The sequence below is a fragment of the Musca autumnalis genome, unplaced genomic scaffold (genome assembly GCF_047663935.1).
Source record: "Musca autumnalis isolate F117 unplaced genomic scaffold, ASM4766393v1 scaffold_1, whole genome shotgun sequence".
In the NCBI taxonomy this organism is placed as follows: domain Eukaryota; kingdom Metazoa; phylum Arthropoda; class Insecta; order Diptera; family Muscidae; genus Musca; species Musca autumnalis.
Window position 1 is genome coordinate 79,098,056 of NW_027411644.1, and position 72,089 is coordinate 79,170,144.

Genomic DNA, 72,089 nt, shown 5'->3' on the forward strand with positions numbered 1-72,089 from the left:
TCATCTTCCCTTTTGTCGCCATTTGGTAAATTATATGAACGATTTCTTAGAGGAAGGATATGTAGGGACTGTTAGTTCGGATTCAGATCAAGACACTCCACTTTGGCTGCCTACTCTGCATATTTGTAAAATGGCTTCAAAAATAAAATGGGAACGATTTCTATTGTCTTTGACTTTGCCAAAGCATTTGACACTGTTTCACAACATGGTATCCAAATTATTCAATCAATAAATTGCAATTCTGGTGGTACATTTTCCAAATGGTTTCCCTGACGGTAAAAATTGTATTCCATATAAGATCTATCACTTCTTTTTTGAAGGTGTATTTCGATAGCAACGACTTTTTAGATATTTACATCCATGCCTGTAAATTAAAGCTTATATGCTGTAGTATTGTCGTATATCTCCCCTTAAACTTCAATGACTCCTTTCGATTTCGTTTGATCTGGGGCCGCTGGAATGCTGGTTACAAGTTCTTGGGAATGCTATGGATGCAAAAATTGAAAGTTACAACTTATCTTTGATCCTTTCCGCTACAAAGTTATTATTTTATTTAAGACATTATTTGACCATAAAAAAACATTCGACAAAGTCTTGTAACAATTTCCAAATAACTACTCAACAATTCACATGTTAACGACTTGTGGTTAGTGTCAGCGATCACATGTGTAGTATATCTGTTTTCCCCACTAGGAATGTCAGCAACCGATCGTACTACGTACCGTATGACTCATATTTCCTTTAAGCTAAATTTCCAACTAAATGCTAACCTTGTGAAATTGTATTCGTCGCCGCGAACGTTTAACACAAAATTAATAAAATTCATTTCACAAATTATCGAAAATTACGCAGACCGAAAGAAGATGAGAAGGCAGACAGTAAAACCATATGTAGCAGAATGCAAAAAAAAAAACAAAAAACCAAAAATAAAACAAAACTTTGACTTACCAAAAACGCGCTCAAAACGCCAACCAAAATTGAAGATGAAACAAAAAACCCTTAAGAATTTTCCCACACATCGCAAAGCGCGCACGCACTTAAAACAAAACACCGAAATATGACCCAAATTTGAGTACAAATGTGTATTGGCAAAAAAGAAACACACACACATATAGGCTGACTGAGGAGCTCAACCGTCAGTCCCACAGATGGACAGTTAAACAGCCATGAAATAAAAACATAAAAAACAATGGCTTAAATGACAGTAAAGCTTAAACAAAAACAAAACATTATGCCCACAGAAACATCAGCCAACAAATGATCGAAAATGGCCAATATCAGCAATGTTAAGCCTAAAGTTAAGCTGAGTAGCCAAAATAAGTGGCGTTAAATGTTCGAACAAATTTGTAACAACATAAAAGATATTGCCTCTGTGAAATATTATTTGGTATTGAACATAACACAAGCATTTAGAAAGGGATATAGAGAACAGCTTCCACACCTTCCAAGCTCTCAAAATAAATAATAAATACGCTGACTAGTATCCTATCCCATTGAACATGTTTAATGTCATGGACAGAATAGCGGTAAGATCGTTCCGATTTTATACCAGGGCAATGACAACGTATTGACCCAAATTTGCATAATGTAGATAAATTAGAAGCGGCGAAGTAATTCAAGGAATCTGGGGGTAAGTTTTGAAGAAACGGTGTACCTATAACCCTCAATAAACTAGCCCTAGGCACTCCAATACCAACTTTTCCAATGAGAACGATAAAATTCATGTAAATTGTAATCTTGGAGGTGACCCTAGCAAAACAGATTCATACACACTATCATTATACCCTTAGCATTTATGCTAACGAGGGAATATACGCGCACGATGACTCTCGTACGGATTAACCGATTCGGTCCAAAATTTGGCTTTCTTAATATTTTGTCCAAACTTAGTTTAAGTTAGAAGATAAGCCATATCGGTCCACTCCTTCAGGTACCTCCCCCACAAAAGTTGAAAATTGTTCGGAAATTTTGTGCGCCGATAACTGTTGAAGGGTGTAACCGATTTGGTCCATACTTTGCACGTCGTGAAATTTCTACCAGACTTAGATGAGGTTCCAATATGGCCTCAATCGATTCAATGCTTCGGCTACCTACCACACAAAATTTCGGAAAAGTTCAGTTTAGGACCTGCTCTCGAATCGCTTTAATTGTTGTTGTAACAACTTGTATCCACTGCCCCCATACGACAGTACAAATTTCATCAGGGACAAATCCATACTTCCTGAGAAAATAGCCTTAAAGTTGCAGGAAACCCCTATGACACCGTGTGTTGTGCGTGGAGCTCAATGTAACTGTCGAACGGATCTGCCGATTCGGTCAAAAAATTGGACTTCCTAATATTTTGTCCAAACTTAGTTTAAGTTCGAAGATAAGCCATATCGGTCTACTCCTTCAGGTACCTCCCCCACAAAAGTTCAAAAATATTCGAAAAATTATGCGCACGATAACTCTTGAAGGGAGTGACCGATTTGGTCCATACTTTACACATCCTAATATATCTACCAGATATAGATCAGGTTAAAATATGGACTATATTTGTCCACTCCTTCGGGTACTTCCCACAAAATTTCGGATATGTTCACTTTAAGTTGTTGCAGCAACTTACATTCGCTGCCTAAATTACGATGGTAAAAGTTTTTTCAGGGGCAAGTCCATACTTCTTGAGAAAACAGTACGAAAGTGTAAAAACTCCCTAAAGCTCATATGAGGTGGATGGAGAGCACAAAAACTCTCGAACTGATAAACCGATTTGGTCCAAAATTTGGCCATCGTCATATTATGTCCAAACTTAGTTCCAGTTCGAAGATGGACAATACCGGTCCACAACTTCCGGTATTTCCTCCCAACATTTAAAAAATGTCACTAAAGTGGTATGCACAATATCTCTTGAACGGGGCAACAAATTTGGCCCAAACTTTGGATCTCTTAATATGTTATCCAAATTTAGTTTAACTTCTAAAATGGCCCATATCGGTCCTCTCCTTAGGGTACCTCCCCCACAAAAGTTCAACATTTGTGTCCAAGTGCAGTTTAGGGCTAGTTCGAAGATCCTTTGGAAATATTATGTTTCCCGTGGACAAGTGCATGCTTCCTGACAAACTGTTCCAAAAGTTATACGATGACCCACTGAAATGACTAGTGGATGCGATATTTATCGAAAAGATATGACTCTCAAAATAAGACCCACTTCCATAATGGACTATGTCGGTCCATTCCTTTAAGTACCTCCTCCGCAACACTTTTGAACTTTAATCCTAATCGACATATTTGTCGGCAAGTTCAAATGTCCAGAAAGGGCAACAAAATTCTGAAAAAAAACCCTAAATACATTCGATCTGTCCGTAGATGAAAGTCTCAATGCACATAAGCTGAGGGTAATTACCCTCACTGTGCAACATTTTTAAGGTGATCTTGTGCAAACAATTCGAACTGAGGATTTTTTGAAAGTACATACCCAAACGACAAGAAACCCTAGTTGGGTTTTGTTGTGTCAGATCCAGCTCGGACTTTATAGCCCCATCTAAACATGGTTAAATAGTGACCTTTTAAGGAAATTCGGGGCTATATCTCTGAAACCAATCCGAATCTTCTTCTGACCTCTGAAGCAAATTTGTAGGTTAGGACAAGAATATAATATTTGGAGAAATAATGAACTCGAAAAACTACATTTATTGCCTCAAATTTCAAAATATATGCAAAAATTCCACAATTTTTATACATTTCGCACCGTATCGCCAAAACTGTTAATTTTTTCTGAATATTTTCTTTCGGAAAAATATTCCCTGGAATGTAATACACAACTCTTCACACACATGCCTCTATCCCGTTGTTTTTAGTACATTTATCAACGATGATTTAATAAAAATTTCAATAAAGTAGTAAAATCCGAAATGCGAGAATAAACTGTTGGTGTGAACTGTGTTTGAAATACGTGTTGAAAAAGATATGATGCAAAATACCGCTGAAACAACATGAAGTAAGCATTTTAGAGTTTCAGAATGTTGTAAAGAATTGTTGAGAACATTATTTGGAAGACTTTTGCAAAAGGTTACTTGGTTCAACTCCCAAAAGTTTAGCCGATACGGACCAGAATTTCGGCAATTATGTAAAATTTTCTATATTTTATAGATTTTGATGCCCTAGATGGAGTTTTTCTTATGTGGGTTTTTCAAAAGATAAGTTCTACTAGTTTAGGGCTACAATATTGCTAAAGACAGCAAGGCCAAATTCCTATTCGTTTCTGAGATAAAGGCCTGATAAATGCAAAAAAGTGTAGATTTAGCCCGGTTTAGATGAGGCCATAAAATCCGAACTGGATCTGACAGGACAAAACCCTACTAGGGTTTTTATAGTCTAAATATGTACTTTCAAAAAATGCATACTAGAAGTTGTTTGCATTTTCAGTGTTGCATAGTGTAATCTCTGTCGGTAAAGCCGACTGATACTTTTTTACTTGTTTTGTCTACTTTTTTCCAATTCGGACCTGTGTCGCATGCACGGCATGTGTTTTGCAAGGTGTCATCAATCCTTGACGTGTAGAAAATTTAAACGGCAGCAAAATTTCCAGCGTAGTTGAGACAGCTGCGGCGATGCTTTTCAAGGACTGCATTCACACGATAGTTGTTTATGGCATCTGCGACTGCATCTGTGTGAATGCTTTTTAAACCTGATTGATAGGCTTGCTGATCTAGGGGTTCTCTCTTGTAATGTTGGCCTATCTTTCTAGGTTATGAAGATCCCTCCTGGTATGCCTGGGTGGGGGTCCTATCCACCATATGGTCATTAGAATGGCTCTCACGGTAACAACCGAGTACTGCAACGAGAGCATGCCATTATGTAGCTGTTTTATTATTGCGATTTCTGATCCTGGGGCGTCTAAAGCCTCAAGAGTTTTTGCTATAGGGAAATCGGTATCTACCTTTTACCTTTTTTGGTGCCATTCTTTCCCAGTTTGCACACTTCGATTACGATGTTGGTGGCTAGTGACAGGTTTCGAACTTTGGTGAGATTCTCGACTCCTGGTTCATCCAGCTGTTTCGGCATTCCATCAGGGCTCAACGCTTTCATCATCCAGTGTAAATTGTGGTGGTTCCTTCTCAGCACGAGGAGATCTAATGGACGTAGTATTCTTCTCTTCGTCCTATCACTGCAGGGGTGCTCGATAAACTGGGCATTAAAATAATTTGCGCACCTCACTTGATCAGTTAGCGTAACGTAGCCATACATAACTGAAGTCCTATCTTCCTTCATTCCAGGATCTGAGAGTGACTTAATGGTTTCCCACAATTCACTAATTCCGGTTCCAATGTTGCAACTCTTCCGATTATTTAGCCACCTGATTCGCTTATGCTCACCGACCATCCCCTAAGCTTCCAGTGTCAGCTCCGTTACTCTAGGGTAATTGAGCTTGGCTCGACGAAGCTCATCACCGTCGCCTTTGTTGGGAAGTTTGTGTCACTTTGGTTATTCGACCAGCAGGTATATGGCGAGTTGTCACAGCAGTAATTTTGTTTCGGAATGTCCTTTCTGTTACCCGAACATCAGAAGGATTGTGCAGATCTCTTAAGCAGTGATTAGTGAACTCTCTGAAACTAGGCCAATTAGGTTTCCGCAAGTGCGGCGTTCAGAGGTGATAAATTCGGGAGGTCGGTCTGCTGATGGGAAAAATTATGGGGACATTTCCTGACGCAATAGAAACCACGGGTTACCGGGGAAGTTCAAAACCCGTAGAATGAAACATCGAGTTGCCCCAAGACGGGGTGATATCTACGGACGTTTTTAACAGCTACCTTTCAGAAATCTCACACCCCCCAAACGGCATAGAGATCGTAATGTATGCGGATGATTTGAATTATGAAAATATCCGCCATTAAATCCACTGTCACACTGTTCACCACTTGGGCGGTTGGAATGAGGCTCCCACTGAAAATATTGGTCGATGGCGTACTGATTCCGACCACTAACTTCCCCAAAATATTGGGTATTACGTTCGATTGCATGTTTAAGTCGTAAGCGCAAGCCACAGCTATTTGCGATAAGATCAGAAGTGGGAACAAGGTTCTCAAGTCGCTGGCCGGCAGCACTTGGGGTGCTGACAAAGAAACCTTATTGTCTTCTTACAAAATAATAGGCCGGTCTGTGGTAAGCAGAGCGGCGCCAGCGTGGTATGCAAATGTTAGCGCTACGCAGTTGAAGAATATTCAATCCTGCACGAATGCCGCCCTTAGGACTACGACAAGAGGAGACGAAGATTTTACCGGTGTATCAACAGAAAAGGGTGTTGTTGATGCATCCGTACATACGTTCCTATGTTCGTGAGCATATGGAAGACAAACAGACACACAGGTACACTGTAAGCAACATTGTGTGTCTTCGTTCGATTGATGCATACAAGCACACTATTTAGTCTTTACATGTGAGGGTGCCCATAACTGCTCTAGACCAAGAAGCCCATCAGGCAGGCTTGGATAGCATTCACACTGATTCAGTTGCGCAGGCAGTAAAGAGATACATTGTGAATGCCGTACTTTGGGATCACCCAATCCATCGCAGCAGAAGAACGCCAGCAGCCAAACGCGAGTGGTTTTAGCACAGTTAAAATCCGGACGATGCAGCCGCCTCAATTAGCGTTGGTCCCGAATTGATGCCACGATATCCCGGCATGTAGATTGGGACCACATGACACGCTGCATCTGTTATGCTACCCAGCTGACCCCACCCACCTGTCTCCTGATTCTTTTATGGACACAGCCAGTCCAGGTGGAAGAATGCGTTGCTACAACAACAATTGGTTGCCAGGTGATATCATTTGTCAAACCAGGTGACCAGCTGGTTATGCCTGGCGAACTCTGATACTCTCCGCTATTTTTGATAGGAGCGTCGTCATTGGCCCTGCAAAACGTAGATCTTTCAATCTCCTCAGCTAGCACTATACCCCTCTTTTTGTTTCCAAGGCCGGAATGCCACAACTGATGATGATTCCGGCCCCAAGGCCGGAATGTTGGGCCTAAAACCTGGAGTACACGTATTTATCGGCGGGATGTATACGTTCAGCAACTCTATCTTCAGCAACTCCACACCTGACTGCTACACCCATATATTCCATGTACGGGTCATTAGAACCAGGCTCAAGCGAGATATGTCGGTATTCAACAGACTGGTGCAAAAGGAAAGCTAATTACCCTTTCCACTTCTTTTGCGATCCTTCCTCAGTATGTTGTAACCGTCACAACGATGTTAGCTGCAGTTATTGAGATTTGTTTCCTGCACCGCCGCGATTTTGATATTCTTTCGACTCATAAAATCCTATCTTACCTCGGAGTCCATTGCAATTAAATTGCAAAAAGGATGCATATTCAGGGATTGCAACAGTAACGGCTGGTGTTAAGTGTGCGACTGCTGTTGAGGAGACTGCGGGGAGTCTCATAATCTGATGACGACTCACTGTGTTCACACAGCCTGCACCAATATAGTCCTTGACGTACTCAATCACATGGACGAGTCCCAAGCAATTCCTGCTATGCAACCACTGCCGGCATCTCACCGAAGTTTGAGAGTGGTGGATGTGGATGTGACAAACTAAGCACATCCGTAATGATCCTGGGTTTTCCTCCGTTTCGACGCGGAAAAAGAATCCGGAGTAGGCATTATGGGATATGCTGATTCCTACACAGGAAAACAGTACAAATTCAAACATGTGTATACTAAGGTGGCGGCCACTGGCCGGAACGCCTGGTCAATCCGGTACGGAAGAACACGACGCAGTGGGAGTGAAAGGAGTCGGTTGAGTTACAATTCCGCTACTTTTTTTCTGAAAGAGAAGTTAATGAAGTTTGTTTCATCATCTCGTACGCACACTGGATTGCCTATATGTAGGAGCCTTATCCTTAAAACTGCCTAAATTATTGTTACGTCAATCGTGGAACATAACACCTTGCCTTTATTACTTCTCCTAATTAAAGTTTTAACTCATAACCGAGTTCTATAATAAATCAAATCTCTTATTTATGTTGTCATCACCACAAGCTACAACCAGATGTTGTTTACAACCGTGGTGGCAGTAGTTCTTCTCCGTATCACCACGGCAAAACTAGATCAAATCATGGGAAACAAAACCTAATTAAACTTGACTTGATCATTTGACAACTATATTGTTATTTTGAGTTGTCAACAGCTGCGAATGCTTTAATTCGCCATAAATCTTAGAGCTGTGAGGATTAATTGATGAATGATTTTTGGTATTTTTCTTAATGTCTCAATTAACTCCCATTACATGTTGGCTGTTGGCTGTGGTTCTTCTCTGTTTGTTTGGGCAATGATAACAAGAGACAGACGGACAGACCGACCGACGACATTTAGTTAGATATGGCTTATGGCTAGCTGCTAGTTAACTGGCTAGATGACTATGATGATGGATATTCCTTCTTTATTAGTTAGTTGGCTGTAAAATGTAACGTCAAGAAACACAACGCATAAAGCTTGGTGGTGGACTAATGCCAGATTACTATTTTTGGAAAGTTGTTGGAGAGCAAATGAGGAAAACAAAACCACAAAAAAAACAACGTTAGTGAAAAATTTACACATAAGCCATGAGTAAGACACGCATTGCCTGTTTCTGGTGGGCCATCAACAATCATCCACATATCCAACAAGAGCCTAGCTAGCGTAAGCAACAGTTATGCATGTCTATGCTTGTCGAATGTTGTTGTTCGTTTTTTTCTATATTGGCTGTTGTCATTGCAACAAAGCAAAGTTGCTTTGATTGACACTGTGTGGCAGGGATGATGTTTTGTTGCTGGATTAAGATGTTTTACGCCAGTTAGTATGTGGCTCCTTTCGATTGGAGCACTATTTTTTGTTATAATGAGTATTTTGAAATGGAAGGTATACTATATTGACCAAGGCATTTGTAACACAAGCTGTTCGATATAATCCGTCTTGGAACTTGATCCAATTTTGGGAGTCCCCCTGTCATTTTATTATCTAGGGCTTTTGGGTCATTTTGTCAGGAAACATGAACTTGCCCACAAAAATATGTATATCGTTGTAATGAGAATCACAAAGACTACCTTGAACATTTGAAAACAATTCTAGAAGACACTTTCAACGGTAAATGCGCTAAATTTGTAAAATTTTGTGGGAGATACCAGAGTCATTTTATTATCTAGGGCTTTTGGGTCATTTTGTCAGGAAACATGAACTTGCCCACAAAAATATGTATATCGTTGTAATGAGAATCACAAAGACTACCTTGAACATTTGAAAACAATTCTAGAAGACACTTTCAACGGTAAATGCGCTAAATTTGTAAAATTTTGTGGGAGATACCAGAGTCATTTTATTATCTAGGGCTTTTGGGTCATTTTGTCAGGAAACATGAACTTGCCCACAAAAATATGTATATCGTTGTAATGAGAATCACAAAGACTACCTTGAACATTTGAAAACAATTCTAGACGACACTTTCAACGGTAAATGCGCTAAATTTGTAAAATTTTGTGGGAGATACCAGAGTATGACGTAGAGAATGAATGATACCAAACAATGATCATGAACGGCTTTAACATAGCAAAGCTGAGGATTTATCCTGGCCCCTCTTATATCTCAAGTGGACACTGACCGCCCCGAGGTGTCACCTGGGGAGCTGCCCTAAGCACCCGTTAAATAAAGCTAACATGTGGTTTGGGCGTTGAGCTGGTAACCCACCCCGTTCAAATACAGCTTACTATAAAAAAAGAAAACAAAGAAAAAGAAGAACAACAAACCGTTCTAAAGAACCCCGCAAACATTTTAAGGACCATGATCAGCGAAACCTGATCATGACGAAACATGAGCTAGGTGTTGGATTTATGGTAAATCTGTGTCTTAACAAGTAGAAACGTATCAGTCGGCTTTGCCGACAGAGATATACCTTCAGCCTATGTGAGTTCAAACTTTCATGCTCGGACAGATCGAATGTATTTATGGTCTTTTTAGAATTTTGCGGCCCTTTTTGGACATTTGAGCTTGCCGACAAAAATGTGGATTAGGATTAAAGTTCAAAAGTGTTGTGGAGAAGGTACTTAAATTAAGGGACCGACTAGGTCCATTATGGAAGTGGATCTTATTTTGGGAGTCATATCTTTTCGATAGATATCGCGCCCACTAGTCATTTCAGTGGGTCATTGTATAACTTTTGGACTAGTACGCCAGGAAATCCAAAGCTTTGACCAAATTGGTTGGCCCGTTTAAGAGATATCGTGCATAACATTTTGGTGAAATTTTTTAAATATTATCTATGTCTGCTAGATATATTGGGATGTGTAAAGTATGGACCAAATCGGTCACTCCCTTCAAGTTATCGTGCGTACAATTTTTCCGAACATTTTTGAACTTTTTTGGTGGAGGTGCCGGAAGTAGCAGACCGATATAACCCATCTTCGAACGTAAACTATGTTTGGACAAAATATTACGAACGCCAAATTTTGGACCGAATCGATTGATCCGTTCGAGAGTTATCGTGCGCTCCAGCCAGACAGACGGACGGACATGGCTAAATCAACTCCAAATTGTCTGAAACGGATTTCCTCCAAACATACTTGGGGTCTAAAACCATTATTTCGATGAGGTACATTTTGCCCGTATGGCAGTGTATACACCCTCGTTAGCATAAATGCTGAGGGTATAAAAACTCGTCTCCTGATTCAATCCGGTTGATGAGAGAATTGCCACAATCCGTATAAAAGAAAAGTTTTTCAGTCTCATCTGCTCCCATGCCCAAACCGAAGAGAATGACGAACAGAGCAAGGATATATACTACAAGCTCCTAGAGCGAGAGCATATAACCGCCGCCCTGGTCATGCCATTAGGAATGTTCTAGGAGACTTTAATGCTAAAATTGGGAGGGAAAATATCTTTGGTCGGCAAATTCAGCCTTCATGAGGTAACATCCGACAACGGAATGAGGCTGATCGATTTTGCAGCGGCAAAAACATGGTAGTGAGCAGCGCCAGGTTCAACATATAGTTGGTGACCCAACGTTTTAAACAAGGCCAGAGGTTAGTATTTTCGACCTCCTCCAACAGCTAAAATTACTAGTCGTATCATATACTTTTGTCAGGCCCAATGCCGCGGCCGAAACTATGATCCGCAACTTCATGACTATTTCTGACGCTGGAGAAGAGTAAAGCCTCAAGTATCTGGGTGGCTGCTGCCATCCTTATCTGGCTTCAGTAGTGGGACCACATCGCCCATTTTCCACACTTCGGGCACGATGTGGGTGGCTAGCTACATGTTGAGAACTTTGGTAAAACATCCAGCTGTTTCAGCATTACCATGGAAATTCCATCAGGGACCAACATCATCAAGCAGGAAAAGATCTAATGCATCGTACTACTCTTCTCTTCGCCCTGTCAATACCGTGGTTCTCGACAAACCGTCGATTAAAATTAACGTCGTCAAACGTGACAGAGGTCATATCTTCAATCATTCCTTCTTTTACTTATTCCGCCTTCAATGTTGCAACTCTTCAGACGATTTAGTCACTAGTTTCGCGTATGCTCATCGACCAATCTGTTAACCCCCACTGCCAGTTCCCTCCATAACTCCGGGATCACTGCGGTTGGTAACGATGAAGCTCATCACACTAATTTGCTAATCCCGTGGCCTCTGCTTGAAAATTTGGTCTCATTTCGGATATTCGACCAGCTGGTACATGGCAAGGCGCTCTGGCAGAAGGTTTGGACAGATCTCTGAAGCGGTGATTAGTGAACTCACTTAAATTAAGCCAATTAGCTTTTCCATGATTGATGAAACTGCGGCGTTCAAATGTGATAAAATTGGGCGGTGGTCTGCCATGTGACGTCATTTCTCAGACCAGGTGACACGATGCTAATTCTGGTAGGGCCGTCCTTATTGATTGTGAAAAACGTAGAACTATTGCAGAGGACCAATTGCCACAACTCATGATGATTAAAGTCTCCCAATACGAGGCGGTTATGACCTTCCAAATGCGGGCTAATGTTGGGCCTATAACCTGGAGTGCAGCTATTTATCGGCTGGATGTAGACGTTTAGCATTGTATTGAAGAGACTGGTTCAATCTGAAAGCCAGTCCATTTCTTGTGCGATCCTTCCCCAGTACGTTGTAACCATCATAACGCGTGGTTTACTGCACCGCAGCGCGACCATGATATGCTTCCGACTCATGAAATCCTCTATTTCCCCGATCTTCCTTCAGAGTCCATTGCGTTTTCAGTGTAGCTTGTGCGGTTCCCGCGGGGCGTCGCGCATTTGGATGACGACAACCTGTTCACGCAGCATGTAGCAACATAGATCTGTCGTAGTCCCTTATACGGCCGAGTCCAGAGCAACTCCTGAGATGCACCCACTCCCGCCGTCTATTGCTTCTCACCGAAGTTTGAGTGTGGTGGATGCGGATGTGACAAACCGAGCTCATCCATATTGGTACTGGATTTTCCTCCGACCCGGCAGGGATCCACAGAATATGTAGCAGGCATTCCGGGATATGCTGCTTCCAGCACAAAAAAACAATACAAATACAAACATCTAAACACTGAGGTTGCTGCTGGCCAGAACACAGTTGTTGTGTGGTTCCGGTCAATTCGGTTTTGAAGAACCCGCCACCGTGAAATCAGGATGTGATATGAGCCGACAACAATCTACAAGAAATTTCAAACTCGAAAAAGTGGACCAATATATTAATCAGTTGATCCGTTCGACCAACCAGCAATATATTGCCTAAAACGGATTTCGCCAAAAATACTGGGGACCCAAAACTATTTTTAGGAAGAACATTTCTGATCGAATCAAAACGCATCGGAAGTTTAAAAATAATACTTTCAACTTTTTTTCGAAAAGAGTGCTTTAAATTCGTTTCGACCTATTCAATGCTCGGCTAGTATCTGGTATTTGATTTACTTAATCCGCACTAGTGCAGATTTGTTTTTGTTTACATTTCTAGATGTGGCTAAGCTAGCTAACGGAACAGGTGCGGATAGGAGGGTGTTAAATGTTAGTACCAAATCGAACTGCGACAATTGACAACATTCACAGGTAATCATGAGACTTTTTTGGTTAGTGTAAATTGATTATGTGACTCCGAAGTCTACGCGACCATCGTGTCACGACGATAAAGGCTGATGCATGCATTTCCACTACTCTCAGCATAACAACAACAAAGTGTTACCTAGAAATGGACAAATATGGTTGTTAACTAAGCGCCAATTGTTGCGCGCCGCAGCGATATCTGTGCAACAAGGTGGTGGAAATGTAATGCCCGCAAAAACTTCTCCCTGGGCAAGTTGGCATCATCAACGCCATCACCAAGCAACCGTCTCTGACGTTAACAACAACTAAATGTGAATATTAGCCAAAAACATAAAGCAACAGCTTTGGTCTGATGTTTAACTGCAAAAGGAATTCATTCAATTCAGTTTGTGGCCAAGTTAAGGTATGATGAGCCTGCCAAATGCGGGTTGTTTTGTGGGATGTGAGGATGAGTGAGCTAAAAAAACCAACGGCTGCTTTGCTGAAATGCCAACATGTGGAGTGTTTATTGAGTTTATTGAATTTACGCGACATTACAACATGTAGCAATGGAGACTTTGAGGCACGTATGTTTCACATTTGTTAGTCTGTAATGGAGAGAAAAAGGACATCAAGTTACGTGAACTTCATAGTTATGTGTCCTTGCCACAAATGATGGTCACGATGATGTTCGCCTGTCTGTTGTGAAAAGGGGAAGTCAAATTGCTGTTAAAAACCACACTTGTGGGAATTATAGTTTCTTCTGTTATTTTTGCTCCCATCATTGTTTTATCTCCGCCGATGATGATAATCCTCTCAGTGGACGGACGATACATTCTTTGGCGATTTACAAATCAACTTAAATTAGCGCAATTTTCATAAAGTATGATATGAATGTAATGGCCAATAGAGTTCAGGCTTCACACACACTGCCAATATCTCCCCCTTGTTTGCAGCCCTTCCATTCATCCTCCAGCTTCTTATAGAGCCACCATCATCTTTCTAAAGGCTTGCCAGTTCAACGACAGCAGCAATAATAAAAGAAGGAAACGATCAGCCAACATTGCCAACAAAAAAGGAGGCACGGCATACCCTTCCCTACTGCATATTTCTTTAACATTTGGTTACTGTGAAAAATATTGTGTGTACTTGTTGGCCACATTCCACGAGATGCACAAGCAACAACAATAACAAGTAACAATAATCCAATGAAGCCTCTTAAAACAACAACAGCAACATCATTCTGATGTTAACACAGTGATAAGCAGCAGCAGCAACTAGTGTTGTTGCCCCAAACCATGTTGTTGGTGTCGATGTTGGTTGTTGGCTGTTGGTGCTGCGTGCTTTTGGGGATTATCCTTTTGGATGATTGTTTCATCGTCGTTTTTTCTTCTTCTTCTTCTGACCACAGAACTCTAAGCTTTGTTTGTCATTATTATTTACGTACAATGTGAATTCTTAAGGTCTCTTCAACGTTGGCATGCCACAGTGGGGGATAATTTAAGGGGCTTGGAGTTTGGAAGACACATCTTTTTCAATGGCTATCAGAAACGAAACCTGTTTTTTTAAATTTGTTTTTATTACAATTTCCCGCAGGTCTCCCATTCAGACCCCTTTAGCTGAAGGGAGTCTTCAGATTCCCTTTACGAATTGTATAATAGGTAGAAAGCTTAAATCTAATCTTTCTGTCTAATTACAGCAACGGTGACATGAGCACGATCAGGCTGGAGCATGGTAAAGGCATAACATAATGACGTCACTTGGTGACAAGCGTTTCTCTTGCTTCACACCATATCCATACTATTGTCTTACTCACCAAACCGCCCGACTTATTCACCTCTGAACGATCAGTCCCGCGGCGGCAGGCTCCTCAATACCGGATTAGCGTCTGCCAACTCAGTGCAAACATGTTTGTTTTTGTATCGTTTTGCTGTGTTTGGATCAGCATATCCAGGAATGCCTGAAGCGACGGGATTAGCAAATGAGAATGATGAACTTCGTCGTGCTAAACCCAGGGTCAGGGAGCAGAAACTGGAAGTTGAAAGGTTGATCGGTGAGCAAGCGGTTAAGTCATCTGAAAGGATGCAACATTGTAGCCGGAATATGTGAATTGTGCACAACGGTTAATCCACTCTCGAACCAAGCGGTTAAGTCAGCTGAAAGGATGCAACATTGTAGCCGGAATATGTGAATTGTGCACAACGGTTAATCCACTCTCGAACCATGGAATGAAAGAAGATAGTCAGTCACGTTTGACGACGTTACGCTGGCTGATCCGAAAAGTTGCACAAGATAAATTAATCGACAGTTAGTCGAGCACCACGGGAGTGACAAGTCGAAGAGAAGAGTACTTCGTCGCATTAGATCTCTTCCTACCGAGAAGGAACCCCAACTATTTGCAATTGATGATGTTGCGAATGTCGTCAAGAAAGCTAAATCATCCAAAGCCTTGGGAATGACGGATGGAATCTCCATGGTAATGATGAAACAGCTGGATGAGCCGGCATTCGGGTATCTAACTAAAGTTCTCATTCCCGAAGTCTGAAATATGGTCAGGTTGGTCCCGCTACTGAAGGCAGGAAATGATGTCAACAAAAGTAAATCGTACAGACCGATTTCGCTTTTGTCGCCCGTGGCAAAGACTTTTGAGGCTTTCCGAACATCAGCATGGGTTCGGTAAACAGCACAGCTCGTGTAAACAGACGTGCTACAGCTCGTCTAAACAGACGTGCTGCAGCTCGTCTAAACAGACGTGCTGCAGCTCGTCTATACAGACGTGCTACAGCTCGTCTATAAAGACGTGCTACAGCTTGTCTATAAAGACGTGCTACAGCTTGTCTATAAAGACGTGCTACAGCTCTTCTATAAAGACGTGCTCCAGCTCGTCTATACAGACGTGCTACAGGTCGTGTATAAAGACGTGCTACAGGTCGTGTATAAAGACGTGCTACAGCTCGTGTATAAAGACGTGCTACAGCTCGTGTATAAAGACGTGCTACAGCTCGTGTATAAAGACGTGCTACAGCTCGTGTATAAAGACGTGCTACAGCTCGTCTATAAAGAAGTGCTACAGCTCGTCTATAAAGACGTGGTCCAGTTCGTCTATAAAGACGTGCTCCAGTTCGTCTATAAAGACGTGCTCCAGCTCGTCTATAAAGTCGTTCTCCAGCTCGTCTATAAAGACGTGGTCCAGTTCGTCTATAAAGACGTGCTACAGCTCGTCTATAAAGACGTGGTCCAGTTCGTCTATGAAGACGTGCTCTAGCTCGTCTATAAAGAGGAGCTCCAGCTCGTCTATAAAGTCGTTCTCCAGCTCGTCTATAAGACTTGCTACAGCTCGTGTATAAAGACGTGCTACAGCTCGTCTATAAAGACGTGCTACAGCTCGTCTATAAAGACGTGCTACAGCTCGTCTATAAAGACGTGCTACAGCTCGTCTATAAAGACGTGCTACAGCTCGTGTATAAAGACGTGCTACAGCTCGTGTATAAAGACGTGCTACAGCTCGTGTATAAAGACGTCCTACAGCTCGTCTATAAAGACGTGCTACAGGTCGTGTATAAAGACGTGCTACAGCTCGTGTATAAAGACGTGCTACAGCTCGTGTATAAAGACGTCCTACAGCTCGTGTATAAAGACGTGCTACAGCTCGTGTATAAAGACGTGCTACAGTTCGTCTATAAAGAAGTGCTACAGCTCGTCTATAAAGACGTGGTCCAGTTCGTCTATAAAGACGTGCTCCAGTTCGTCTATAAAGACGTGCTCCAGCTCGTCTATAAAGTCGTTCTCCAGCTCGTCTATAAAGACGTGGTCCAGTTCGTCTATAAAGACGTGCTACAGCTCGTCTATAAAGACGTGGTCCAGTTCGTCTATGAAGACGTGCTCTAGCTCGTCTATAAAGAGGAGCTCCAGCTCGTCTATAAAGTCGTTCTCCAGCTCGTCTATAAGACTTGCTACAGCTCGTGTATAAAGACGTGCTACAGCTCGTCTATAAAGACGTGCTACAGCTCGTCTATAAAGACGTGCTACAGCTCGTGTATAAAGACGTGCTACAGCTCGTGTATAAAGACGTGCTACAGCTCGTGTATAAAGACGTCCTACAGCTCGTCTATAAAGACGTGCTACAGGTCGTGTATAAAGACGTGCTACAGCTCGTGTATAAAGACGTGCTACAGCTCGTGTATAAAGACGTCCTACAGCTCGTCTATAAAGACGTGCTACAGCTCGTGTATAAAGACGTGCTACAGCTCGTGTATAAAGACGTGCTACAGTTCGTCTATAAAGAAGTGCTACAGCTCGTCTATAAAGACGTGGTCCAGTTCGTCTATAAAGACGTGCTCCAGTTCGTCTATAAAGACGTGCTCCAGCTCGTCTATAAAGTCGTTCTCCAGCTCGTCTATAAAGACGTGGTCCAGTTCGTCTATGAAGACGTGCTCTAGCTCGTCTATAAAGAGGAGCTCCAGCTCGTCTATAAAGTCGTTCTCCAGCTCGTCTATAAAGACTTGCTACAGCTCGTGTATAAAGACGTGCTACAGCTCGTCTATAAAGACGTGCTCCAGCTCGTCTATAAAGACGTGCTCCAGCTCGTCTATAAAGACGTGCTCCAGCTCGTCTATAAAGACGTGCTCCAGCTCGTCTATAAAGACGTGCTCCAGCTCGTCTATAAAGACGTGCTCCATCTCGTCTATAAAGACGTGCTCCAGCTCGTCTATAAAGACGTGCTCCAGCTCGTCTATAAAGACGTGCTCCATCTCGTCTATAAAGACGTGCTCCAGCTCGTCTATAAAGACGTGCTCCATCTCGTCTATAAAGACGTGCTCCATCTCGTCTATAAAGACGTGCTCCAGCTCGTCTATAAAGACGTGCTCCAGCTCGTCTATAAAGACGTGCTCCAGCTTGTCTATAAAGACGTGCTCCAGCTTGTCTATAAAGACGTGCTCCAGCTTGTCTATAAAGACGTGCTCCAGCTCGTCTATAAAGACGTGCTCCAGCTCGTCTATAAAGACGTGCTCCAGCTCGTCTATAAAGACGTGCTCCAGCTCGTCTATAAAGACGTGCTCCAGCTCGTCTATAAAGACGTGCTCCAGCTCGTCTATAAAGACGTGCTCCAGCTCGTCTATAAAGACGTGCTCCAGCTCGTCTGTAAAGATGTGCTACAGCTCGTCTATAAAGACGTGCTTCATCTCGTCTATAAAGACGTGCTTCAGCTCTTCTATCAGCTTTTCTATCTAGACTCCTTTTTTGTTTCTAACATTTAGTCGTTCCCACTGTTCCCTGATTGACATCCATAATGTTGATAGTGCTGATCGTGTTGGTATTTGTAATGAGTATGTGTTGGTAGTGTTGGTGTGGTATGTGCAACTATGTAACCTTTAACAGTCAAATGTAAAATACTTCGTTTCAACCCAATCCAAGTTGCAGTTGGAAACTGATGTTCCTACTGTAGCATCTTCTACACTTGCCGCTGTAACAAAAAAATGACAATGATTCACATGAAGATGATGCTGGCTGGCTATTACCTTTGACTTGCTGTTCGGCTGGAAAATTATGTGGTCCTTTTGATTATTTTGGGCGGTGGTGGTGGTTTGAAGACAACGCGATTTTTGTGATTTGGATGCTGGCGATGATGATGACGATGATGGTGCAGATGTTGGCTTGCTGATTTCATATTTACTTATTGTGTCGTCGTCGTGTGTTATTTGCACGATTAAATTGATCACCCGTGTACGCATTGCTAAATGGCGAGGAACAGTGATTTTTGGGGAGTTCAAAGGATGGGTTTGAAAACGATTTGAAAGTCGATTTGATAGACTATAGGAACGATGGCCGAAATGAGGTTCAAAATCCACAACAATTTGTCATGGTACTTTAGAAAATATTACTTGAAACTACTTGATTACAGCTTTGTAGGTACCTAGAAAATATTTTGAAACATCGACCATCAAAGATCTGATAGCTCCTTCGTCGATGGTTTCCCATTAAAATCACAGTTAACTCCACATGTACACATAAAAGAACTTCCTTTGATTGTTAAAAGAGAAAAAATCAAAGAGTTCTTCCTCCCAGACTGCTACGTGCTCAGTTGGCAATACACGAACAGGTTCATATTCTTGCCAAGCTAAACTAAATAATCGTTACAACAACAAACAACACCAACAAAAGGGAAGGCTTTAAATTCACGCTTAACATTGTCAGTTGTTCACATCACTAAATAAATTTCATTGAGTTGAAGCGAACAGCAGACTGGCCGCTTGTTGCACTGACTGAGTGACTGATGTTGCTCCTTTGTGTGCTGTGCAACATTTGGGATTCCTTTTCACTAACAAAAATTTGGTGAACATTTTGCCAATGTGGGGTTAGCGTACCTTATCCCTACATCCTCATCTTTCTCTTCCCCAAGAAAAAGTTGGAAAAAAAATCCTAGTGAACGATAGTCACTTCTCTCCTCTTTGTAAACATTGTTCAACAATCTGCATAGCTCCATCACTTCCAAAGTGATTTTCTTTCCTCTGTGTGTATGACACACGCAGGGTCTGAGAAGTGGCAACCATGCTAGGTAGTGTGGAGTATACGTGGAGCATTTTGTTGCGTGTCACGTACAACCAATTCACATGTTTCTGTAAAGTTTCGTTAAAAATGTTTGTACATGCCATGATGCTATGGTCTGGTCTTGGTCACAGCATGTCGCTGGATTCGGTGGTGTTCTTCATTTTGGATGATGTTGTTTTTTCGTCAATTTTCGAAAAGAAGAAGTAAAAAAATGGAAACCTTTAAACACAAACTAACCAGCCCAACCTACAAGCCAATTGACCGACCAGCCTGTCAGCCATGCGTTTTATCGATGTATTCGTCCGTGTGAATGTGGTCCATTACTTGGCCCATTGGCTGTAGGGTTGGCTGTGCAGAAAGGATGAGGTTGTTTGGTGGATTTAAGTAAATGTTAAATAATTTTGTTATTTAAACAATTGAAAGGCAACTTATTAAGGTACAATTTTAAGAAAATTTTTAATTTTTCAATAATTTCAACAATTTCTTATTCTTGTTAAAGAAAGTGGAGTAAATGGCAGGTATTTTAAGCGTTACGAAAAGATCAAAGCAATGGCTTATTTACAAATTTTTAATTTGACACACATTTATTGGTAAGAAGATAAGGAGTAAGTTTATGTGGCAGGTGTCCTTCTGGCCAAGGTAAAAGGGAGTCTTTAAAGATGAGCTAAAGGGAGACTAGCTGAAGGAAGTCTTTATAGACTAGCTGAAGGGAGTCTATACAGACGCGCTGAAGGGAGTCTTAAAAGGCGAGCGGAAGGGAGTCTTTATAGACGAGCGGAAGGGAGTCTTTATAGACGAGCTGAAGGGATTCTTTATAGACGAGCTAAAGGTCGTCTTTATAGACGAGCTAAAGGTCGTCTTTATAGACGAGCTAAATGTCGTCTTTATAGACGAGCTAAAGGTCGTCTTTATAGACGAGCTAAAGGTCGTCTTTATAGACGAGCTAAAGGTCGTCTTTACAGACGAGCTAAATGTCGTCTTTATAGACGAGCTAAAGGTCGTCTTTATAGATGAGCAAAAGGTTTTCTATATAGACGAGCTTAACGGTCGTCTTTATAAACGAGCGGAAGGTCGTCTTTATGGACTATCGGAAGGTCGTCTTTATAGACGAGCTAAAGGTCGTCTTTATAGACGAGCTAAAGGTCGTCTTTATAGACGAGCTAAAGGTCGTCTTTATAGACGAGCTAAAGGTCGTCTTTATAGACGAGCTAAAGGTCGTCTTTATAGACGAGCTAAAGGTCGTCATTATAGACGAGCTAAAGGTAGTATTTATAGATGAGCTAACGGTCGTCTTTATAGACGAGCTAAAGGTCGTCTTTATATATGAGCAAAAGGTCTTGTTTATAGACTAGCTTAACGGTCGTCTTTATAAACGAGCGGATGGTCGTCTTTATAGACTAGCGGAAGGTCGTCTTTATGGACTATCGGAAGGTCGTCTTTATAGACGAGCTTAAGGTCGTCTTAATAGACGAGCTTAAGGTCGTCTTAATAGACGAGCTTAAGGTCGTCTTAATAGACGAACTGAATGGGAGTCTTTATAGACGAGCTGAAGGGAGTCTTTATTGTCGAGCTGAAGGGAGTCTTTATTGACGAGCTGACGGTCATAATTATACACGAGCTGACGGTCATAATTATAGACGAGCCGGAGGTAGTCTTTATAGAGGAGCTGGAGGTAGTCTTTATAGACGAACTGATATAAGTTTTTGTGGACGTTTTTGATGGCAAAAGTTTTTACAGGTTTTCTGGATGGTCTCTTCAAAAACAATCTGGAAGGAACGAGTTTCAAGTAGTCGCTATAAAAGAGTTGAAACGATTCCTTATAAACGAGCTGAAAGGAGTCCAACAAATGAACGGACTGACCGGAGTCTTTATAAACATAACTCAAGAAGTCTTTGTAAAGTCTGGAAGGCCGTTATAGATTAGCGAAAGCGAGTGAAGTGAATCCTTTCTGACGAGCTGAATGAAGTCTTCACATACCAGCTGAAGGGAGTCCTTACAGACGATCTGTAGGGTTTTAGTTTACGGTTTTAATTCACTTCGATGCAACTTCTCCAATGAATCTAACTGAATAATTCTCATTCACCTCATGTCATATGATTTTTTAGTATTTCACTTTTCGCCATTGAAATCAGCTTGTTGCAGCAGGGGTCTTACTATCTACCAAGGTAATTCTGGCTGAGATGTTGAGTTCACAAATGTTGGAAAAACAACGGTCATTTTAATAATGAGAGGCTTCGGCTTCTTTTCCCACACATAGACTTCGGTATTCCGTCCGAAGAAGGAATTACGGTATTTTGTCTCACACAGAAGCGTTGGCTTTTGGTCCGTTCCTAGATGCACCTGTAGTGGGATTCTGTAACTCATTTTTGCTGTTATCGATAATTGTCGGTAAAATTAAAATGCTTATAATTTCGATAATTAACGAAAATTTTCGGTAAGTTAACGATGAATAAAAAGTAGTCGCTAGCCTCTACCGACGCAAACAGCGATGCCAACTTTTTTTTTATGTTTTTAGTCATAATTTTGCTACTTAATTTTATCGATTTTTGTCGGTAACAGCAAAAATGAGTTACAGAATACCACTACTGGTTGCTTTTATGAGGTCGTAGCCAGTAATTATAGTAAAAAGAGCTAGACATTATCATTGTCGTTTCCGATCATCATCAGCCGAGTTCCAGAACATCATCGACCGAATTCTTCTCGTAAAATCATAATCGCCATATTCATCAATCAATCAGTTCCCGGACAACGTTATATCGTAGGACCCCGTCATCATCAACGCAGCTCCTCAATCCTGGACAACACTCAAGACACACAAATTCAAAGGCGGGTTTTTGATGTCGAATTGACCTGGAACCAAACACACCAGTGTTCCGGCCAGCGGCTTTCAACTCAGAGCACACATGTTTATATTCATATTGTTTTCTGTGTTGTGAGCAGTATATCCCGGTATGCCTGATCACAGCACCCAGTAAATCGTCGTCATCATAACATGCGACTCCCCAGACAACAACAACCGCACACGAAGCACATAACACAAGCGTTGTTTTTCCAATCCCTGAAAATGCATCCTTTTTGTAGTTTAATTGCAATAGTCTCCGAGATAAGATCCATGAAATAGTGGATTTTGTGAGTCGGAAGAATATCATGAGAATATCATGGTCGCTGCGGTGAAGGAAATCAAGTTTGTGGGGCTTACAACGTATAGCTGAAGGATCGCACCAGAAGTGGAGTTGGGAGATTAGCTTGCATATTGCAACTGTCTGTTAATACATACTTATCTCGCAATGATACGTACATGGAATATATTGGGGTAGCAGTCAGGTGTGGAACTGCCGAAATAGAGTTGCTGAACGAATAGTTCCCGCCGATAAATAGATGTACACCAGGTTATAAGCCCAACATTAGACCGCTTTTGAAAGGTCACAACTGTCTGGTCTTGCGGAACTTTAATGTTCATCTTGAGTTGTGTATTTGGTCCTCTAAAATCATCAGATAGGCATAGTGTTGACTGAGCACAGTGCCGAGGTACAGTAACTTAACTTATAAAAATAGCTGTACTCCAGGCTATAAGCAAAAATTATCCCGCATTTGGAAGGTCATAACCGACTAGACTTAGGGGACTTAAATTCTCGTCATGAGTTGTGGTATACGGTTGTCGACACCACTCTGGTGGTGTAACGCTACCTAAGTAGATTGATAGATCTAGGTTTTGCACAGGACGCACCTACCAGAATTAACGGATAGTGTCACAGACCGCCAAATATAAACGTCGTGTCATGACAACTGACGTCACCCGTCGCTGCTCATGGGTCAGAATATCATTCTATAGTTATCTCCATCAGCAGACCGCCCGATTTTATCATTTCTGAACGCCGCACTTTAATCAATCATGCGAAAGCTACTTGGCCTAATTGCAGAGTTTCGAATGCCATCAGGAACGCCAAATCATCCGAAGCGTTGGGCCCTAATGGAATATGCATGGTAATGCAAGAGGATGAGCCGGGAATCACTAAAGTTCGCAACTTGTCTCTAGTCAGCCACATCGTTCCCGAAGTCTGGAAGCAGGGCAGGGTGATCCCACTACTGAAGCCACTCAAGGATACCAGAAAAGGTGAATCGTACAGACCGATTTTGCTTTTGTCGTCGGTAGCGAACTCTCTTGGGGCTTTAATCCTCCCCAGCGTCAGAAATACCTATCCGTAACCACCACACCATGACAAAAGCGCTGCAACAAGCCGTGTGATGTGACAGTTCGGTGGCGCTCGAATTATCAAAAACCTTTGATACTGTCAAGCATTCCACGCTGTTTGAGGACATTAATCAGGCTAACCTCCGGCCAAGTTTGAGACTATGGATAATCAATTATATGTGTGGACTCCAGTCGTATGTGGAATTCAGGAGCAAGAAGTCCAAGCCCTGTCGAGTGAAACAGGGAGTTCCCCAAGGTTGGGTGATATATCCGGAACTTTTTAACCTCTACCTCTTCGGAAATTAACCTCCTCTTTACCGTATTGAGATCATAGCGTATGTGGATGATTGTACAATCTTGTCGGCGGGTATCTTCCCTTTCGAGATTTTGCTTGATTACGGTAAGTCTTATCGATATGGGACCTGAGAAAATCTTAAAGCTGTGAAAAATCTCTACAAGACTAGCTTAAGTAACATATCCTAAGTTGTAACATTTTTTTAGATATATAAGTTTAAGTTGTGAATTTGCAGTCATGACATTGTTTTATAAGGGGGCGATACAGAATTGAATTGAATTTGAATTGTCCCAATTTCAACTTCTATATCTCAAAAACGGTAAAGCCGCCGAGAATACCATAAAGGCCAATCTTATAGAGAATTTTCATAGCTACAATATTTTCTTCAATCCCATTTTGATAGCACTTGCGGTTTTTAAGCAAAATCGTGAAAACCTAAACAACCCCTAAAAATGTCAACTTAAATGATTTTTCTCATCTATTAACATTGTAGTTTCAGAATCCGCAAAAACTTCCGAGGTGTAAGCACCTTCCATTTAAAATTGTTTCAAGAGCACCGTGAGTAACTTTGAGATTAAAACCTTTTGATGCAACTACATTCCTAGACCAGGAGATACAGCTAGGGCTAGATAAAACAGAAAAACAAGTAAGAAACTATTAGGCAGCTGTGCCGACAGAGATATACTCTCAGCCTCCGACCTAAAGAAAATAAATAAAACAATACTTCTGACGTCTATAGTGGTTTTATGAGTTTTCGGCCAATTTCTCAGGAAGTATGGACTTGCCCTAGAAAAAAATTATACCATGGTAATTAGGGCCTCATGCCCAAATTAAAAAAAAAGATCTCCGACTAGTCCTTAAACTGCACTCTTTACTAACTTTGTGTGGGAGGTACTTGGCCGTTCAGGTACAATTTTGGCCGCATCAAAGTGTACACGGAGGAAAAAATTGGCCTCTCTAATATATGCCCCAAACATATTTTGCAGCAAACATATATTTGTTTGCAATCAGTCCCAAACATAACATATGTTTGGGTCCTGAAAACAAATTATATGTTGTTGGGTGCAAACAAATATTTGTTTGGCTGCAAACAAATACAAACCCAAAAGCCACAAAAAAACAAACACATGCACCAGCGGGCGCTTACCGAGAGCAAGGGAGCGTAAATTTAAATGTAAAACACATTGAAATGTATGCTCACTTGCTCTCAGTAAGCGCTCACTGGCTATCTCTATCATATACACAGATTTATAAATGGTGGTGGTTTACTGAAAGGCAAAAGCTACAACAGAGACAAAGGTACATAAAAAATAAAAAATACATAACAGACACAAAAAACCGATTTATTCACTTCCTTTACCGTCTTTATTCAACGATTGTATTTAGACAACTGAAGAAAAAATAACAACATAATTAATAAAATCTTTTCCTTTTCCTCTTCGCTTTACTTTGATTAGCAACAACAAAGCACGAAACACACGTGTTTGGCCGCATTCATACACACCACCATTTATTATAAAACAGCATTCCGCAGCCGCGAGAGCCATGCTATTACTCTCTTTGACAAAAATCCTCTCTCCACCCATTAAAACTATGTTCTATCATAAAAAATATGTTGGTGCCCAAATTAAATAAAATTGAGATATTTTACAAAATGTTGCAAACTTATATTTGTTGGGACAAAAACAAATATTTGTTTGGATCCAAACATATTTGCAACATATATTTTTCTGCGTTTATATACCCTCTTTAACTTAAAAGCTGTTACAACAACAACAACAGTACCTTCCATCGACAAATTCATGATTCATTTGGTTGTAAGGACCTCGATCTGAAAATATCCCGTGGTCTATTGTGTTATAAAGAGATATCTGAATCGGATGTTGCTAACTGACATGTTTTTGCCACTACGAGATTCCATTTTGGATATCATTTTGTAAATTATTTCTTGTGATTTTCTTTTGAAAAACTGATCAAATATTTCATAAACAAACAAAACATTTCATATGAAATTCAACCCTTCCCCATCTATGTGTGTATGCCACTTTTTGTGGACAATTGTATTGTCTATTTTATCTCTTTTTTGCTTTTGTTTTAATTTATTTCACTGATTGATGACCATTAGACCAACGATCAACGGTCAAACATACCAAATAAAGGTTGAACAGATCGATCGACCGGCATCGAAAATTGTGAAAATTCACAAAATTCACACAACCACCGAAATGGTCAAAATGTCACATTAAAAGTTAAACATATCGGACAAAAATCATAACAAGTTTATATTGAATTACAAATGAAGATTACCAAAAAATCGCAAAACAATGCTTCGACGGCTGCGACTAGTTGAACATTTCAATTGTAATGGAACCAACAACGGTGGCGACAAGGCGCTAGATTTACGATCTACAGTGGGTTAGATGAATAAAAAGATTTTTGTGTGGTTATAAAAAATTTACAAAGTTCCAGTTTTATTCTGAATTTGGTAAACTTGTGGTGAACAATAATAAACTTTAAAGTATTAAGATCCTTTAAGGCCAGCCTTTGATCCACTGTTAATCTATTGTGTATTAACCATTCCACCACTCTCTTACTTGACCATCATAATGGTGCGATAAAGTCTCACCCAGTTATCCACACAAAATGCGTAACTCTACAACGCCGCCAACAACATTGCCACCAACACGAAACCGAATAAACAAAAGCCGACATCTAAAGCGTAAACAAAAAAACATCACCAACAAACAAAAACCATCAAAACACAACTTCCAAATCTTATCCTCTCTCTCTATACGGTCATAATAAGTTGTGTTATACTTTCGTTTTAAGTCAATAGTATCTGTAACTGCGTTAGCTTGGCTTGCCGGCGCATCTGTGTGAAACCGATGTTAACAGCGGTGACACTTTTGCTACACAAAAATGGTAGAATATCTAACGCCAGCATTTAATGATTACCATCACCACCTCCTCCAAATCTATGGAGACAAACACACATGGCAAGTCACAGAGGTATTGGCTGGCTGGTTAGCTAGCTCGTTGGCTCACAGCATATGGGTGCGCAACTGTTAATACTTGTTGGAAGAGACCTACCTGCCAGCACTGGTTACTCACTTAGTGGCTGCGGTAGTGGCTTCCTAGTGTGCCCCGCTATTAGTTAACAGGTACAAAGATGTACACAGAGAAAAATATTCTTTAAAAAATGCAAAAATCCACGTTTCTTGGCCACATATTGCTTGAAAAATATTCTTTAAAAAATGCAAAAATCCACGTTTCTTGGCCACATATTGCTTGAAAAATATTCTTTAAAAAATCCACGTTTCTTGGCCACATATTGCTTGAAAAATATTCTTTAAAAAATCCACGTTTCTTGGCCACATATTGCTTGAAAAATATTCTTTAAAAAATCCACGTTTCTTGGCCACATATTGCTTGAAAAATATTCTTTAAAAAATCCACGTTTCTTGGCCACATATTGCTTGAAAAATATTCTTTAAAAAATCCACGTTTCTTGGCCACATATTGCTTGAAAAATATTCTTTAAAAAATCCACGTTTCTTGGCCACATATTGCTTGAAAAATATTCTTTAAAAAATCCACGTTTCTTGGCCACATATTGCTTGAAAAATATTCTTTAAAAAATCCACGTTTCTTGGCCACATATTGCTTGAAAAATATTCTTTAAAAAATCCACGTTTCTTGGCCACATATTGCTTGAAAAATATTCTTTAAAAAATCCACGTTTCTTGGCCACATATTGCTTGAAAAATATTCTTTAAAAAATCCACGTTTCTTGGCCACATATTGCTTGAAAAATATTCTTTAAAAAATCCACGTTTCTTGGCCACATATTGCTTGAAAAATATTCTTTAAAAAATCCACGTTTCTTGGCCACATATTGCTTGAAAAATATTCTTTAAAAAATCCACGTTTCTTGGCCACATATTGCTTGAAAAATATTCTTTAAAAAATCCACGTTTCTTGGCCACATATTGCTTGAAAAATATTCTTTAAAAAATCCACGTTTCTTGGCCACATATTGCTTGAAAAATATTCTTTAAAAAATCCACGTTTCTTGGCCACATATTGCTTGAAAAATATTCTTTAAAAAGTCCACGTTTCTTGGCCACATATTGCTTGAAAAATATTCTTTAAAAAATCCACGTTTCTTGGCCACATATTGCTTGAAAAATATTCTTTAAAAAATCCATATTTCTTGGCCACATATTGCTTGAAAAATATTCTTTAAAAAGTCCACGTTTCTTGGTCACATATTGCTTGAAAAATATTCTTTAAAATATCCACGTTTCTTGGTCAGTATTGCTTGAAAAATATTCTTTAAAAAATCGACGTTTCTTGGTCAGATATTGCTTGAAAAATATTCTTTAAAAAATCGACGTTTCTTGGTCAGATATTGCTTAAAAATATTCTTTAAAATATCCACGTTTCTTGGTCAGTATTGCTTGAAAAATATTCTTTAAAAAATCGACGTTTCTTGGTCAGATATTGCTTAAAAATATTCTTTAAAAAATCCACGTTTCTTGGTCAGATATTGCTTGAAAAATATTCTTTAAAAAATCCACGTTTCTTGGTCAGATATTGCTTGAAAAATATTCTTTAAAAATCCACGTTTCTTGGTCAGATATTGCTTTAAAAATATTCTTTAAAAAATCCACGTTTCTTTGCCACATATTGCTTGAAAAATATTATTTAAAATATCCACGTTTCTTGGCCACATATTGCTTGAAAAATATTCTTTAAAAAATCCACATTTCTTGGCCACATATTGGTTGAAAAATATTCTTTAATATATCCACGTGTATTTTGCTAAGGGCCCCTTTTTTAGCTCTTATTTTCTCTGAGTGTCTCTACGCCGTTTCGCACCCATGCGGCACATACCCATTTGGTCTATTTCTGCTTCCTTTGTGCAACCATATTCCATAGCCTCTTGACTGGCAAACATGCGGTGTTTATCCATCTTTTGTGATCATTAGAAAGATCAATCGTTGTTGTCGCCATCACCATCGCTTTAAGGTGTACAATTCTTCAGGTTTGGTGGCTTGTTTAGATCAGAGACGCGCTGTCTTTGCAAAGAAGTATAGTGAGGGCGCCCACTGAGTTGTTTTTGCATTTGCTTCTCTCTCTCACGTACAGTGTAGGTGTAAATAAACAAACGATGAATATCATGTGGTTGTTGTTTTTTTCACCAATGCATACACATATGCTGTAGTATTGATGGAAATATTATGGGCGACGCTGGTTTAGATGATTGTTGGATGGATAGATGGTCGTGGTGTCGGCGTTAGTTGTCGTACAGCGTTACAATGCAATTCAATGCTATGATTTTAGGTATTGTTACTTTTTAACCTTATTTAGATCGATTGAAGAGACGAGACAAGAGTAATGAATCCATCCGTGTACATACCATGCGAAACGATCTTTGCCAAGATATATCCAGCGAATCATAACATAGTTCCATGTGCGAGCATACTCATTCGCACGGGTGTGCACTCTCAAGATGGCAACGCCACCACCATTACCACAATCAGCAGCAACTTCACCTCCACCACCCCTTCCATTAGTATCGTAGTTGTCGTCTAAAAGTTGTTGTCGTCATCAAACAAGCCAATGGTGTTGTTGTCATTGTCGCCGTTGTCGTCATTGATTTGTTAAACATCTTTTTATAGGTTTGACTCCTGACTATGATCAGTCATTTCAAAAAGTCTCAAGCATGCGGGCGCTGTTCATTTGTAATACCAAAAATATCACACCAAAAGCAACAGTGTTTGCGTTTTGCCCGGCATGACTTTTGATGCTGTTCTCTGCACTGTGTGGTTTTTCTCTGTGGGCTCTTGTTTTTGTATGTCTTGAGTTTTTTTTTCATCAAGCTCTTAATAACCTACCAGCCAACAACAATTGTTAGCCCATTAATGCCGTTGCAGTAGTTCCAATACCGATTGCCGTTCAATGACTTTATGTATGCGGCTGCCCCCGTCGTTGTTGTCAATTGCACCATTGCCGGTGCTGCTGCTGCTCTAATTAATGAGGAACATATAACATTTTTGCACCTGCGGTGAGTGTGCGTGGAAATTTGTTATTCATTTTGGGATCGCCAGCCAGCCGACCAATCCCTGGTGGAGTTTGTACGAGCTGTGCATTGCTAAATGGTTTTTGAGTTATAAAGTTATTAATAATATTTTTCGGGTTTCTGTAGATTTAAATTATTGATTAAATTTTCAAACAAATTACAAGATATAATAAAGATGTAGGAGCATAGCTGTGCGGAATATCTGCGGTGCACTTGCATTTAACAACAAGACATCATTTACAGTCAGCGAAGAAGAATGGAATTTTGAAACACCCAAAATTCTTGAGAAAATTGTGACATTTTCTGATTGTGTTTTGTGGAATGTTATGCTGTAGATCATACTGTGAGTAGCGTAGGATAGCAACCCTTAATAGACCAAGACTCAAAGTAATACTTCCAAAATCCTCAAAAAATAACCTCTTCAGCATGCCCTTAATCTACTTATTTTCACCATATTCCTGTATGTATTTGTACATTCAGCTTGACGTTGAACGCCATTATTGACAGCCGTGTAATATCGAAAAAGTCAAGTAGATTTATTGGATGCCTGGAATTTCAATAAACAATCGCAACAATTATGCGGATTTTTGGGGAGTATCTTGAACTAAATATCGTAGCGTTTATAATTCTTGGATCGACAATGTTATTCTCTAACGCTGTTTAAAACCACCAATGCCACTTTCACTTAAGTGGAAAGTGTACCCCTCTTATTGCGCCTAAACCAGCGTCGCCCATAATATTTCAATCAATACTAAAGCATGTGTGTATGCATGGGTGAAAAAAACAACAACCACATGATGTTCATCGTTTGTTTATGTACACGTACACTGTACGTGAGAGAGAGAAAAGCAAATGCAAAAAAAAACTCGGTGGGCGCCCTCACTATACTGTCTTTGCAAAGAAGCGCGTCCCTGGACTAAACTGTCCAAAATCTATTTGGGAGTTATGGTACGGCACCTGAAGTACCCTGATGCGGCGTTCTGAAAGGTTTGGATATTATTAAATCGCGTTGCACTTACATACAGCTGTGTTCAAAATAATAGGAGTGCTCATTCACACCAGGGGAATGGTCGAATAAACATGCTTAAACTTACCCATTTTGGTTTATTTTGAATTTGTTTAACTTTGTTGACATCCCAACAGTTAATTCATCAGCAGAAATGTCGCAATCTGTTTTAAATTATTTACTGTTTACACCAACATTATAAATCGCCTTCAAATTTGTTGTTCAAAAAAATAGGAGCGCGGAAGAAAAAGGACAATAAAAATATTTTTAGTTGAGTTTAAAATCAAAATTGTCTATATTTTAGTTGACAGTAGTGAATCCAATAGATTTTATGAGATTTGATGGCTGTTTGAAAACAAAAGTTCTTTTGGAGTAGCCTAAAAACAGGTGATTGTCCTTGCAGCGATTTTTTCCATAAATTGAGCACTTATTGGGTAACTCAATGGATTTTGTACACAGAATTTAAGTGATTAGAGTTTTTTGATGCTCTGGCTGTTATCTCGAACAATATATAATGATCGGTATCCCGGAAATTCGTGTATTTTGACCCTTGAGCCAAGTTAAAGCCGGTTTCCATTAACTCTTTACGTAAGGATCGGTTAAAAAAGCGTATCTATAAGGCATTAATTTCTCGATCAAGTGATGTTTTGAGGTCCTTAGCATCTTAACTGCACGCAGAATTCATTACAGGGTTCATTTTTGAATAATTGGATGATTGGCACATATGAGACATTTTTCAAAACGCTTTGTTGATAAGGAAACTTTAAGGACAAACTTTTGAAGTTGGCCTAAGATTATTTTTAATAGGTTTTGGATCGTATAATAAACAGTTTTCTAATGAAGCTAACCTAAATAAAGTATTTTTGAGTGAAAAACGTAAGTTTATATTGAAAAATATATTACGGCGTATACCAACCATAGTGCAATCCCAGCCTGCCTATCACTAAATGGTTCGAAGTACATTTCAACCGTTCACGTTTTAAACATTTTTTGAATAGAAGCAAAATTGATTGTATACACAATGTTAGCATCCTAAAGACTTCCAAATATTATTTGGTTGGTGAATAACTTCCTTATAGTTACGCTTTTTTATCCGATCCTTACCTTAAGGGCTAATGTAAACTGTCTTAAACTTTGCTCAAGGATCAAAATACACAAATTTATAGGATACCAATCATTATATATTGTTAGAGATAACATCCATAGCATCAAACAAATCTAATCGTAAAAGCTTTTGTCTACAAAATTCATTGAGTTGCCCAATAAGTGCTCAATTTATGGAACAAATTTCTGCAAGGACAATCGCCTGTTTTTTGGCTACCTCCAAAGGACTTTTGTTTTCAAACAGCATTCAAATCTCATAAAATCTATTGGATTTACTACTGTTAACTAAAATATTGAAAATTTTGATCCTAAATTCAACTAAAACTATTTTTATCGTCAATTTTCTTCCACGCTCCTATTTTTTTGAACAAAAACTTTAAACACGATTTATAATGTAGGTGTAAACAGTAAATAATTTAAAACAGATTGCCACATTTCTGCTGATGAATTAACTGTTGGGATGTCAACAATGTTAAACAAATTCAAAATAAACCAAAATGGGCAATTTTAACCATATTTTTTGACAATTTTCTTTTTTTGTATGGGCGCTCCTATTATTTTGAACGCAACTGTATATGCGCGAACATTACAGTCGGCGCATAACTTACACAGACCGACTTATCGCGTTATATGTGATCAACAAGCTTTCTCTGTCCCCGAATTCCAGTCATACGTGGAATTCAGGAACAAGAAGTCCTCCCCGTAGAGTGAAACAGGGTGTTCCCCAAGCTGTGGTGATACCTTAGCAACTGTTTAACCACCGCCTTTCCTGTATTCCAACCTCTCAACACGGCATAAGGTTTTCAAGTCCCAAAACATTAAATTGCTTCTTCAGGGAAATAAGTAAATTGAGTGTCAAAATTAACTTTTTTCCCTGAAAAACTTTAATGTATTGCGAAATATTGGACAAATAAATAACAGCAACAACAAATGGATCTCAAGCTCAAATAAACTTGTCTTTTTATTATAAAGTACGAAGCATGGCACAATTACCAAGGTAGTGGTATCACACCAGCTGTTCGAATATGAAGTGTCAAATCCCTTTATAACAAATTATTTTTGTTGTAATCTCCCCAACAACATAAAGAAAATTTTGAAATAACATATTACAAATATGTCGATGCCACTACCTGGTCGATATGCCTTGGTACGAAGGTCGAAAAAATCAACAAAATTCTTCAAGTCCCTACAAGGAAGCATTTTGTCCTTATGCCGTCTCGAGAGGGTGGAATACAGGAAAGGCGGTGCTTAAACAGATGTGAAGGTATCACCCCAGCTTGGGGAACCGTTTCACTCTACTGGGAAGGACTTCTAGTTCCTGAATTCCACGTACGACTGTAGTCCAAATACATATGTACCCAGCAAAATGTTCGATGCCAAAGATGCCATTCAATCATGGGTGCAAGTGATCTGGCATGCCATCTTTCTATCATCTTCATCGATGAATTTTATATGAGCGTAGACCCCAAAAGATGATATTCGTTTCTGGATCCAAAGCATGTCATTTACACTAACACTTTGACATGTCATTTTCACCAATGTTTTGGCATGTCATTTCCACCAATGCTTTGGCATGTCATTTTCACCAACCGTTTGCAATGACATTATCATTACGACGAGAGTTTTAACAACGTTGGTTGTGATGTCGAGTCTCCGACAACATCAAGCCTATTGTAAATAATTAATCTTATATATTTAGAAAAATGTTTATAAATAAAAACACAAAATTCATCTCACTGGATCGATGGAATGTGTTCAAATGCTGATGAAAAGATCGGATCTTTCACGACTTCCTCTGCATGGGTTGAAATGCTGATAAAAACATCGGATCTTTCACGACTTCCTTTGCATTGGTTCAAATGCTAATGAAAAGATCGGATGTTTCACGATTTCAACGCAAAGATGCCATGAAATCACGTCATTGCATGGTACCCCTTCCTTCAAATTTTGCTGGGTATGTAATAGTCTGTGCCATTTCCTCCAAGGACAGACCTATCTTACTTGAGATTGACATAAGTGATACATTTACGGCGAATATGGGAGTACCAGCCGTTATTACTAGGGGACTTAATGCTTACTTCAGCACTCCGTCCTAACGACCAGAATGGTACCACGCTGACCGAGCAACTCGATAAATCCACATTTTTGCATGGTAAACAAATACACTTCTACGAAGACACCTTCCTATCATCGTCTCCGGACTTCATAACCACTGCCTGTCATACCTCTCTGAACCATCGGAAATTTGATTGGGAACTGTGCCGAAAATTAAACAATATCCACTTCAGAGGGCTGCCCAGTTCCTCATATCCTCAGGTAGCTGAGAACGTTTTTCTGGGATCATCACGACTGCAGACGCTCGTTACATACCTGCTGGTTGAATACTTGAAATAAAACCAAATTTCTCAACATAGGCGATAGGATTAGCAAATAAGCTTCGTCGCAGTAATCTCGAAAATTCAAGAGTAGGGGAAGTCAACAGGCTAGTAGCCGATCACAAACGTAAAAAGTGGATAGACCGCCCGAAACAACGTAACATTGGTACAGGGTTGAATAAATTGGGAAAAGAAGGACACCAGGACGGCTGTTACTTTCAACCGCGTAACATATATAAAGAGGTCTGCGTATTATTTGGGCCAACTTGTTATAGGGAACCCGAGTAACTACGCCGTATAAAAGCCCTCTCAGTTGAGGATATATCACCACAATTTACGATAAGCGATTTTGCAGATATCATTTAAACCGAGGATCTCGCCCAACGATCCGAATGAGCACACACGGAGGAAAAAAGGCCTCTATAACATATGTCCCAAACATATTTTGCAGCAAACATATATTTGTTTGCAATCAGTCCGAAACATAACATATATTAAGTAGGCGCTCACTGGCTATCTCTAACATATACACACATTTATAAATGGTGATGGTGGTTTATTGAAAGGCAACAACAGACACACAAAAGCAACAACAGACACGTAGGTACATACAACATTCCAAAGAAATACATAACATACTTTAATAAAAGAAAAACTGAATGAAGTAATTTATAAAAAGTCACACTTTTAAAAAGAAAAAACTTATATAGAAACATCGTTGAATGCTTCAACTTAGTTGTGAAATAAAACACATTTTCCTCAAAGTTGAAATCATCAGCGGGGAATCGGCACCTGGAATCAAATGATTATATAAATAGTTACATACATATTTCAAATATACATATGTGTGTATGTATATGAAAATGTATTGATGTAATTACCCAATTTAATTCGATTTCTTTCTTGTCCAATAAAATATTTTCATTAACCTTCTTGATTCAATTATAAAATTTCCAATTATATAATGTATTGAGCATTTAATTTACTAAAAAGCATCACTTCTTTAAGTAGGACAAAACACTGACTTATTCCCGCACTTTACCGTCTATACTCAACGATTGTATTTAGAAAACTGGAAAACGAACAACATAATTAATACCCTTTTTTATTTTCCTCTTCGCTTGCTACGTTGGTTAACAACAAAGCACGAAACACATGTGTTTCGTTATAAAACAGCATTCCGCAGCCGCGAGAGCCCTGTTGTTACTCTCTTTGACAAAAATCCTCCCTCCACCCATAAAAAATATGTTCTAACATAAAAAATATGTCGGTACCCAAACAAATAAAATTGAGATATGTAACAACATGTTGCAAACATATATTATGTTTGGATCCAAACATATATTTGTTTGCAATCAGTCCCAAACAAATATTTGTTTGGATCCAAATATATTTCTAACATATATTTTTCTGCGTGTATAAGTATATTACAAGTGTCTTCAATTTATCGTTAACCACCTATAGTCTACCAGAAGCCCGGAAGATTTAAAGGATGGTCCCACATCTGAAGCCAGAGGAGGTTGAGAAAATGAGAAACGTACACGCAAAAAAAAAACGGCCTCTCTAACATATGTCCCAAACATATTTTGCAGCAAACATATATATGTTTGCAACAGTCCCAAACATAATATATGTTTGGGTCTGCAAACAAATATATGTTTGGGTGGAAACAAATATATGTTTGGGTGCAAACATATATATGTTTGGGTGCAAAGATATTTATGTTTGGGTGCAAACAAAGATATGTTTGGGTGGAAACAATTTTATGTTTGGGTGCAAACATTTTATATGTTTGGGTGCAAAAAAATACAAACCCAAAAGGCACAAAAAAAACAAACACATGCACCAGTGGGCGCTTACTGAGAGCAAGGGAGCGTAAAATTCAATGTAAAACACTTTAAAACAATGGTGGGCAAATTGCGAGAGACTCATGTATTTTTTACACTTTTGTGTATGAGGCCGAGCATTTCTACCCAACAGTGCTTTAAAATGTGTGCTCACTTGCTCTCAGTAAGAACTCACTGGCTATCTCTATAGTATACACACAAATGTTGTGGTTTTTTTATTGAAAGGCAAAAGAACAACAAACACATAGGTACATACAAAATTCCAAAGAAATACATAACACACTTTAATAAAAGAAAAACTGATTGAAATAATTTGTAAATAGTCACACTTATAAAAAGGAAAAATATATAGAAACGTAGTTGAACGCTTCTCCTTAGTTGTGAAATAAAACAAATTGTCCTCATAGTTGAAATCATCAGCGGGGAATCGGCATCTAGAATCAAATGATTATGTAATGTAATAAATAAATATGGATATGCCATATTTCAAAAATGAATAAGTATGTATGTAGTTACCAATATTAAATGCGATTTCTTCCTTGTCCAATAAAATATTTCCATTCACCTTATTGATTCAATTATAAAATTTCCATTTATAAAATGTATTGGGCATTTAATTTACTAAAAAGCACAATTTCTTTAAGAAAACACAAAACACTGATTTATTCACTCACTTTACCGTTTTGACTCTACAAAGGCAACTAAAACACTGAAGAAAGAAAAAAATATAATTCATATCATTTATTCTTTTCTTCGTCGCCAGCTAAGTTGGTTAACAACAACAAAACAAGAAACACACGAGTTTGACGCATACATGCCACCAAATCCCCCTTCTTCGCTTCTACGTCTTCTATTATACAATACCCACAGCCGCGAGAGCACTGTTATTACTCTCGTTGACAAACATCCTCTCTCCACCCATGAAAAAAATGTTCTAACATAAAAAATATGTTTTACCCAAACATATCAAATTGAGATATGTTACAAAATGTTGCAAACATATATTTGTTTGGACCCAAACATATTATGTTTGGATCCAAACATATATTTGTTTGCAACAGGTCCCAAACATATATTTGTTTGGATCCAAACATATTTCTAACATAAATTTTTCTGCGTGTACATGTCGATTTTCCTTCAGTCGCCAGTAACGAAGATTCCAGAGGCACTATTCCATTCCATGACGACTCATAAGTTTCCCAGTTGCCCAACATTAGGGGCCTAACCGAACAATTTTTCTTGGAGAACCGAACAATTTTTCAAGAAGTAAGTCTGGGGTATGCTTTGCATTTCAAGAATATTCAAACCTGCCTGAATAACACCCCGTATAATGAAAGAGACTGCCTCATTGTGACATCATCTTAGAGAGGAGGCGAAGATTTTACCGATTCATCATCACAATAAGATGTTGTCGTTGCACTACCTGCTTGGATGCTAACACCATAAACTCGTTCTGGCTCCTGTAGATCTCGAATCTGTCTGATTACAGCTTCTCGATATCCATTTTCCCCTTGTGTGTTATATCGAAATTTTGCCGCTATATTAAGACGATTTTGTATCTTGGCTGCAAGAAGAAAATGTTCCGAATCGGTGTTTGCCTCCTCGAATCAATTAGACATTCAACACACTGGAAGAGTGTCTCCAGTTTATCACAACATGATCGCGTCGATTTTTAGTTTTTCCACCTGGAGACTGGTGTTGCTCACCACCATGTTTTTGGACCCTGCAAAATCGATCAGCGATGTTATCTCATGAAGCGAACTTGCCAATCTTCGAAACTAACATATATTTTCCCAACTTTACCATTAAAATCTCCAATGAGGACGCCCCTACCAGAATTAGAGGAGATTGTCACAGCTCGCCAGACATAACCATCGTGTCACCTGGTCTGACAAATGACATTACTTGGCGACCCGTCATTTCCCTTGGATCAGACCAACTCCCCTAATTGTCTCCATTAGCAGACCACCCGATTTCATTACCTCTGAACGCCGCAGTTTCGTCAATCATAAGAAAGCTGATTGGTGGGGTTCAGAGAGTTCACCAATCACCGCTTCAGAGAACTGCCCAATCCTTCTGATGTTCGGGTAGCGGAAAGGACATTCCGAGACATCATCACCGCTGCAGCCGCTCGCTATATCCCTGCTGGTCGAATACCCGAAGTAAGACCAAACTTCCCAGCAGAGGCGACGGGATTAGCAAATGAGCGTGATGAGCTTCGTCGAACCAACCCCAATGACCCCAGAGTCAGGGAGCTGACACTGGAAGTTAACAGGGTGGTCGGCGAGCATAAGCGGAACAAGTGGTTAAATCATCTGAAGAGTTGCAACATTGGAGCCGTTATAGGTGAATTGTGAAAGAAAGGAATGTAGGACCTCAGTCACGTTTGGCGACGTTACGTTGAGTGACCCGAAGAGCTGCGCAAGTTATTTCAATCGACAGTTTGTCGAGCACCCCGGGAGTGACAGGGCAAAGAGAGGAGTATTACGTCGCATCAGATCTCTTCCTGCAGACGAGGAACCACCACAGCTTACAATGGATGATGTTGCCAATGCCATCAGGAACGCTAAATCATCAAAGGGGTTGGGCCCTGAATCTCAATGGTAATGCTTAAGCAGCTGGATGAGCCGGGAGTGGAGTATCTCACTAAAGTTTTCAACTTGTCGCTATCCACCCTCATTGTACCCGAAGTCTGGAAAATGGGCAGGGTGGTCCCACTACGGAATCCCGGCAATGATGCCAGCAAAAGTGAATCGTACAGGCCGATTTCGATTTTGTCGCCTTAGTCCTCCCCAGTATCAGAAATAGCTATCAAGTTGCCGATCATCAGCATGCATTCCGTAAGCAGCACAGCACGACAACTGCGCTGCTAGCCATTACCACATATATTTGTCAAGGACTCAACCAGAGACGGTCGTGCGATAGAACAGTGATGGTGGCGCTTAACTTATGAAAAGCGTTTGATACAGTCAGCCACTCAACGCTGTTTGAGGACATAGAGCAGACAACCCTCCGGCCAAGCTTGAAACGTTGGATAGTCAATTATGTGTTTGGACGCCAGTCGTACTTGGAATTCAGGAACAAGATGTCCAAACCCCGTAAAGTGAGACAGGGAGTTCACCAAGGTGGGGTGATATCTCCGGAACTGTTTAACCTCTCCTGTATTCCGCCCCCTCCAGACGGCATCGAGATCGTAACGTATGCGGATGATTGCACGATCCTGGCTTCTGGTACCTATCCTGATGACATCTGTGAGAGACTGAACAACTATTTAACCGATCTTACCACCTTTTTCCATTCGAGGAATATGCAGATTTCGGCCACAAAATCAACAGCCGCTCTGTTCACCACATGGACAGTGCAGTTTGGAGGAGAAGTGAATGTCGTGGTCGACGGTAGCAGAATTCCGACCAAAAACTGACCCAATATTTTAGAGGTCACATTCGACACTACTTTCAAGTTGTGCGCGCACGCCACAGCTATCTGCGACAAACTGAAAAGTAGGAACAATGTCCTCAAGTCCCTAGCCGGCAGCACCTGGGTGCAGATAAAGAAACCTTGTTGACCACATATAATGAGATAGGTCGGTCTTTGGTAAGCTATGCGGCTCCAGTTTGGTCCCCGGGTTTATCTGATACGAATTGGAAAAAAATTCAAACCTGTCAGAATGCCGTCTACATGAGGAGGCAAAAATTCTTCCAGTAAAGCAACGTAATGAGATGCTTTCGTTGCAGTACTTGCTTGGGTGTTACGGTGAGCGCCATCCCAATCACCATCTGCTGGCTAGGCCCGACACATTCAGGCATATCAGGAAGGATATTCATGCTCTATAGCGGGAGGTCCAACTATATAGGAGAGAACCTCTAGATCAACAGGCATATTAAGCAGGTTTAAATAGTATTCACACGTATGCAGTTGCTAAGGCCATAAGCAAATATAATGTGAATAAAGTCCTCGAAATACACCCCCCATCTATCGCAGCTGAGGAGCGTCAGCTGCCACGACAAACTAGAGTAGCTTTGGCCCAACTACGTTCGGGATATTGCAGTCGCCTAAATTATTATTGGGCGGAAATCAACCGCGCCCTGCAGGACATCTGCCCAGTATGCGGCATGGCCCCGCACGACACAAAACACCTTTTCAACTGCCCAGCCAAACCTACTCATCTAACTCCAGTGGATCTGTGGTTACATCCCATCGAAGCAGCCACTTTCCTGGAACTGGAGATACCCAGAACCCGAACATACAAATATAATAATAAACACTGTTACAACAACAACAACCGCATATCCTACCGCGGCGAAACCACATTAGTTTCAACATGAAATTAACATGTACCTAAGCTGAAGCCAATCAAATCCGTTGTTCAGTATACATCATTCCCTAAATAGCCATTCATGGGTAAAACATTTTTGGACAATATAATTTCTTTAATTTCTTTTACGCGATTAGTGGACTAAATTGAAATGTGGCCTAACTCAGTCCGCATTGAGGCACCACGGCGTGCCTTAACAAATTTAAATGGAAGGTGCTTACACCTCGGAAGTTTTTGCTGATTCTGAAACTACAATGCTCATAGATGAGAAATATCAAGAAACAAAAACAATCGCCGGAGGGATTTTAAAATAAATCGCGATTTAAGTTCACATTTTTAGGGGTTCTTTAGGTTTTCACGACTTTGCTTGGAAACCGCGAGTTCTATGTAAATGGGTCTAAAGAAAATTTTGTAGCAGAGAAAATTCTCCACAAGATTGGCCTTTATGATATTTTCGTAGCTTTTACCGTTTTTGAGATATAGAATTTCAAATTGAGACAATGCACTGACTGTATCGCCTCCTTATAAAACAATGTCATTACTGCAATTTCCCAAATTAAACTTATATATCTTGAAAATGGTACAACCTAGAAAAAAATAAATCATCCAATCTTGTAGAGAATTTTCACAGCTTCACTATTTTCTTTAGTCCCATTTTGATATGACTTGCGGTTTCCAAGCAAAATCTTGAAGACTTAAGATAAAAACCTAAAAATTTGAACTGAACCTCTATATCTCAAAAATGGTAAAACCTACGAAAAAACCTAAAGGTCTTTCTTATAGAGAATTTTCAAAGCTACAACATTTTCTTCAGACTCATTTCGATAGGACTTGCGGTTTCCAAGCAAAGTCGTGAAAACCTAAAAAATCCCTAAAATTGTGAATTTTGATCGCGATTTATTTAAAAATCCCTCCGGCGATTTTTTCAATTTTTTTTATTTTTCTTATCTATGAACATTGCTGTTTCAGAATCCGCAAAAACATCCCATGTGTAAGCGGTTTCCATTAAAAGTTAGTTAAGGGGTACTGTGCATAATATTGTTTTATAAGGGGATGATACAGTCAGTGCATTGTCCCAATTTGAACTTCCATATCTCAAAAACGGTAAAACCTACGAAAATATCATAAAGGCCAATCTTGTGGAGAATTTTCTCTGCTACAACGTTTTCTTTAGACTTATTTACATAGAACTCGCGGTTTCCAAGCTAAATCGTCAAAACCTAGAGAACCCCCGGCGATTTTTTTTTGTTTCTTGATATTTCTCATCTATGAGCATTGTAGTTTCAGAATCAGCAAAAACTTCCGAGGTGTAAGCACCTTCCATTTAAATTTGTTAAGGCACACCGTGGCTCCTGTAAGCTTTTCCTTATAAAATGAGCAGAACATGCATCACTGTTTATAATTATACCTACCGACCTATCGCTGACTAAAAAAATTGGCAAGTCATTACTGATTCATTTTTCAAAAATTCAAACAAATTATCTTTTATTTCAAATGAATGCAGATCATTGATTTTCCTAAATAACCTGTCTGATTAAGTCATAAAAAATCGTTAAGTATTTTAATGAGATTGTCATAATTTTATTAATTCTTTCTTCCAATATTTTTGGGAACTCATTCACATACCAAAACATAAAAATCCATGTATTGATCGATGCATCCTTCCATGCATTCAACATTGTTTGTCAGTTTAAAATGAACATGAGGGAATAGAAAGCAAAAGGGGGAACATACAGTTTGCAGATCAACCCAACTTGCTGATACACATTAAGTGATTAAATTTTTTAAACATTTCAGGCGAGAAGTATCATCAATAAATTAATGATGATATGAGAATGAAGTTTCGTGGATAATGCAGCAACAGCAGCCCAGGAAACCACAATACAGCGCCATCAGGCACGACATGATGCAGAACAGAGCCACACAACGAAATTTTATAATCAAAACTTAAGATCGCAAAAGAAACCAAAAATAAAAGTGAAACGGAAAGAGTGGCATGAATATCCCACAGTTAAGCAACAAAGTTAGATTGGACGAATTCCATGGGCAGCAGTTTTTCCAATTGCAGTTAAATTTCGATTAAGAAATTCTATTAAGTACATATTTTGAACGTTAGGGTCAAGACCTACACAAGGTCGGGCAATAACACCTTAGTCTTAGGTGCTGACACAGCGTAATCCTTGGTTAGGGTAAAGAAGTATGTAAAGATTTGTATTGCTTAACGATTGATTCTGATTTGTACACTGGTATTCTCCTTCTCACAACAACATAGATCCACTATCAGCACTATTTTTTTTTTTTTTTTTTTTTTTTTTTTTTATTTATTTATTTATTTAATACTGCAACTAGTTATACAACTAACAAGCAATTTACAACTAATTAGATAATTCACATGTTTATGTAAAAATACATATACTCAAAGGAATATTTTAATTTCGAACTAGGTCGAACGGCTTCTTCCTTCTTAACCGCCGCTCTATTCCATCTTGATCAGCAAGAGTTGATGCTTCAGTGTTTTTATGGCCTCTCAATCTAATGTTGTGTTTTGTTGCAATGGATCTAATTTCATCAGTAACATAATTGACTTTGAGATCTCGATGTAAATCGGTCATTCGGATATACCAAGGTGCGTTTACGATGCACCTGAGAACTTTATTTTGGAAAAGTTGGATTGTATTAATATTTTGTTTACTCGTGCACTCCCACAGTTGTGCACCATACGACCATATTGGTTTCAATGTTTGATTGTATATCAATAGCTTATTTTGTGTGGAAAGTTTGGATTTTCTTCCAATCAACCAATTTAGTTTTTTCCATTTAAGTTGCATTTCTTTTACTTTAATTTTGACATGTTCACTCCAGCGTAATTTTGCGTCTAGCGTCATACCCAAATATTTTGCTGTGTTCGAATAGGGGATTTGTATGTCATCTATAAATATAGGATCATGTGACAAGGTTAGATTCGAAAAGTCTACATGAGTTGATTTTGTGCTGTTCAGGTTTATACGCCATTTTTTGGTCCATTCTATGACCGAGTTGACTGCTTCTTGAAGTTTCTGTTTGGCTTCTTTCTCTGTACTGGCCACAGACAAAATTGCAGTGTCATCTGCAAAGGTGGCCAACGTAGTATGCGGATATCAGCACTATAACATCTCAATGCAAGAAAATTAACGTACTCCTTGAAAACTTGTCCTGAATCTTCATATGTCATAGCAGTGGTTATGGTATAAATTTGTATCTTCTTACTGAGTACAAACATACAAACAACACATGTGGTTTATTTACTGCATGTTATTTTTATAACATCATTTGTTAAAGCATGCACAATCATGCTGCGCTAATTTATATCAATGTTCTTAAATATGAGATCCGTATAATTTCTCACACTTGAAGTTCCAAATTGTGAGTATTATTCTTTGCATATGGAAGTGGAATTGCAGGTTTGGTTCATGACTACGAAACGACTCTCAGCTGACATAGCAAAAAAAAAAAAAAAAAACACAAAACTTTCGTTTCAGAATGGTCTTGTTCGGTAGAAAGTGACTTTTTTTTAAGATTACTTACTCCTAGATTCACTTTTGGCAGTTTTGTTGAGATGTGTATTATTTTATTGTTGTAAAATAATTCAGCTAAATCTGATAAATTCCCATTTAAACGAATTCATCGGTTACGTTTATTCTTGAGCTCTGGTCGTCATAAAATTGGGGAAGAGTTCTTTGTTTCAATACAAAGACCTAAGAGAACTGATGAGTCCAAGTGGCGTTGGACGAAACTAGTATTCTTTGCCTTTCCCGAAATTAAATAAATTTTAACTATATCCCACTTTAAATAAAACTTGTTGTTTTAAAATTTAAAAACAACAAAACCCGAGATTTATTTGAATTATTTTATGTAATCGTTACATACTCCTCCAAAGCTTAGATATAGTTTACGCATCGAAATTTTGCTGATACTGATATATTGGATTGCTGAAAACAATCGTTTTTAGACAGAAGAACACCTCTGGAGATCTTCTATAGACATAAGAAGACCTCGTGTAATCTTCTTTAAATAGAAGAAGACCTATTGACGTCTTCTATAGACAGAAGAAGGCCTCTGAAGGTCTTCTTTTAACAGAAGAAGTCTTCTATAGACAGAAGAAAATCTCTTGTAGTGTTCTTTAGGCAGAAGAAGATGTCTTGAGGTCTTTTAAAGATAGAATAAGACCTCTGAGGCTTTCTATAGACAGAAAAGGGTATCTGAAGGTCTTCTTTTAACAGAAGAGGTCTTTTGTAGACATAAAAAGGGTATCTGAAGGTCTTCTTTTAACAGAAGAGGTCTTTTGTAGACAGAAGAAAATCTCTAGATATCTTCTATAGGCGTAAGAAGACCTCCTGTAATCTTCTTTATACACAAGAAGGCCTCTAGGCAGAGGAAGACCTCTTGTGGTCTTCTACCGGCGGAAAATAACTCTTAATATCTTTTATAGGCATAACAAGACCTCTTGTAGTCTTCCACAAATAGAAAAATACCTCTTGAGGTTTTTCAAAGTCAGAAGAAGACCTCTTGAAGCTTTCTATAGACGGAAGAAGGCATATGAAGGTCTTCTTTTAACAGAAGAGGTTTTCTGTGAAGAGATGAAAAATCTCTAGAAGTCTTCTATTGGAAGAAGGAAACCTCTTGCAGTATTTTAGTGATGTCTTCTTTAGACATAACAAGACCCCTTGTAGTCTTCTATAAATAGCAAAAGACCTCTTAAGGTCTTCTACAGATAGACGACAACCTCTTGAGGACTTCTATAGACCGATGAAAACCTCTTGAGGCCTTCTTTTGATGGAAGCAGGCCTCTAAAAGTCTTCTTTTAACAGAAAATGTCTTCTGTAGAGAGAAGAAAGTCTGCAGAACACGGTGCTCTTGAAACAATTTTAAATGGAAGGTGCTTACACAATGTTCAAAGATGAGAAAAATCAAAAAAACAAAAAAATCCCCGGAGCGCTTTTTTAATAAATCTCGATTTAAGTTTACATTTTTAGGGGTTGTTTAGGTTTTCAGGATTTTGCTTAGAAACCGCAAGTTCTATCAAAATCGGACTAAAGAAAATGGTGTAGTTATGAAAATTCTCTACAAGATCGACCTTTATGGTATTTTCGTACTTTTTACCATTTTTGAGATATAGAAGTTCAAATTGGGACAATGCACTGACTGTATCGCCCCCTTATAAAACAATGTCATGAAGGGTGCGCCTTAACTAACTTTTGATGAAAACCGCTTACACAGGCAAAGTTTTTGTGAATTCTGAAACAGCAGTGTTTATAGATGAGAAAAATCCAAAAACAAGAAAAAATCGCTGTAGGGATTTTTAAATAAATCGCGGTCAAAATTCACATTTTTAGGTGTTTTTTAGGTTTTCACGATTTTGCTTGGAAACCGCAAGTCCAATCGAAATGGAGCTAAAGAAAATTTTGTAGCTATAAAAATTCTCTGGAGGATTGACGTTTATGATTTGTTTCCAGCCTGTACCATTTTTGAGATAAAGAAGCTCAGTTTACATTTTTAGGTTTTTTTGTTAGGGTTTCGCGATTTTGCTTGAATACGGTAAGTCATATCGGTATGGGACCTGAGAAAATCTTAAAGCAGTGAAAATTCTCTACAAGACTTGCTTAAGTAACTTATCCTAAGTTGTAACATTTTTTTATATATATAAGTTTATGTTGGGAATTTGCAGTCATGACATTGTTTTAAAAGGGGGCAATACTGAATTGAATTGAATTTGAATTGTCCCAATTTGAACTTATATATCTCAAAAGCAGTAAAAGCGACGAGAATACCATAAAAGTCAATCTTATAGAGAATTTTCATAGCTACAACATTTTCTTCAGTCCCATTTTGATAGGACTTGCGGTTTCTAAGCAAAATCGTGAAAACCTAAACAACCCCTAAAAATGTCAACTTAAATCGCGATTTATTTAAAAAGCGCTCCGACGATTTTTTCTGTTTTTTGATTTTTCTCATCTATAAACATTGTAGTTTCAGAATACGCAAAAACTTCCGAGGTGTAAGCACCTTCCATTTAAAATTGTTTCAAGAGCACCGTGAGAAGTCTTCCACAGGCAGAAGAAGACCTCCTGAAGTCTTCTATGTACAAAAGAAGATCTTTTGAAAAATTTTATAGACAGAAAAATACCTCTTGAGGTCTTCTGTAGATATGTGAATTCCTCTTTGGTCTTCTATAGACAGAAGAAGACTTCGCGTTCTATAGACGGAAGAAGGCTTCTGAATGCCTCCTTTTGACAAAAGAAGACCTCTGGAAGTCTTCATTCAACAGAAGAGGTCTTCTTTAGACTGAAAAATATCACTAGAAATATTCCATATGCATAAGAACACCTCGTGTAGTCTTCTATATGCAGAAGAAGACCCCTTGTGGTCTTCTTAAGACAGAGCGAGACATCTTGAGGACTTCTATAGATAGAAGATGGCATCTTGAGGTGTTCTATAGACAGACGACGACCTCCTGAGGTCTCCTATAGAAAGACAGAAGAACTTATTGAGTTTTTCTATAGACTGAAGAAAACCTCTTCTTGTCTTTTACACAAAGAGAACTGTTCTAACGGTCCTATTTAAAGAAGAAGACCTCCGGAGGTTTTCTTTAGTCAGAAGCAGGCCTCTTGCTGTTTTCTTTAAAGAGGAAAGGTCTCACGAGGCCTTCTTTAACAGAAGAAGAACTCTTATGGTCTTCTAGACCTTTTGAGGTCTTCTACCGGCAGAAGAAAACCTCTTGAGGTCTGCTATAGACATAAGAAGACCACTACAAATAGAAGAAGACCTCATGAGGTCTTTTAGTGACAGAAAAAGTCTTCTTGAGGTCTTCTAAAAACAAAAGAAGGCCTCTTAAGGCCTTCTATATACGGAAGAAAGGCCCTGAAAGTCCGCTTTTAACAGAATAAGATGTCTGGAGGTGTTCTTTAAACACAAGAGTTTTCTTAAGAATGAAGAAGACCTCTTAAAGTCTTCCACCGGCAACAAAGACCTCTTAAGGTCTTCTATAGACATAAGATAACCCCTAGTAGCTTTCTATAGACTTTTTTGGATCTTCTACAGACAGAAGAACTTTTGGGGTCTTTTATAGACAGAAGAATACCTCTTAGGGTCTTCTATAGACAAAACAAAACTTCTTGAAGTCTTCTGTAGTCTAAAGAATACCTCTTGAGGTATACCTTAAAATATATCCTAAAGTCTTCTATAGACAGAAGAACATCTCTCGGAGTCCTCTACAGTCAGAACAAGTTCTCTTGAAGTCTATAGGCGGGTGAAAACATCACGAGATCTTTTAAAGGCACTATAAGGTCTTCTACTGATAGCAGAAGGACAGAAGAAGACCTCTTGAGGACCTCTAAAGACAGAAGAAGATATATTGATGTCTTCTATAAATTGAACATTTAAAATTTTTCCGTTGCAAATAAAAATACTTCAGGATATCTTCTGAGGTTTTCTAAAGGCACTAGAAGGTCTTCTACAGATAGCAGAAGGAAAGAAGATGACCTCTTTAGGACTTCTATAGACAGAGGAAGATATTTTGAGGTCTTCTATAAATTGAACATTTGAAAATTTTCCATTGCAAATAAAATACCTCAGGATATCTTCTGTTGCCTATAGAAAATCTATAAACGTATTCTGTTGTTTATAGTAAACCTCTAAAAATCATGGAGTACTCTTTAGACAGAAGACTTCGCCTTTTTTGTCTTCAATAGACATAGGATAACATTTTGGAAAATACCTCTTCGAGTCTTCTAACAACTATTGGAATCACTGTGCGACACGAAAATTATTAACCATATTCTGACACCGCAGCGGTATAGAAAACCAAAAATAAGGAGACACATGTCCCGGCGTTTTTCCCTATTACTTCAACTTTCGCGGTTATGGGCCCCAAAGACCTGAGGCCTTGATGTCAAAAGGGATCATTTTGCCAGGCACATATCTTCTAAACCGCTACGAATTAGGTTTTACACGTAGAAGAAAAGTTGTAGCTCTCGTCTTAAAGAATAATAATTGTAAACACATAAAATCAATTCAACCTCACCTTCAAGGTCAAATTTTTAGTCTACAAAAATTATAGCCAAAAACTTTTGAAAATATTCGATTTTTATACTTTTTTCTCCGATTCCGGCCGCAGATACCGAACCGCCCAAAAATTAAGGATACTACAAAAATGTTCTTAAGATTTCAAAATATAACTTTCTAGAACATAAAATGATAATAGGAAGGTTTCTTTAAGCTCATTTTGCTACATTATTGTGGTCCATTGTTTTCTTGAATTTTGAACGGTTTAGTATCTATGGAGCAGGAACCGAGAAAAGAAGATAAAAATGGCATTTGATTTGCTATTTTGACCATAAAGAACCGTTTCTACAGATTTCGTATGTTCTAGAAAGTTGTTAACTAAGATCTAAGGTACATTTTTCTAGTTGGTTGTTTGCTTCAATTTTGATCGGTTTGATATTTGTAGACTAAAATCTGAGAAAAAATTAAAAGCGAAATTTGACTTTGACGATTTTGACCTTGAAGGTGATGTTAAATGGATTTTATGTGTTCACAATTATTATTCTTTAAGACGTGAGCTGCAACTTTTCCTCTACGAGAAAGCCCAAATTCTTAGCGGTTTAGAAGATATGTGTCTGGCAAATGAACCCTTTTGACATCAAGGCCTCAGGTCTTTCGGGGCCCATAACAGCGAAAGTTGAAGTGATAGGGAAAAAGGCCGGGACACGTATCTTCTTATTTTTGGTCTTCTATCACGCTGCGGTGTTAGAATATGGTTAATAAACCATGACTCAAAAAAGTACACACAGTGAATTATGGCTGTTTTTTCTGCATTTGTTCAAAACTTAAAACCTCCGGTACTGATTTATCTAAGCCCCATATACCATTGTGGTCAGGAAGAATTTGGGTTGATATCGCAATTTGCTTAATGTAGATGTAGTTTATTATATTACAGGTATGCGACTTCTTCGACGTGTATAAATGTTTGACAGTAGAAACTCTAAAAACAGTGATAAGGAACATCTCCATTTCCAATGAATTGCACTTCCTGTAACCCGGTTATATATAATTGTTTCACATACTTCCCAGACGGAAGAAGGATGACGGTAAGCCGGTTTTATTGGCCCTATATTTTCTAAGTTCTTTCGCCAGTACATAACCTGCACCTTCCCTGTCCCAGAGTTTGAATATTTTATGTCTATTCCGGCCATAAGCATTGTCTATTCCACTAAAATCTGTGACAAGGTTTCATGACCGTAATTTAGGTATTAGATTTGCACATTTAGAGGTTAATATTTTCCATGTTCGGCATTGTTGACATAATACTATTTCACTGATATAATCTGCACATTTATCCGCCAATACATCCGGCTCGTTAAAAGTTTCCTCTCCCTACCAGGCCTCAAGCAATGTAATTTTTGCAACATTTTATCGAAGCTTACTAATACTTATTTTCAGAATCTACTTAGCACCAGAATAATCATCTTTACATTTTAATATTCATTTCGAAGCAAAACAAAAAACGCTTTCGCAAAAACATGCAACTTGAAAATAAATTGTTGGAAAATTGCATGTTCGACATGCTGGCAGTGGAGAACATTTTTACAGCATATTGAATATTTAAACATTGCAAATATTTGCTTGGTAAACATGAATGAATATCTGCTTAGGTCTTTCGAAGTGGCCAATAAAACATGCATTTATTTTTCCCTAGCAATGGGCCAAGATGTCTGGTCCGGCTTACCTTGACCATTGCCACAAAGCGAACAACAGCAACGACAACAATTAGAGTTCAATGAAGCATAAATTCATTGTAAGGTATTGGAATTGATAATGCCCAATACTTGGTTGGCATTGCAAAGGTAAGTTCAGTATCACTCGAAGTTTACTTAGCTCAGAGCTGAGTAAAGTAACTTACAAATAAACAAACAAAAAATATGCAACGATCTAGGAGGTACATTAAATTTTGCCAAGAATTCCATCAGTATTACCACCACAAACACCAGCATCAGCAGAAGAGCCACAAGAAGTATTCAGTTTTTGTGAGAGTGAAACTTCCAACTCTTGTTGTGGTGGTGTTTGTTGCAGTGATCTTAACTACAGATCATCAACACGCATCTTTAAATATCACCTCGAATGAATCTTAACCGCACCACCGCCTTCAATGTGACTTAAAGACTTTCAACTTTTAATTGAACCCTCATCATCATCGTCGTCATCGAATGGCCACTTCTACAAATGTTGGTCGATCTGTCCGCCTGTCTGTCCGTTGATGGTTGAGGATCATTTCGCAGTCCGTCCTTTTTTTCCGTCCATTGATCAGTTGGTTGTTGCTGTCGTTGCCGTCTTTGCTTTGGCTTTTGTTGATACGGATGATGTCGCTATCGTTTATCTCCGTTTTGGGATGAAGTTTCTTTTGTTTTTTGTATGTTGTTGCAATTTTTTCTACTGTTGTTGTTTTATTTGTTGTTTTTCGGTATTTTGTATACAAATCCAATAAACAAATAAAACATCATTTAATTTAATCTTTTTCTTCAACCTCTGTCTCATCTCTACTTAATTTTATTTGTTCTTCATCTTCATGGTCTGCAGTGCATTTCTTTTTTCTTTTTTTGTGAGTGGCGTTGAAATGTTTGCCTGGAATCATGGAGATGAAGGCAAGGTTACAAAATATGAATATAAGAAAGCATCTTCTATAGGAAAACCAAATAGGTCTTCTTCTCTCCATAGTGACCTCAAGAGGTTTTCATCGGTCTACAGATGACCTCAAGAGGTCTTCTCAGTCCTATAGAAGACCTAAAGTGGTCTTCTTCGGTCGGTAGAAACCTAAAGTGGTCTTGAGTCTTTTAAACACTTCAAAAAATCTTCTGTTTGTAGAAAACCTCAATAGGTTTTCTTCTCTCTGTAGAAGAAAGAGACGTCAAGAAGTCTTCTTCTGCTATGAAATACCTCAAAAGGACTTGTTGTCTATATGGAAGACCCAACAGGTCTTCTTTGGTCTACAGAAGACTTCAAGAGGTCTTCTTCGGTCTATAGAAGACTACAAAAGGTTTTCTTCCGTCTATAGAAGACCCCAAGAGGTCTTCTTCGGTCTACAGAAGACCTCAATATGTCTTCTTCGGTCTTTAGAAGACATCAATAGGTCTCCTTCAGTCCATAGAAGACCCCTAGAGGTCTTCTTCGGTCTATAGAAGACCTCAAGAGGTCTTCTTCGGGCTATTTTTTGCTTCTTCGGTTGTTTTTGCAACATTGCAAATCCAATAATATTTGCTTTCTCTGGGAGTTTTAGCTTTAAGACACCATCATACATCACGTTCTGGCAGGAGTTACCAAAAATATTATTCTTTATGCAGCACCAATATGGGCGAAATCCTTGAGGTATGCCACTTATTACGAAAAGATTGGTACGGTATACAGACTGGCAGCACTACGTGTATGCTGTGCATATAGGACTGTTTCTGACGATGCAGCCTATGTTATCGCAGCTATGATTTCCATAGATATTCTTGCAAGAGAATCGGAATACATATACAATTCAAGAAGCTCACAGGAAACAGATAATGAATCCGACGTCGCAAGAAGACGTAGCATTACCGAATGGCAAAGTAGGTGGTCAACATCTACAAAAGGCAGATAGATGGAAGTGTTCTCTGATAAGAAATGTGGACACATGGTCAAATAGGCGACATGGAGATCTAAACTTCTATCTCATTCAATTTCTCTCCGGACATGGCTGTTTCAGGTCCTATTTATACCGTTTTGGACTTGACTGCTCCCCTGATTGTCCCTGCTGCGTGGAACATGTAGAAGACCCATACCACGTTTTCTTTCTGTGCCCGCGATTCAGTGAGTAGAGGACAAATTTAGAGCGGCAAGTTGGTAGTGAAATATGTGTAGAAAACATAGTCGAAATTATGATGACGCACAGAGGGGAAACATAGGCCTAAAGTTGCTCAAAACTCAAAATATGAAAATCGTTTTTTTATGAAAAAATGTTGATAAACGGCAACCAGACTCTTTTCTACATTTGCTATAACCATCCCCGACTTTGTAAGATTAACCAATCCAATGCAGCAGTCGATTGAACTCAGCCATACTGAAAACAAAAAGTAAATTTTCGAAAACTAAGAAATTAGGTGAACATTAAAATGACATTATTTTCGCGAAATTTTATATTTTTCAAGATTTATTGTTTTTGTACAGTCTCCGAACAAGATTAGCATTTAAAATTTTCAGATTGATTTTACATCTTTGCTCTTTAATTATGGTGATACATATCCTCTTTATGAAATTTTTTTATGATAATTTTTAAGATTACTACAATTTCAATAGTGAAAAAGTATATTTCCCCGTCGTTTCCCGACCATAGTTTCTTCTAATGTTTTATGCGCTTGAGTCTCAAATATCAGATTCAATCATAAAAAACTGCGCATATTTGCGCCATTCCGAAAAAATCTAATTTTTCTCAACTAAAATATGAAATATTTTTATATGGAATTGCAAGGTTTACTCACACTAAATTTTGTTCCGCCTTATAACCGGGGCTCATATTTATCAGACTAAACCAACAGCTATCAAATATGTTTGCATTATTCAGAAACATTCACGGCTTTTCTCATGTGAATTGAGAAAAATTTAATTTAAGTAAGTTTCAAAAAAATAAAATTTGGAATGAAATATATGTATATGGGACTATATATACATCTGTACCGATTTGTTTGAAAATTGGCGCAATGTTTTTTTAGGCTTGTTCAGGTTGCATGTGTCAAATTTCAGTGATTTTGGTGCTTTTTTATCTCATATCAGATGCGAATATATATGGAAGCTGCATCCAAATCTGGACCGATTTTCATTATTTTATATAGGATTAATCCTTATACAGAAGATATGCTTTGTGCAAAATTTTATATCAATCCGACTATAAATGAGCTTTCTAGGGCTTTTGATCAACTTTTAACACAAATTTCCCCTCTGTGTGACGTCTCTAAGCAATTGGGAGTACGTAAAGACAATAATATTGGAATTACGGAGGCAAGACGACATTCGAAGAAGAATAACAAATAGAAGTGTTCTATAGAACATTCCCCCCTGCGACGAAATGCCTGTACGGCGGTACCGCAGGTATGGTGGATCAGAGTAAAGGGGTTATTTTAGCGTGTTAAAGTCTCGCACACCTGGCGAAAACATACACCAGGTAGCCAGAGTCTTTCGGTGATTTTTTCCCCGACCAAAAAAAAAGAGGTTTCTTCTGTCTATAGAAGACCCCAAGAAGTCTTCTTCGGTTTATAGAAGGCCTCAAGATGTCTTCTTCGGTCTATAGAAGACCCCATGAGGTCTTCTTCGGTCTACAGAAGACTTCAAGAGGTCTCCTTTGGTCTATAGAAGACCCCTAGAGGTCTTCTTCTGTCTATAGAAGACCCCAAGAGGTCTTCTTCGGTCTATATAAGACCTCAAGATGTCATCTTCGGTCTATAGAAGACATCATAAAAGACTCCTAGAGGTCTTCTTCTGTTTATAGAAGACCTCAAGAGGTCTTCTTCAGTCTATAGAAGACCTCAAGAGGTCTTCTTCAGGGCATAGAAGACTTCAAGAGGTATCCTTCGGTCCATAGAAAGCCCCTAGAGGTCTTCCTCTTCAAGAGGTTTTCTTCAGAACATAGAAGACCTCAAGAGGTCTTCTTCAGTCCATAGAAGACCTCAATAGGTCTTCTTCGCTCTTCTCTCTACAGAAGATCACAAGAGGTCTTCTTCGGTCTATAGAAGACTTCAAGAAGTCTTCTTAGGTTTATAGAAGACCTCAAGATGTCTTCTTCGGTCTATAGAAGACCTCATGAGGTCTTCTTCGGTCTACAGAAGACTTCAAGAGGTCTCCTTTGGTCTATAGAAGACCCCAAGAGGTCTTCTTCGGTCTATATAAGACCTCAAGATGTCTTCTTCGGTCTATAGAAGACATCATAAAAGACTCCTAGAGGTCTTCTTCTGTCTATAGAAGACCTCAAGAGGTCTTCTTCAGGGCATAGAAGACTTCAAGAGGTATCCTTCGGTCTATAGAAAGCCCCTAGAGGTCTTCCTCTGTCTATAGAAGACTTCAAGAGGTCTTCTTCAGTCTATAGAAGACTTCAAGAGGTTTTCTTCAGGACATAGAAGACCTCAAGAGGTCTTCTTCAGTCCATAGAAGACCTCAAGAGGTCTTCTTCGGTCTATACAAGACCTCAAGGGGTCTTTTTCGGTCTATAGAAAACCTCAAGGGGTCTTCTTCTGTCTATAGAAGACCTCAAGAAGTCTTCTTCTGTCTATAAAAGACCTCAAGAAGTCTTCTTCTCTCTATAGAAGACCTCAAGAGGTCTTCTTCTGTCTATGGAAGACCTCAAGAAGTCTTCTTCTGTCTATAGAAGACCTCAAGAGGATTTCTTCTGTCTATAGAAGACCTCTTCTTCTGTCTATAAAAGACACCAAGAGGTCTCTTTTGTCTACAGAAGACCTCAAGAAGTTTTATAGCGACAGGAGGTATACTTCTGACCATTGAAGACTTCAAGAGGTCTTCTTCTGTCTTTAGGAGGCATCAAGAGGTCTTCTTCTGTCTGTAGAAAACATCAAGAGGTCTTCTTCTGTCTATAGAAGGCATCGATAAGTCTTCCTCTATCTATAGGAGGCATAAAGAGGTCTTCTTCCTGCTATACGATAACTCAAGAAATCTTCCTCCCTGTACAAGGCCTTAGTAGGTCTTCTGCTTTCTATAGGAGACCTCAATAAGTCTTATTATGTCTGTAGAAGACCTCAAGAGGATTTCCTCTGTCTGTGGAAGTACTCAAGAGGCCTTCTTCTGCCTATAGAAGACCTCAAGAGGTCTTCTTCTGCCTATAGAAGACCTCAAGAGGACTTCTTCTGTCTATAGAAGACCTCAAGAGGTCTTCTTCTGTCTATAAAAGACACCAAGAGGTCTTCTTTTGTCTATAGAAGACCTCAAGAAGTTTTATAGCCATAGGAGGTCTTCTTCTGACCATTGAAGACTTCAAGAGGTATTCTTCTGTCCTTAGGAGGCCTCAAAAGGTCTTCTTCTGTCTATAGAAGACTTCAAGAGGTCTTCTTCTGTGTATAGGAGGCATCGATAAGTCTTCCTCTATCTATAGGATGCCTCAAGAGGTCTCCTTCCTGCTATACAATACCTCAAGAAATCTTCCTCCCTGTACAAGGCCTTAGTAGGTCTTCTGCTTTCTATAGGAGACCTCAATAAGTCTTATTATGTCTGTAGAAGACCTCAAAGGGGTTCCCTCTGTCTATAGAAGACCTCAAGAGGTCTTCTTCTTTCTATAGAAGACCTCAAGAGGTCTTCTTCTGTTTATAGAAAACCTCAAGAGGTCTTCTTCTGTCTATGGAAGACCTCAAGAGGTCTTCTTCTTTCTATAGAAGACCTCAAGAGGTCGTCTTCTTTCTACAGAAGACCTCAAGAGGTCTTCTTCAGTCTATATAAAGACAGCAATATGTCTTCTTCTTTCTATAGAAGACTTCAAGAGGTCTTCTTCTGCCTATAGAAGACCTCAAGAAATCTTCTTCTCCCTATGGAAGTCCTCAAGATCTCTTCTTCTGCCCACGGAAGACCTCAAAGGGCTATCTTCTGTCTATAGAAGGGTTTATTCTTTCCATAGAAGACCTGAAGATGTCTTCTTCTGTCTTTAGGAGGCATCGAGAAGTCTTCCTCTATCTATAGGAGGCCTCAAGAGGTCTTTTTCTGTCTACAGAAGACATCGAGAGTTCTTCTTCTGTCTGTAAAAGACTTCAAGACCTCTTCGGACTATAGAAGACCTAGCGATTTCTTTTCCTGTCTGTAAAAGAACTCAAGGGGTCTTCCTCTGTCTATAGAAGACCTCTAGAGGTCGTCTGTTTTCTATAGAAGATCTCAATAAGTCTTTTGTTTTCTACAGAATACCTCAAGAGGTATTTTGTTTTCTATGCGAGACTTTTAGGAGGCTCCCACTGTATGTAAAAGACCTCAAGTGGCCCTTTTCTGTTTATGGAAGACTTCAAGAGGTCTTCTGTTTTCTATAGGCCATTTCATTAGGCCTTTTGTTTTCTATAGGTGACCAAAAAGCATTCCTTCGGTCAGTAGAAGGCCTCAAGGGACTATCTCAACGGATCCCATTATGTCTGTAGAAGACCTCAACAGGTAGGCTTCTGCCTGCAGAATATCTCAAGAAGTTTTCTTCTTAACCTGAAAGACCTCAAGATATCTTCCTCAGGATCTCTTCTTCTGCCTATGGAATACTTCAAGAGGTTTCTTAGTCGTTGGAAGATTCCACTGAATCTTCTTCCGTCTATAGAAGAAAACAATTGGTTTTCTTCTGTCTAACGATGATCTCGGGGGGTCTTCTTCTGTCTATAGAAGACCTCTAGACCTCTTCTTCTGTAGTATAAAGAGGGTTAAAATGTCTACTGTTGCTTATTCCCGATGACTCAGGCAAGTGAATCATATGCTATTCATATTTAATAACCCTTTACCACTTGCCCTAACTATTCCCTACTCATTTCTTAAGTACAGCGGGTGTTTGCTTGGCGCACATTGATCATCGTCATCCACACGATCATCATCGTCGTCATTATCATTATCGATAGCTTAAAGAAAAAGAGGAAACAGAACCCAAATCTGTCTGCACTGGCATCCATCCGAACCATTCATGGTTTTATTAATATTCGTTGAAATCCTTTGTAGGAATCTGTTTTTATTTTTTTTTTCGAAGTCTTTACTTATGATGCCGGATAGTAGTTGTGGGTTATGGCAATGGTTGTGATGTTGTGTTTGTTGTTGTTGATATTTATATTGATTTTTGCGTGTGGATCTTTTATTGCCGTAGCTCGTTTTTAATTAGTTTCTGTTCTCATGTGATTTACGACCAGACATTGGTTGCTTCGTTGCTATCATTGATCGCTTTGAGATTGGTGAGAAGTTCGTTTTCAATTTTTTGTGGCTCTTCACATTTTCTTTTATAAATATTTATAGTGGCTGTAATGTAAAGTTTTGGATAATTGTAATTAATATTGATTGTGGAAATTAATTAGGCAAGTCGATTAGGAAGAAGTAAGATGGGAATAGGGGAGGAATGACAATGACCTTGACCATGTGGTGTGGTAGGAAAATTTTGGTTTCGCTAAAGACTGATCTCAGAGTACGTCAAAGTGTAGTTTTGTAAAAGAGATTGAGAAGTCAAGACAGGACAAGCCTAGAAGTAATTTTAGACGGCTGTATTAAGTTGATACAGCCTTACAAGACTGAGGTTTGTACAGAAGATAACTAAAAACAGAACTCTTTAAGATCCAATGCTTTTAGGAAATAAGCATCAGATGAAGAGTTCAATTTGACTATTAGAAACAAAGTGCGTAATATAAAGGAAACAGTATCCTGGCCACATACAAAATACTATTGAGCATATTGAGTCTATGCTCAACTAAAAAATAGACAAATACAACTAAAGGTCCTGGTCGGTTTAAACATTGAAAAGTTTAGTTTGTTTCTTCTTTTATGTCAGGAGAACACTGACCTCACATTGACGTCACTTGAGAAGCTACGTTTAACACCCACTAACACATTTATTTGAAAAGCTTATGCATTTGGGTAAAGCTTTAATGGTGTAAGTCCTTCCAATTTCCTTAAACTTTGCTATGTTCGTGGCCCTAAAAATATAATATGGAATGGGATGACAGTCGAACTAGCTCGATGTGCATCTCAGTTGATCGATCGTTTTAAGCCAAACTTTATATGAAGTAGACGAACCTTCATGTTTCCACAAACTTACCGGAGGAACAAGGGAGACTTCTCTCTTCCTTGCACGTATAAACATATAAACCTATGAGTTTCTATGATTTGTCACCACATGCTTGTTAATCATCATCATCCTTCTCCTAAACCGAATTTGAAATTTTATGAGTCACATTATCTTTAACAACATGTGCCTCTAATAATTGTGTCCATGAAAACAATCCATTTTTTAATTCAACTTCCTAACCTCCCTTGACCTTGGAGGGTTTCTATTTTTCCATTCATTACCTTTTGATGTAAATTTTGCAATTGTTTTATTTTAGTTGATTATTCATTCGGTGACAAATGATTTGCCATTGTCACTTTTATGGTAATTCCATCGGTGAATAACTTCTATCTCATCGCACCGCATCGCATCTCATCATATCATGCATAATTAACATTCTAAAATATATTTAGCGTTTTGTTTTTGAACAAAAAAATTAACACTAATACAATGACAACACAGAAGGCACATTTACATGCAGCTTGTAATGGAAATTAACAAGTAAATTGAAAACAGATTTTCAGACGGGTCTACAGCTCAACAACATTCAACATTATTGAAGGGTTATTCCACATAAATTTGACTTAACTCTTAACTAACAATTTGTTTTAAGTTTTGATCATCCCACACTGAGTGAAGACCCCAAATGTAGTTTGCTGTCTATGGAAGACTGCAAGGGATCCTTTTCTTTTTACCGAAGGCCTTATTTTGTTTATAAAAGAACCCAAAATGGACTGCCTATGAAAGACCTTGAGGGGCTTCCTTTTGTCTATAGAAGTCTTCAAGAAGTATTTTGTGTCTGCCTTAGATCTTTTGTTTATGACTAACGAAGGCGTCATAAAAGAGCCCAAGGGGAAGACGAAGCCGTCATAAAAGAGCCAAAGGGGTGTGTGTCTATCGAAGGCCTCAATGTGTTTTCTCTCTATAGAAGTCCTCTAGGGGCCGTTCTTCGTCTATAGAAGGTCCCAAGTGCTATTCTTCTGTCTATAAAAGACCTCCAGAGGTATTCTTATGTCTGTCGAAGGCATCAAAAGGGTCTTCTTCTGTAAAGAAGATCTCAAGTCGTATTTTTGTGTATATCGAAAGCGGCAATGCCTCTTCTTCTAACTATCAAATGAGCCAAAAGGTCTTCTTCTGTCTATAAAAGACCTCAATGGGTCTTCTTCTGTCTATAAAAGCCCTCAAGGGATATATATGTGTCTATATAAGGCCTCAAGGGGCCTTCCGTGTCTATGGAAGGCCTCAACGGGTCTTCTGCTGTCTATAGAAGTCCTCTAGGGGTCGTTTTTTTGTCTCAAGTGGTATTTTATAAAATCCCTCAATGGGTCTTCTTCTGTCTATAGAAGATTTCAAGTGGTATTTTTGCCTTTAGCGAAGGCTGCAAGGGTTCTTCTGACTATCGAAGGCGTCAAGGGGTCTTCTTTTGTCTATAAAAGCCCTCAAGGGGTATTTCTTCCTCTATCAAAGGCCTCAATGGGTCTTATTCTGTCTAAAGAAATCCTCTAGGGGCCGTTTTTCGCCTATAAAAGATCTCAAGTGGTATTCTTCTTTCGATAAAGACCTAGAGGAGTCCTCTTATGTGTATCGAAGGCCATAAGGGGTGTTCTTTTGTCAATAGAAGACCTCAAGGGGTCTTCTTCTGGCTATTGAAGTCCCTTGTGGTCTTCTTGTGTCTATCGAAGGCCTCAAGGGCCTCTTCTATCTACACAAGATCTCAAGGAGTCATCTTCTGTCAATAAAGGTTCATATGAGTCTTTTCTGTCTATATAAGGTCTCGAGTGGTATTATTCTGTCTATGAAAGCCCTCAAGCGGTCTTCTTGAGTCTATCGAGGGCTGCAAGCTGTCCATAAGAGGTCTTCTTCTGTATATTAAAAACGTCAAGTGATCTTTTTCTGTCTATAGAAGGCCTCAAGGGATCTTATTCTGTCTATAGAATTCCTCCGGTGGTCTTCTTGTGTCTATCGAAGGCCTCAAGGGGTCTTATTCTGTCTCTTTTCTATTTTCCTCTATAGAAGACCTCAAGAAATATCCTTCTGTCTATACAAGACTTCATGGGGTCTTCTTCTTTTTAAAGAAGACCTCAAGGGGTACATTAAAGTCCTCTGGTGGTCTTCTTATATCTATCGATGTCTATAGAAGTCCTCTGGTGGTTTTCTTGTGTCTACTGATGGCCGCAAAGGCTCTTCTTCTTTCTATAGAATTCCTTTAGGGACATTTTTTGTCTATAGAAGACCTCTATAGGAGACCTCAAGGGGTCTTCTTCTGTCTATAGAAGTCCTCTGGAGGTCGTCTTGTGTCTACCAATGGCCGTAAGGCGTCTTCTTCTGTTTATAGAAGTCATTTAGGGGGATTTTCGTCTATAGAAGGCCTCAAGTGGTATTCTTTTGTTTATACAAGTCGTCCAGATGTCTTCTCTTTCCATCGAAGACCTAAAGGAGTCTCTTTCTGTCTATAGAATGCCTCTATGGCCCTTTTTCGTCTATAGAAGATCTCGAGTGGTATTACTATGTCCACAGAAGCCGTCAAGACTGCAGGGGTACCTCTTTTAACTCCCGAAGGGGTCAACAGGTCTTCTGTCTATAGAATACCTCAAGGGATATTCTTCGGTCTATAGAAGTCCTCTGGTGATCTACTTTTGTTAATCGAAAACCTCAAGATATCATCTAATGTCTATAGAATTCCTTTAGGGACATTTTTCGTCTATAGAAGACATCAAAACCTATTCTTCTGTCTATAGAACACCTCAAGGGCTCTTCTTCTGTCTATAGAACTCCTTTAGGGGCATTTTTCGACTATAGAAGAACTCAAAGGGTCTTCTTCTGACTATAAGAATTCTTTAGGGACATTTGTCTTCTATATACGATTTCAAAGGGTTTCCTTCTGTCTGTAGAAGATCTCAAGGGGTATTTTTCTATCTATAGAAGTTATCTGGTGGTATTCTTGTGTCTATCTATGATCTGAAGTAGTCTTCTTAGGCCTATAGAAGTCCTTTAGGGTCATATTTCATCCATCAAGCGGTCTTTATTTGTCTATTGAAGGCCTCAAGACCCCTCTCTATAGAAGTCATCTAGAGGCCTTTTTCCTCTATAGAAGATCTCAAGAGGTATTATTATTCCCTATAAAAGTCCTCAAGGGGTCTTCTTGAGTCCATCAAAGGCATCAAAAGGTCTTCTTCTGAGTACCAAAGGCGTCAAAAAGGCTTCTTCTGTCTATAGAAGCTCCCTGGGCACCTTTTTCATCTATAAAAGATCTCAAGTGGTATTCTTCTGTGTATAAAGCCCCTCTTGTGTCTTCTTTTTTTCTATACAAGACCTCTAGAACTTATTTTGTCTAAAGAAGATCTCAAGTGGTATTCATCTATCCGTAAAAGCCCTGTACGATTCACATTTGCTAGTGTCCTTGCCTGGCTACTTTTGGACGATGTCAGTGGCTAACGACATGTAGAGAACTTTGGTGAGATACTCTACTAACTGCCCATTCAGTGTTTCAGCACTACCTTGGAGATACCGTCAGGGCCGAACGCTTTGGATTGTTTATCGTACCTAATAGCATTTGCAACATCATCCATTATAAATTATGTTAATTCTCCTAGGCAAAAAGTGATTTAAGGAGACGTAGTACTATTCTCTTATCTTTTTAGGAGCACAATAAACACAATTAACGTGGATTTTTACAGATTTTTAGGAGCACCCTTGACCCACAATAGACTTGTATTTTTTAAAGATTTTTAGGAGCACACTTGACCCACATTTTTAGGAGCACCCTTGACCCACAACAAACGTGGTTTTTTTTTAAAGATTATTAGGAGCACTCTTGACCCACAATAAACCTGGATTTTTTAAAGATTTTTAGGAGCACCCTTGACCCACAATAAACTTGGATTTTTTAAAGATTTTTAGGAGCACCCTTGACCCACAATAAACGTGGATTTTTTAAAGATTTGTAGGAGCACCCTTGACCCACAATAAACGTGGATTTTTTAAAGATTTTTAGGAACACCCTTGACCCACAATAAACGTGGATTTTTTTAAAGACTTTTAGGAGCACCCTCGATCCACAATAAACGGGAATTTTTTTAAAGATTTTAGGAGCACCCTTGACCCACAATGAACGTGGATTTTTTAAAGATTTTTAGGAACACCCTTGACCCACAATAAACGTGGATTTTTTTTTAAAGATTTTTAGGAACACCCTTGACCCACAATAAACGTGGATTTTTTTTAAAGATTTTTAGGAGCACCCTTGACCCACAATAACCTGGATTTTTTTAAAGATTTTTAGGAGCACCCTTGACCCACAATAAACGCGGATTTTTTAAAGATTTTTAGGAGCACCCTTGACCCACAATAAACGTGTATTTTTTTTAAAGATTTTTAGGAACACCCTTGACCCACAATAAACGTGGATTTTTTAAAGATTTGTAGGAGCACCCTTGACCCACAATAAACGTGGATTTTTTAAAGATTTTTAGGAACACCCTTGACCCACAATAACCTGGATTTTTTTTAAAGATTTTTAGGAACACCCTTGACCCACAATAAACGTGGATTTTTTAAAGATTTTTAGGAACACCCTTGACCCACAATAAACGTGGATTTTTTTTAAAGATTTTTAGGAACACCCTTGACCCACAATAAACGTGGATTTTTTAAAGATTTGTAGGAGCACCCTTGACCCACAATAAACGTGGATTTTTTAAAGATTTGACCCACAATAACCTGGATTTTTTTAAAGATTTTTAGGAACACCCTTGACCCACAATAAACGTGGATTTTTTTAAGATTTTTAGGAGCACCCTTGACCCACAATAAACGTTGATTTTTTTTAAAGATTTTTAGGAGCACCCTTGACCCACAATAACCTGGATTTTTTTAAAGATTTTTAGGAGCACCCTTGACCCACAATAAACGTGGATTTTTTAAAGATTTTTAGGAACACCCTTGACCCACAATAAACGTGGATTTTTTTTAAAGATTTTTAGGAACACCCTTGACCCACAATAAACGTGGATTTTTTAAAGATTTGTAGGAGCACCCTTGACCCACAATAAACGTGGATTTTTTAAAGATTTTTAGGAACACCCTTGACCCACAATAAACGTGGATTTTTTTAAAGATTTTTAGGAGCACCCCTGACCAACAATAAACGTGGATTTATTAAAGATTTGTAGGAGCACCCTTGACCCACAATAAACGTGGATATTTTAAAGATTTGTAGGAGCACCCTTGACCCACAATAAACGTGGATTTTTTAGGAGCACCCTTAACCCACAATAAACGTGGATTTTTTAGGAGCACCCTTAACCCACAATAAACGTGGATTTTTTAAAGGTTTTTAAGTATATCCTTGACCCACAATAAACGCTGATTTTTTAAAGATTTTTAGGAGCACCCTTGACCCACAAATCCTTTCGGCCACTTATAAGGTTTCAACTAAAAATAGTAACCTATTCTGGTTTTTTTATGAACGATCTGAATGTTTTTCTGACTTTGTCGGACTTTTCTTATAAATTTGTATCAACGACCCTAACTAACTTTTTTATCCACAGTCGTGGTAAAATTTATAGCGGAATTGCTCTTGGCTAACTTCACCAAAGTTCCGCCACATTCTAACATATCATGAGTCTAACCATTTTTTATAACTATGTATGTAAGTATGTGTCACAGATTTTAATATATTTTCCATTCATTTTTTACTTTATTAGCAAAAAAAAAAATCCAAAACAAATCAAATAACTACTTAACTTTAGAATCTTTTTGTTTAAATCATGAAATTATTTGGGATTCCCTTGCATCACACAACACCCCCGTCTCAGGCCGCAAACTTTGCAATTATAAATCAACAACAGCAACAAAAACACCAGCACCGCCAACAACAATAAAAATTATATTAAAGCGCCACCTCACCACATGGCAAATGGCAGTAATGCCTTGGCGTTTCATGGCAATTGCAGTTGCAGCAGCGACAGCTCAGACTCATCTCCAAAGCCATGTCCGTTGTTGGACGGAATAACAACAATAGCTACAGAAAAAACAACAACTAAACTTGAGTTAACGTGTGTCAGGGTCTTAGCCGTTGTTTTTGTTTTTCTATTACATTTAAGCTCTTCCACCAACACCATTGCAATTTCTTTGCTGCAGTTTTTTTTTTTCGAATCAATGAAATGGCAGTGAATATTCGCCATTCTCATAAATAACGTCACAGACAGTTTTTGTTAATGTCTGCCATTGGATTTACTCGACTGGTTCGCTGGCTGGCTGGCCAGCTAGCTAGCTGTTACAGCAGCCTGGGAGTAGATCATAACCATCTAACATGACTGTTGGTAGTGTGGAATAAAACAGATTTTGTGATTTATCTATTGTAATGGTGGACAGTGAGGCGAAACCAAGCATTATAAGGTATTGAAATTTAAGAAGAATTCTTGGAACACGATTTTTGACGGAGAACTTATTTTCATTCACTTCGTAATACATTAGGAATATGTATATTATATAATATGTATATGTATATTTCAGTTTTCCTCAACGAAGGGGTCGGTTTCGAAAGTAGAAGAAATACAAGTGGGGTTAACATGTGTCTCGACTGCAGTCTCAGTAAGCGGTAGTAGGTTACAGAGTCTATGGTCACCGGCTTAAACCATTATTTCAATGGGGAACATTTTTTGACAGTGTCAAATTGTTTATTCTCGTTAGCCTAAGGGCTGATGTCATAAAATTACACGGTGCTCCTGAACCAACTTTAAATGAACTGAGCATACACCTGGGAAGTTTTTGCGGATTCTGAAACAACAATGACCATAGATGAGAAAAATAACAAGTAAGAAAAGCGTTAAGTTCGGTCGGGCCGAACTTTTTATACCCTCCACCACAAATTTCAGCCATTTCGGTGGATTAATGTGGCCACAACCTTCAAAATACCGAAATTCGGAAGGTTCCGTTCTATGGGGCTACATGATAGCGTGGACTTATACCTACAAATTTCTGGGGGAAAGTTTTATACGCCTAAAGAAGACTAAATACCAAATTTCTGCCATCTCGGTGTGATAATGAGGCTAAAACGTTCAGAATATCGAAAATCGGGAGATATTGTATTATGGGGGCTATATCAACACGTGGACCTATATAAACATTTTATGGTAGAAATGTTTCTTAGCCTCTGGAAACACAAAATACAAAGTTACAACCGATTCTTTGGTCAAATGGGTCTAATACATTCAAAATATATTAAAATGACGCGTACTTTATAAGGGGCCTATACCAAAACGTGGACCTATATAACCCAACTTTGGTAGGAATGTTTTCTGGCCTCTGAAGACACAAAATACCAAATTACAACCAATTCGGTGGTCAAATGGGTATAATACATTCAAAATATATTAAAATGACGCGTACTTTATATGGGGCCTTATATGGGGGCTATACCAAAACGTGGACCTATATAACCCAACTTTGGTAGGAATATTTTTTGGCCTCTGGAGACACAAAGTACCAAATTACAACCAATTCGGTGGTAAAATGGACCAAATATCTTAAAAATTCCTTAAAACGACGACGCGTCACGCGTCATTTTGTATGGGGGCTATACGAATGCGTGGACCTACATAGCCCGCTTTCAATACCAAAAGTCCTACGTAAATATAACATATTTTCCCAAAATTTCATCAACCTACGTCAATCCGTTCGGACGCTAGAGTGATTTCCACAGACGGACAGACAGACAGACGGACAGACGGACGGACATGGCTATATCGATGTAGAATTGCACGCTGATCAAGAATATATATACTTTGTGGGGTCTACAATGATTATTTCGAGTAGTTACAAACGTAGTGACAAACTTAATATACCCCCATCCTATGGTGGAGGGTATAAAAAAAAACAATAAATTGCGCTTTTTAAATAAATCCCAATCAAATTTCACATTTTTAGGTTTTTACGAATTTGCTTGGTAACCGCATGTCCCATCGAAATTGGATTGGAGAAAATATAAAAACCGCTTACACATAGGAAGTTTTTGCGGATTCTGAAACAGCAATGTTCATAGATGAGAAAAATCCAAAAACAAGAAAAAATCGCAGGAGGGATTTTTAAATAAATCGCGGTCAAAATTCACATTTTTAGGTTTATTTTAGGGTTTCGCGATTTTGCTTGGAAACCGCAAGTCCAACCGAAATTTGATTCAGAATCCACAAAAACTTCCCGTAAGAACCTTTCATTTAAAGTTGGTTCAAGAGCACCTTGATAACTATTAAATGGCAATTTCCGACTAAGTCGAGGCCCTGCAACGAGTATGTTTTTATACCCTAAGCCTTTAGGCTACAAAGGGCTCGTCGACATAACGGCTTAAACCCCAAATACTATGTTTGGACGAAACTCGCTTTAGACAATTTGGAGTCGATTTAGGCATGTCCGCCCATCTGTCTGTCTGGTTGGTGCGCACGATAACTCTCGAACGGATCAACCGATTCGAATCAAATTTTGGGTATCGTAAATTTTGTCCAAACTTAGTTTAAGTTCGAAGATGGGCCATATCGGTCCACTGCTTCGGGTATGGTGTGAACGATAACTTTCGAAGGGAGCTATCGATTTAGTCAACTCCTTCGGGTAGCTCCCACAAAAAATTCGGATAAAGTGAAGTATAAGAGCTCCTCTCGGATCGTTTTGAAATTTTTTTCAGTAAGTTGTCCTTGCGGGTCTCTTCACGTCGGTACAATTTCTTTCTTGCGCAAGTCCATAATTCCTGAGCTATTGGTCTAAAATCTCCAAGAAACCCTGACGGCACCAACCAAAATGGCATATCCGCAAGATAATTCATGCAGGGAGTTTCAGATTGGATAAGACTTTGCACATCGTTTTATTCCTTCCACTCATGTATCAGGTTGGAATATGGATTGTATCGGTCCACTCATTCGGGTACCTCGCACACATAACTCAGATAAAGTGAAGTTTAAAAGCTCTTCTCGGATCGTTTAGAATTTGTTTCAGTAAGGTCTCCTTGCGGCTCCCTTTACGACGGTACAATTTTGTTCTTGCGCAAGTCTACACTTCACAAAATAAGTCTCGCAGGGAGTTTCTGATTGGTGCAGACTTTGCACATCGTATTCTTTCATCCAGTCATGCATCAGGTTTGTTGCGCGCTGTGCCACATTCCAACTCGAAGTTCATCGCCTTACCGCCATAATCTGGGAAGGAGTTAACCTATTGCCAACCAATGGCGTGAAGTAGGCGATTCTGTTTGTAGAGCACTTTCAACACCTCTGACGCATCCGCTTTCAAAGACGATGCGTGAGGTAGTTGGTAGAAAGTTGTTATCGCTCGAAATTTGTTGATGTCTTATAGTGCACTAATGCTAATAATTGTCTGGAAGAGAAAATTTCGATTACTTTTATTAATAGTCGACAATTTTAACTCCTAGAGCCCATTCCACTGTTTTTCACATTGCTACAGGTTATGGTTTTATCTCATATGACCAATGACTTTCACAGAACCCTTCTTCAGGATTCGCTTTATCAATACATGGGGAGATTACTTGCTTCCTCTTCTGACTATATAGGTCATAACAGATTGAGCACTCAATCTTGTGTTGCTATGGAACTCGGTCACCCAGAAATTCCAAGAGACTTGTTCAAAGGTAGTGTCGAAGCTCCTAAACCATCTGCCTTCCTTCTTTACCCCAGAATCCTTAGGGACAGATGTTTACAAAGCTGTCACAATTAATGTAACAGCTGTCACTTTATAAGTGATGGACACCGCCGTGGGAAGCGACAGAATTCAAGTGACTTGTCTTATGCCTGCCAGACATTTTAACTATTCGAAGCAATCACTTACTTAAATGTGGTGTCTACATCCAGACGACAGTTAATGCCATAAGAAATGTTTCGGTACCTGAGGATTTTCTTTCAATTCTCCTCACAAACAGAAATTTCAACAAAATACTGAATATGTTTGTAGATAAATTTGTTTATTTCCCTGACTTCATGTGGAGAACATGTTCAAATTATCTTCCCCAGCTTATTCTACCAGAGTGAACTGTCTTCGTAAGGAATGTCTACCAACAACCGCCGATACCTAAAAAAGAAATCGCTATGTCTTAGCAAAATCTTTAGCCTGGTGCTTCCTAAAATTTGCAAAAAATTACATCCCTTTTAAACTGATGTAGAATCGACATAGTGCCAATAACACTGTCAGACAAGGAAGCCTGTTTCTATAGATCATCAGTTGAACTGTCTTGCCTTAGCAGGTAATTAACAGATTGTTGTAGATATTTTATTCTTCTTTTTCCTGCCTATGTTGCCGGGGATGCTGAGGACTATTTTAATGTATCTTCCCCAGATTTTTCCATTAAGCGTCCCGGCTATATAAGGAAAGTATATAAGTCACCACGGATGATCTACCCCTAAGAGAGCTTTGAATCTACCCCTAAGAGAGCTTTGAATCTACCCCTAAGAGAGCTTTGAAGCCCTAAAAGAATGTCTGAAAATTGATCAGAAAAAATTAGAAAATGGTAACCCGCAAATGCACGGGCAAAAAAGAACCACACATACATTTGGAACGGTGAGGAGAGGAGTGAGGAGTCAAAACATAATAATCCTATGAGGATGCCCAGATGGACATATAACAAAGCACCTATTACAAAACAAAGTATAAGTAAGGTAAATATTAGTAGACTAAAAAGCGTCCTAACAGGATATTATTTGAATTTGCACAGAACAGACATACAATATTGTATGCAGGGCATAAGGAGTAGACGACTCAGACCGCAGTTCTTGTGAAACGACATCATGCTCAATCACAAATGATTTGAGAGCTTATGTTCTACTCGACAGCTACAAAGCAAGTGAGTGATTTTGACATTCTCTTTCTACAAAAGGCAGTCCTTTCGGAATACATAAACCCAAATTTACATGGAATAGTGTACGTTTACGTGTTATTTCGTATGGCTTGCCGGTCGCATAGATTTTCGTTTCGAAAGAGTTTACATGAACAGAAAATGATTTTTCTCCACTTCAGAAGCGCAAGAAACCTTTCGGAGCTTTTGAGCCATTATCTCAGGAAGTATTGACTTACTCCCGAAAACAAATTGTAAATGAGGCCGCTAGAACAAACGATGCGAGAGGAGCTCTTAAACTTCACTTTTTCCGAATTTTGTGTGGGAGGTACCCGAAGGAGTGGACCGATATAGTCCATATTTCAACCTGATGACTGGATAAGTAATACGATGCGACAAATCTGCACCAAAGGAGTTTCTCCCTGTGAAATTTATCTTACGGATTTGCCATTTTTGTTGGTGCCGTCAGGGTTTCTTGGAGCTTACAGACCAATATCTCAGGAAGTATGGACTTGCGCAAGAGAAAAATTGTACCATCGTAAAGGGAGTCGCAAGCACAACCTACTGCAAAAAAATCAAAACTATCCGTGAGGAGCCCATTATCCGAACTTTGTGTGGGAGGTACCCGAAAGAGTAGACCGATATAGTCCATATTCTAATCCGGTCTATATATGGAAGAAATAATACGATATGCAAGGTTTGGACCAAATCGGTTGCTCCTTCGAGGGTTGTCATTCACACCATTTTACAGACAAATTTTGAACTTTTGTGGGGGAGGTACCCGAAGGAGTGTACCGAAATGGCCCATCTTTGGACATAAACTAATTTGAAAAAAAAAATTACGAGGTGCAAAATTTGGTTCAAGTCGGTTGATTAGTTCGAGAGTTATCATGCGCACCAGCCAGACAGACGGACGGTCATGGCTTAATCGACTCCAAATTGTCAGAAACGAATTTCGTCCAAAGCCGTTATTTCGATGAGGCACATTTTTGGTCGTAGGGCGGGGCGATTTGTATGGAAGGAAAAACAGTAACGGGCGCGTCGCGATTCTGATTCATGGGATTGTACTGAGCAAAAAATTCCACTGGACCATATGTCTACGGTGAAAATCGAGCCTTCCGATTTTGACTTGATGTTTCTTTGTATATATTGGCATATAACAGCCAAACCATTGAAATTTTCGATCCAACACTGAGACTAAAAGTGTAACCAAGACAATAATTAAGAACTCTCTAGTACATCGCAAAAGCATTGAGATGCTTCTTCAGGCAGTTTTGGCCTTGAGATGGTGCACATTTTTCGGAAAAGTTAAGTTAACTAAATCCATACATGACTTCGCAATCCAGCAAATCAAACGCGTCGGCTCCCTATGTCCCAGCATCCTAAAAATTGAATCGGAAGAAGGCTTATGCCCCTATAATTAGTGCATACAATTTGTAGAGGGACCTTCTTGTGAAAAGGACACAGGATGCTCACATACCAATTTTTCTTGCCAGATGGTGCTAGCTAGCTGATGAATACACCTTATCAGCGTGTCGCCTCTGTCTGGGAATCCATCGGCTCCTGCTGTCTTATTATTATTCAGCCGATTTATTGCTGTCTTTACCTCATCTTGGCTGGGCGGTATACATTCAGTACCATCTTCTGGGATTGGATCTGCGGTATCTTCGTCGGCTTCACAGTTTGGAGAAAATGATCTTTCCTTTGAATTTAGAGTAGTTCTATATGCCGCATTTTTTCTTCGGTAGCAGCAGAACATAGGTTCCATAGGTTCCTTTGTGGAGGTCTCTGGTATCCAAATATGGATTATACGGCTGTTTGCATGAAATAGGCAAAACTTTGCAACTGTGATGATATGTCATCTGGTCACAACGTGACCAATTTGATGTCTTGGTTTTAAGTCTGCATACAGCCAGGTGCCCTTTTAAATGTCAAGATGCTTAAATCCGGTACTGCTAACTATCACGTTTTTTTTCCATTGCGAAGTCTATCAGCCTCATTCCATTGTCAGATGTTTCACTGTGTAAACTGAGTTTCCCGACTGTTGGCCCAAAGATATTCTCATTTTCAATTTTGAAGAATAATTTAAATGTCATGGGCAGGACAACGGTCATATTTTTCTTCTAAGCCTTCGTAAAATATGTCTTTTGTCTGTTAGTCCCTGTCTTCAGTGGGAGCATGAGCGCAAGTAAAGCTGATGTTGTAGAATTTTGCCTTCATCAGTATTGCAGCAATTCTTTCATTCACTGGGGTGAGACTGTAGATCAAATGTTCTAACCTCCGAGCCACTACACATCCGCAGCCATACTCATGCTTTATGTCATGGCAGCTATAATACATTGCGTCACCTTTAAGTGTTGTTGTGACGCCTTTCCCAATCCATCGTATTTCCTGTATGGCCATTTTATTGGCCTTGCACTTTTCAAGTACATCTGCCAGCGCGTAAACTGCTCCATCTCTATAAAGAGTGAGAACATTGCAGGTGCAGATTCGCAGATCATTGTCCTGAAAACGTTTGCGGGGATCGTCATATTGATTGTTTTTTCATAGTATGTTGCTTTATGGAGGTAGCGGTTACTAGCCCAACGCCCCACCCAAGGTTTTCACGGTCATGTTAGCTTACTGGTGTTAAAAGCAGCTCCACAGGTGACAC